This window comes from Manis pentadactyla, chromosome 8, assembly GCF_030020395.1.
Source record: "Manis pentadactyla isolate mManPen7 chromosome 8, mManPen7.hap1, whole genome shotgun sequence".
In the NCBI taxonomy this organism is placed as follows: domain Eukaryota; kingdom Metazoa; phylum Chordata; class Mammalia; order Pholidota; family Manidae; genus Manis; species Manis pentadactyla.
In genome coordinates this window covers 91,120,072-91,179,740 of record NC_080026.1, presented here as the reverse complement: position 1 = coordinate 91,179,740, position 59,669 = coordinate 91,120,072, and the positions used below count along the sequence as shown (strand labels likewise).

Here is a 59,669-nt window from a genome sequence, read left to right as displayed (position 1 = left end):
ATCATAGAGCTGAAGAATATAACAATTGAACTGAAAATTTATTAGAAGGATTCAACATTAGACCAGATGAAACAGAAGAAAGGATCACCAAACTCAGAGATAGGGGGGTGTAATTCATCCAGTCAGAGGAGCAAAAACAAAAAAGAATGAAAAAGAATTCCTTAACAGGCATATACAGAACATTTATCCAAAAGCAGTAGAATACACATTCTTCTCAAGCATACATGAAACATTCTCCAGGATAGATCATATGTTAGGCCACAAAACAAGTCTTAATAAATTTAAGAAATCATATCAAGCATCTTTTCCAACCACCATGATATGAAAGTAGAAATCAGTCACAAGGAGAAAACTGGAAAATTCACAAATATGTGGAGATCAAACAACATACCATTGAACAACCAATGAGTTAAAGCAGAAATCAGGGAAATCAAAAAATATCTGGAGACAAGTGAAGATGGAAATACCAATACTTAAGGATGCAGCAAAAGCAGTTCTAAGAGGAAAGTTCATAGCATAAGTGGTTACATTAAAAAGCAAGAAAGATTGCAAATGAACAACCTAACCGTAAACCTTAAGAAACTAAAAAAGAACAAACTAAGCCCAAAGTTAGTAGAAGGAAGGACATAAGAAAGATCGGAGCCAAAATAAATTAAATAGAGAAAAAAGATCAATGAAACTAAGCAATGTTTTTTTTAAAAGATAAACAAAATAAATAAATCTTTAGCTAGACTCACCAAGAAAAAGAGAGGACTCAAATAAGTAAATCAGAAATGAAAGAGATGTTACAATGGACACCAGAGAAATACAAAGGATGATAAGATTCTACAAATACATCAGCAAACTCGACAATCTAGAAGTAAGATAAATTCTGAGAAACATAAAACTTCCAAAACTAAATAATGAAGAAATAGAAGATCTGAACAGACAACAAACCTGTGCACATATGATTGATTAACTTATGAAAAAGCAGCTAAGACTATATACTGGGAAAAGGAGAATCTCCTCAATAAATGGGGCTGAGAAAACTGGACAGCCACATACAGATGAGTGAAACTGGACCACTATCTTATACCATACATAAAAAACAACTCAGTATGGATAAGGACTTGAACAAAAGACTCAAAACCACAACACTCCTGGAAGAAAACGGTGGATAATAAGCTCTTTGACACTGGTTTTGGCAGTGATTTATTTTTTAATTTAATACCAAAAGCAAAGGCAACAGAAGCAAAAATAAGTGGTACTACACCAAACTAAAAATCTCCCTTCAGCAAAGGAAACTATCAACAAAATGAAAAGGCAGCCTACTGAAGGGAAAAAAATTTTAACCATACATCTGATAAGTGGTTAATAACCAAAATACATAAAAAATACATACAACTTAATAGAAAAAAACTCAGTTTAAAAATGAGCAGAGGACCTGAATATTGTTGAAAATCTTTCTGACCATGAGAGTAAAGAAAGACTGGCTAAGTAAGACAAAAAATGATAACTTTTTTTAAAAGATTGAGAATTTTCACATTAAATTAAGAACTATGTTCATCAAAACCTTAAAGAAAATGAAAATACAAGCTATATATAGGAAGAAGATATTTGTATTGTTTAATATTGACAAAGGACTAGATCCATAATATACAGAACTTCTACAAATCAATGAAAAAGGAACAAATAGCTCAACTTAAAAACAGGCAAAGCCATTAATAAAGCATTTCACAGAAGGAAAACATTTGGTCAGTAAACATATGAAGAGATATTAAATCTCAGGGGAATATGAATTAAAACCACAATATATAGCACTACATATCTATTAGAATGCCTAAAATTAAAAAGACCGACCAATCCAACTGTTGACAAAGATGTGGAGAAATTTGAACTCTCATATACTCCTGATGGGAGTATAAAATGGTTCTTTGAAAACAGTTTGGGTTTTGCCTAAAATTTAACCAAATGACTGAGCTAATCCACTCCTAGATATTACCCAAGAGAAATGAAAGTATGTGTCTATACAAAGACTTGTGTATAATGTTCATAGCTACTTTATTTGTAATAGCTAAATATGCATGAATAGATGAATGGATAAACAAACTGTGGTACATTCATACAGGGTCATGCTCAGCAATAAAAAGAATGAACTCTTGATACTTGTAACAACGTGAATGAGTCTCAAAATCAGCAGACTGAATTAAAGAAGCCAGTTCAAAAAAGTGTACCAACTAAATGCTTCTGTTTATATAAAATTCTAGAAAATGCAAACTAAATTATGTAGAACAGAAAGCAAATCAATAGTTACTTGAATATGGGGGAGGAGGAGGGTATAGGAAGGAGAGATTGCAAAGGCTCACAGGAAATTTTTGGTGGTAATGGATATGTTCATTATCTTGATTGTGGTAATGATGTCATCAAAAGGTATCAATTATATACTTGAAATATGTGCAGTTTATCATATGTGAAGGAAAAAAAGCTTGCTGTAGCTTAAATCTACAAGAACAGAATAATTCCCTTTTGGAGAGAAACATCTCTCTTTTTATTCAAACACCCCAAGGAGCCTTTTTGGTTGGGGAAGGAAAGGAAAAGTCTGGCCTAAGAGTGAACTGAGACAGGAGAGTCACTTGTTTTGTAAAATAAAACAATAGGAGTTTTTCCCTTTATGGGAGGATTCCAGAATTCACAGAAGAGGAAAATATGAGAAAGATGTCCCCAGACAAAGTGGGAAGAATCCAGAAAACATGTAGCCAGCAGAGTCTATGGAGAAAGATGGCCAGTGAGAAATTCTCTAGGGTGGAGTTGGCCATAGAACTTTGATATCTAATATTCATATTTAAGTTGTTTCCTATTCTGTGAAGTAGCTCCCCTCCACATTCCTCAAACCATTAACTAGGTGCATTCCAGACATTGGCCTTGAGTTAATGGTGTTTTGAGGAATCAAAGAGGAAGGGACAGTTCCATACACCTGGCAAAACAGAGAGACAGCAGCTGCAGGGAGTGTGAGATCAATCGAGAGAACAGGAAGCAAACTCAAGGCAGGAATTAGAGGAGTAACCAGAAGACAGAAGCATCCCCTTCAGGAACTGCTGAAATACCAGGACGGGCTGCCCATCTCTGGAGCTTGCCAGCACTCCCTCTTTGAGTGTGTACTTTGCTTTAGTAAACTACTCTTTGACTGAGGGAAGGAAGGAAGGAAGGGGGGAGAGAGGGAGGGAGGGAGGGAGGGAGGGGAAAGATTAGGGTGGGAGACAGACCATTCTGCAGTGGGAGGGATGGAGAAATGAGCTATTTTATTTGAGTATTAAAGGAAAGGGTGACTCCAGAGACTGATGGATTTGGGAACATCCAGTTAAACCTAGGACACACTTTGTGAAAGGCCACTCTAGACCACAGTAGCTGCCATGGAGGTGACTCAATAGGACCTGGTCCACATATAGACTATGATATGAATGGCACCCCCTTGAATTATCCCAGGTACTGTTAATACATCTCTGTTCTTTAGACCAATCCCCCAGACCATTTTGATTTCCTAAGTTGTCAATAACCTACCTTTCTCCCTATAACCCTTTCCTTCTCATAAAAAACAAACCAAAAAAAACCCCTGGAATTTTTAAATATTTTCACTTTCTCCCTAGCATCACTCTATACCAGAAAAGAACTCAACTCTTCTACTCTAATTGCCCCTCCTAGTTTGCCCCAAATATGAACTACCAGACTTCTCCCAAGTCCTCTAATAAAATATGGTTCACCAGAGTTTCAACTGTGAAATGGCAAGAGAGCTAACACCAAGACAGTGGAGGTGGAAGGAAGGGAGTGTAAGAAAAGCATTTCCCCCAGTGGCCATTCCTTAGCCATCCACACATCTGGGCAACAGGCTTGGAAGGACCTTAACGTTGATGTTCAAGGTCATCATACCAATGATAAGACGTGCCCCCAAGGAACAGTAACAACCATAATACAACCACCTCACGTGTGTACAAGTGGCTTATAGCTTACCCATGTGTCCATATATTTAGCTTGTGTAGCTCACATAACATAATGTTATATTATTCTTCTTTCTCACATGAGAAACTTGAAGCTCAAGAAGGTTCAATAGCAAATGCCCAACTCTTCTGAGTCCAGACTACAGTGCCTCTCTGCCATCTAAGCTGTTATCCCTAAATAAGTGCCAGGTCTATTAGGATTATTTCAATTAGGGATTAATAACCTGGGCTCCAGGGCCGGGGGGAACCCCCCCACAGTGGGAAGTCCATAAACTTCTTTGGAAAAATGTTTCCACTTTAATTTCAATCACCTCTAGTAGAAATTCAGCATTTCCCTCCCTTAGGAATGTGGGCAACAGAGCACAGTGGTGTCTGCTGCACCTGTGATCTTGTCTCCTGCAGAAACCACACATCTTCTCCTGTCTGTGCTGGTGCTGCAAACGTCTCCAAGTACCATTTATGCTCATTAGGACTGCAAAGTTATGACTGCTATTAGGTTCCTGCTGGATCCTGTTTTAGTGCATTAACAAACACATACACTACTATAATACGACTTGAGTATCTAATATCTGTAATTCAATTCAATAACATCAACTTCCTTTGTAATCCTATGTATTTTATGCATTTAAAAACATTCTGAGAAAGGGTCCACAGGTTTCACATGATTGTTAAAGGGGTTTATGAGGCATGTTCATGCACATGTGTACTAGCACACGCACACACAAGTTGAGAGTTCCTGATCTAGGATGCAGGACGTGGTCAGAAATTGTGTATTCATCTTGTTCCTGTTTTCCATATCGTATTGCAGACATTTATATCTCTTTCCTTGCTTGCTAGCCCATGGGTTCTTACAAAGCAGGAATGGTGTCTTATACTTCTTTGGGTTCTCAGTGCCTAGAACAGGGCTTGGCATTCATTGAACCATCATTTATAGAGTGTGTATAAGGCTCAAGTCCCATTGAGTGAGGCAAAACAAATAGAGCAATTCAAAGGAGAGCAATAATTCATTCACGTGCTTGTTGAGCATTCTTTCATTCATTTAGAGATTTGTCCAATGGCTACTCAATGCCAGCCCTTTGGTAGGCTCTGGGGACAGTAGGAAAAATGAAACTAAGTCCTTATTCTCATGGAGTGCCCATTCCAGCTAATGGGAAGAAGAGAAAACATTTCCGAAGACAGACAAGTGGGAATGAGGTTTCTTGTTCTGGAGAGGCAGAGTCATGGGAAAATATGGTTCTTAAATCTATACTCATCAGCTCTTTCTAGCCAAAAGGTTACTGGGAAAAAATAATTAATTACAGGGGTAGAAAATACAGAAGATGCTCCCTGAGAGGAAAAGTTGGTGGGGTTCACATGAGGAGGGTTCACCTTGTTGTGTGGTTGCTGGTCTTGCCTAGTAAACTTTGAGGAGTTAGCCTTCCATTGCCCCAGGTGTTTCGGGAGCTGGCCTGTCCAGAGATGGCAAGATGGATGTCTCCTCTGTCTGAAGTGTTCAAGGATTCTATGATGCTATCAATTAGAATGTGCAGGGTTGCCTAGATACCTGGGGCTTCTTTTTCTTTTATGAGATCAGAGCTTGGAGACAAGCAGGAACTGCCAAACATGTGCTGAGAGACCAGGTTGTGGGAGGATGTGGTGGCACAGACACCTGAATCTCTGAGCCAGATCATCCATCCAGGGCAGGGTGGGAAAGGGAGAGACTCCCCTCCCCCACACCGTCTCACCCACCACCCTTTAAGCAGAACAAGGAGACAGACGGGCCGGGAGCTGGGGCATGATACCAGGAAATAGGAGAACTGGGGACAGATAACAAGGACAACAAGGTTTGAGGTTGATTAAGACAAAATCTGATGAGGTGAAACATTTCCCCAAAGAGAGATAACCTCAAAATACAAATAATAAACTTAATAAATCTATACATCTTCCCAGAGAGGTCCAACCTTAAAATACAAAAGAGTTCATTTGGCAAATCTAGGAACCCCGCACAGAAGTATCTCCATATATGTTTACTGAGTGCATGAAAAAGTAATTCCCAGGGAACCTCAGCTCCCTTCCTCTGTCCCCAGTCCCCAAGGGTGGCCTCTCTCATACCCTCCTCCAGCTCCTGCATCTGTCTGTCTGAAGGGCCTGTTTCAACAAATGGTGATAATTCGCACTAGGGATTAAGTACATAAATCAAAATAAAATCAACCTGGATAATTTGGAATATTACTCTTCTCAATTTCTTTCTCATGATAATGGCCTCCACTTCTTCCAAGGAAAATTTCTTGGAACTCTCTATTTTTCAATCATGCCCCCATCCAATAAGCATTTAAAAAGAATAGCATAAGGAACAAAACAGCAGCAGACTCACAGAACCCAAAAATGGACTAACAGTTACCAAAGGGAAAGGGACTGGGGAGGGTGGGTTGGAAGGGAGGCACAAGGGGGAAAAGGGGGCATTACAATTAGCAGACATAATGTGGGGTGGGGGGCACAGGGAAGGCTGTACAACACAGAGAAGACAAGTAGTAATTCTATAGCATCTTACTATGCTGATGGACAGTGACTGTAATGGGGTATGTGGTGGGGAATTGATAATGGGGGGAATCTAGTAACCATAATATTGCTCATGTAATTGTACATTAATGATACCAAAATAAAAAAATGAAATAAAATAAAAAAGAATAGCATAATTTGGGGTTCACTGGGGCAATACAAAAATGTACCTAACAAAGACCTTACAATCTACTATACCAGATAAGAAATACACACAGATAACTCTGCAACAAGGTAGAAAGTCACAGGTGGTTCAGATAAAGGGTGGATAAAGAGACAGAGAAAGAGAGAGGATGTCCAGCAGGGAAATGGACAGGGACAGATCAATTTCACTTAGTACTGGAGGGCAGAATGGAGATGAGTGGGGCATGTAGAGGGGCCAAATTCCAGGAAGGTAGAGGTGAGCTTGGAGGCCAAAAGGACTTCCAGTCAACTTCAGCTGCTGAAAAGCAAGAGTTGTAGGATCATGTAAATGCCCAGTCACTGGAAGTATTCATTTGAATGAAATTTGGGTAATCTGTTAGAACATATTGTAGAAGATATTCCAATTTCACCCTGTTGGTAAGAAGTTTGGACTAGAGAGAAGCTCTCAGCAACTTCTGGCTCTATGTGTCTCTTATTCCACCTGCAGAGCATGAAGTTACCAAGTGAGTCGCCGAGATGAAATATTAATACCTCGTGCAAAGATTCTTGGGAAATCAGAAGTTTTTTATTCATATACTAGATTTCACATACCTAACAGACTTTAAAACAACTGTCAACAGCAGCAACACAAATGACATGTAAAATGAAAACAAGTGTCCCAAATGGCAACCCTCCCCATTGCACCTGTGCATTGAGAAACAGAATCCTACAAGGTGCTGACAGAACTCACTTTAAGGATGAACAGCTTCCTACAGGGCTCCCTGGCAACCAACCCTTCCTCATCGTGGAGCTGAATGCTCCAAGTCTTTCTTCTTGCCTCAGGTTTGACATCACCATGACAAGCTAGAGACAAAATAGATTAGCTCTCCAGTTTTGTTTTGTTTTTTTTTTTTTTAAATAATTATTTTTTATTAAAGGGTAGTTGACACACAGTATTACATTACATGAGTTTCAAGTGTACAACACAGTGGTAGAACATTTATATACATAATTCTAGGTTCCAGCTATCACCCTACCAGGCTGTTACAATATCTTGACTATATTCCTTATGCTATACATTACATCCCGGTTACTAATTTATTTTACCATTGGAAGTCTGTCCTTTTTTTTTTTTTTTTTTTTTTTTTTTTTGTGAGGGCATCTCTCATATTTATTGATCAAATGGTTGTTAACAACAATAAAATTCTGTATAGGGGAGTCAATGCTCAATGCACAATCATTAATCCACCCCAAGCCTAATTTTTGTCAGTCTCCAATCTTCTGAGGCATAACAAACAGCTCTCCAGTTTATTACACAAGTCCCTGTGCCTCTCAAAGATGCATCCACAAGAGTGACTAATCTACTGCAAGCAATGGCTGGAGCAGCCCAGTGGGGAACTCAGTCAGCCAGGCCACACGGGCAGACTGGATATGTCTCCAAGAGCCACAGGACCCAAAGCCAAAGAGAACTAACAACTCAGACATCTACTGAATGCTGCTGAAAGGGGATCTCTTGAGCCCAACGCTTTGGTTTTACAAGTTGGCCCAGCATTGGCCCAAATATGCCAAATAGAGATGTCATTTAATGTATTTAATGCCCATGAAAACCATTAACAAAATGCTGAGTACCCGAGAACCTGGGGTTCTCTTTTGACCATCCAGAAGGTGAAGTCAGCCTGAAGCTTGCCTGGTGGTCCCTGACCAACTCATCTGCCAGAGGAAAGGCTGGTCAGTATCCGAGGCACATCAGGCCCAACCCTGAGGAGGTCCTAGTTCTCCTTCCATGTCGGCTGTAACCTCTTGGCCACAGCAGTGATCAGAGCTGCTCCCTTTCCACTCCCATCTTCTGATAGCATGAACATCACATCACATCGAGGAGCCAGTTCTTTCACAGTTTCCTGCAACACCCGAGAAAAGCTGTGAAAAGAAAAAGAGAAACATCGTCAGCACCTACCTATGGGATCAGCGCATTTACAAGTGATTTCAAGCTAGTTTGTTTCTTCCAGACTGCTTCTCAAGGCTCTGGAACAGTTCCTGACATAGCTTCTTAAATAGCTGTTTTAATTTTACCTTTTATTGAGCAACTACTAATGCCAGAAACTATTCTATGGATCTCACATATAGAATGTCAAAGTGTAATACATAATAGTTTGAAAATAATTACTACTATTTTGGTTTCATAAATAGATTTCAGAAGTTAAGAAACTTGCCTAAGTTTGTACAACTTGTAAGTTTATTAGTTGTAATAATTGAACCAGGCCCATCTTTTTCCAAACCCCATCGTTTTGTGCTCAAAATTTCCCCACGTTTTTATTTTGAAATTTTTCAAACTTACAAAAAATTTTTTTAAGTTGCTCAGTGAACATCTGTACACCCTCTGCCTATACTCAACAAAGTTAAATTTTTACCCTATTTGCTTTATCCAGCCATCCATTCATCCATCCCTCTCTCCATTAATTTTTCCCAAAAGCACATAGTCATTTTTTAAAATTAAGTTATCATTGATACACACTCTTATGAAGGTTTCACAAGAAAAACAATGCAGTTATTACATTCACCCCTATTATTGTGTCCCCCCCATACCCCACTGCAGTCACTGTCCATCAGTGCAGCAAGATGCCACAGAGTCCCTTTTTCTCTTCTCTGAGGTATACTGTCTTCCCTATGACCCCACACACACCATGAAAAGCACATAGTCTTAATCACAGTGATACTTGGCCTCTCTCAACTATCTATTGAGATAGCAAATCCATCTGAATGGACTTAATGGGAGTCAATTACCAGGCCAGACTATAGGGTCAATGTGCGTTTACCAGGCGCCCAGTTATCCAGGCCTCAGGTCTTGGGTTACCAGGAATGGTGCAGATGGTAGTCATCTCTCAGGGCCAGCAGGCCAGAGCAGGTTCTGAACCTGACTGAAACACACATCCAGTGGGTGACTCTGGCCAACCACTGAAGCTCCGTGGGGCGATAGTGGTTAAGTGGAAGGAGAAAGTACATAGTACAGTAGGGTGGTTAGCCCCAAACTTTTCAGGAGAAAGGAGAAAATGGATTAGCAGTCACTGCTCAATCGAGTCTTTTTTTCTTTAAAAATTTATCTTTTATATGTACAATTCAGAGGTTTTTAGTATATTCACAAAGTTGTGCAACCATCACCATTATCTGATCTCAGAACATTGTTATCATGGGGTGATAAAAAAACACTTCCAACATTTTTCATCAAACAATCCCATACCTGTTAATAGTCATGCCCCACTCACACTGATCCCTCATGGGTCCCCTAGCAACCACTAATCTACTCTCTATCACTATAGATTTGCCTATTCTGGGCATTTCATATAATGGAATCATATAGTCTGTGGCCTTTGGGTCTGGCTTCTTTCACTTATTGTGATAGTTTCTAAGTTTTGTCAAATTGTGGCATGTGTCAGTACTTCCTTCTTTCCTGTGAGTAATATTCCATCACAGGGAGACACAGCTTTGTGTTCATCCATCCATCAGATGATGGAGATTTGGGTTATTTTCCCTTCTGGCTACCATGAATAATGCTGCAACGTCCCCAACAGGTATTTATGGGAGCATGTTTTCATCTCTCTTGGGCACACCTGGGAATGGAATTGCTGGGTCAGATGGTAATGCCAAATTTATCTTTTTTTAGGACCTGCCAACCCATTTCCCACCAGCAATGTATGAGGATTGCAATTTAGTCACATCCTCATCAACACTTTTATTGTCAGTCACCTCATGGGTGTGAAATGGTTTATCATGATTTTGATCTGCATTTTCTTAGTTATTAATGACATTGAGCACCTCTTCATGTGCTAAAAACATGGCAAGAGTAGACATCCTTGTCTTGTTCCTGATTTTGAGGGAAAAGAATCTAATCTTTCATGATTAAGTATGATGCCAGATGTGGGCTTTGCATAGATGCTTTTATCAGATTGAGAAAGTTCCCTTATTTCTTGTGTTAAGATGTTAAATGCATTTATCATGAAAGGTGATGGATTTTATCAAATGCTTTCTATATACCTATTGAAATGATGTGATTTTTGTTCCTTGGTCAAGCCTCAGTTCAAGGGAGAGGCTTGTAGGAACCACACCAGAAATATGTGGCCTCAAGGAGGAAACCAAGAAAAGACACCAGTTAGTTACAGGCATACCTCAGAGATATTGCGGGACTGGTTCCTGACTACCATAACACAGCAACTATCACAATAAAGGGAGTCAAATGATTTTTTTTGGTTTCCTAGTGCATATAAAAGTCATGTTTACACTATACTGTAGTCTATTAAGTGCATAATAGCATTACATCTAAAAAATCCCTTAATTAAAAAATACTCTATTGCTAAAAAATGCTACCCATCATCAGAGCTTTCAGCGAGTCCTGATCCTTCTGCGGGCGGAGGGTCCTGCCTCGATGTTGGTGGCTGCTGATGGATCAGGCTGCAGGCTGCTGAAGGCTGAGGTGGCTGTGACAATTTCTTATAAGACAACAGTGAAGTTTGCCACATCAATTTACTCTTCCTTTCATGAATGATTTCTCTAGCATGAGATGCTGTTTGGTAACATTTTACATACAGTAGAACTTCTTAAAGCCACTGTTTGATCAACTAAGTTTATTTTGTTGTCGTTTTGACAGTCTTCACAGCATCTTCACCAGGAGTAGATTCCATCTCAAGAAACCACTTTCTTTGTTCATCCATAAGAAGCAGCTCCTCACACTCGGGCTTTAGCCTGAGATTACACCAGTTCAGTCGCATCTTCAGGCTCCACTTCTCATTCTAGTTCTCGTGCTATTTCTAACACATCTGCAGCTACTTCCTTCACTGAAGTCTTGAACCCCTCAAAGCCACCCATGAGGATTAGAATCACCTTCTTCAAACTCCTGTTAATGCTGGTATGTTGACTCTTCCCAGGAATCACAAATATTCTTAACAGCATGTAGAATGGTGAATCCATTCCAGAAGATTTTCAATCTACTTTGTCCAGATCCGTCAGAGGAAACCATCTATGGCATATGCAGCCTTATGAAATGTTTTTCTTCAATAATTAGACTTGAAAGTTGAAATGACTCCTTGATCCATGGGCTGCAGAATGGATGTTGTGTTAGCAGTGATGAAAATAATATTCATGTTGTACATTTCCAACAGAGTTCTTGGATGACCATGTGCATTGTCAGTGAGCAGTAATATTTTGAAATGAATCTTTTTCTGAGCAGTTGGTCTCAATACTGGGCTTAAAATAGTAAACTACATTGTAAACAGACGTGCTGTCATCCAGGCTTTGTTATTCCTTTTCTGGAGCACAGGCAGAGCAAATTTAGCATACTTCTTAAGGGCCCTAGGATTTTCAGAATGGTCAGTGAGCACTGGCTTTGACTTAAAGTCACCAGCTGTATTAGCCCCTAACAAGAGAGTCAGCCTGTCCTTTGAAGCTTTGAAACCAGGCATTGACTCCTCCTCTCTAGATGGCATCTTCTCTCAATATTAGGTTGTTTTACCTTCACTGAAATTCTTTTGTTTGGTGCAGCCACCTTCATTAATGATCTTAGCTAGATCTTCTGGATAACTTGCTGCAGCTTCTATGCAGCACTGGCTGCTTCACCTGGCACTTTGATGTTCTAGAGATGGCTTTTTTTCTTAAACTTCATGAACCAACCTCTGCTAGCCTTGTACCTTTCTTCTGCAGCTTCCTCATCTCGCTCAGCCTTTACAGAATTACAGAGTTAGGGCCTTGCTCTGGATTAGGCTTTGTCTTAATAATGCTGTGGTCAGTTTGGTCTTCTATCCAGACCACTCAAGTTCTCTCTGTATCAGCAATAAGGCTGTTTCACTCTCATATTCTTTGTGTGTTCACTGCAGTAGCATATTTCCTTTAAGAACTTTCCCTTTACATTCACAACTTGACTAACTGTTGGGCACAAGAGGCCTAGCTTTCAGCCTATCTTGGTTTTAGACATGCCTTCTTCACTAAGCTTAAACTTTTTCAAGCTTTTGATTTAAAGTGAGGAACATACGAATCTTCCTTTCACTTGAACACTTACAGGCCATTGTAGGGGTAACTGGACTGGTTTCAATATTGTGTCTCAGGGAATAGGGAGGCCAGAGGAGAGGGAAAGAGACAAGGGAACCACCAGTCATGGAGCAGTGAGAACACATAAAATTTGTCAATTAATTTTGCTGTCTTATATGGGTGTAGTTTGTGGCACCCCCAAACCATTACAATAGTAACATCAAAGATCACTGATCACAGAGCACTATAACAAATATAATAATAATGAAAAAGTTTAAAAAATGTGAGCACTACCAAAATGTGACAGACACACAAAGTGAGCAAATGCAGTCAGAAAAACGGCGCTGATTGACTTGCCATAAACCTTCAATTTGTAAAAAACACAGTATCTGCAAAGCATAGTGCCATGAGGTGTGCCAGCATTTTGGACAGTCAGCATTACAGGAAGGGCTGAGGATCAAGGATGACAATAATAATATGTTCGTGTGTACCTTTCTGCATGCCAGGAAATTCTTTTTCTTTTTTTTTTAGAAGTTTTTGTAAGTTTAATGCTTTTCCTCATCACCAAACAAAATGTAAAGCATTAAATAAAAATAATAGCTTTCATCCCTTGTGTTTTTGTGATGTACCACATACTCTACAGACACCATTTGACTTAATCTTCACAACAACCTATGTGGTAGGTATGATTTTTTGTCATAACCAGCTCATACTTGACAAGTGTTTTATGTTGTGCAAAATATTCAGTTTTTGCTACTCCCCTGTGAGGTCAGGTGGGAATACATTAATAATAATCCCTTGTATTCATTGAGCACTGTGAAAGCGCTGTATGTGCATGAACTCACTGAATCCTCACGCAACCCTGTGAGGTCAATTACTACCATCTGCTTTTTGCAGATGAGGACCCTGGGGTTCAAAGAGGACAGCGAATATTCCCACATCATACCACTGGGAAGCAGAGCCACCAGGGTTCACAGCTTGTGCCTGTCAGATGCAAGGGGGTCCACCCCGTCCCAGCACCCTCCCAGCCCTGCCTGTCTGGGCACTCACTGTGGATGCAGCTTGTACAGGGTACCGTCCACACCCACAGTGATCCTCAGGTGCCCAAACCCCTGGTCTTCTCTCCGCTTCTCCACAATGGCAGCCAGACCAGCGCCACAGAGCTGGGCTGCCCGCCGGGACACGGCTCCACACACCTCCTTCACCACGACGCTGTCCTCACATGTGCTGTCCAGGCCGAGCTCCTGCAGGATCCTCCTGACCTGGAGAAGGGCCAGCCGATCGCTGCAGGCAGGAAGAACAGGATGTCAGGACCTGCTTCCTGGGGCCCTGGAACCTGCTCCACGTGGCTCATAGTCCCCTTTCCCTAGCTGCCCCAGAAGGAGGGAGGAGAAAATGATCCAGGCAGTGGCTGAGTTGGAAAAGAAGCTGAGATTCAAGAAGGTCTGCCACCCCCAGAAAGTCCCCCTCATTTAAAAAAAAATTAAGTGTTAGCACCTCTTGTGTTAGGCATGTTCAAATCTATTATCTCACTAGGAGTTATTATTAGATTCAGCAACCAACACATTGGGTACCCATTTTTGAGAAAAAGAATCTGAGGTTCAGAATGCTAGAGACTTGCCCACAGAAAGTAGAGAGCAGGGATTCAAACACACACTTTCTCACATCAAGTCTGGCCTCTCCCACCAAGCATGCCAGCTCCCGGTACTCTGGCCCTGTTCAACTGGAGGCCAACTTTCCTTCTATTTAACTTCCTCTGATTCTCTTTCTTTTCCCAGCTAGGTTAAAGGCTGCTTGACAGTCAGATTGTATTCTCAATAGAGCCAGCATAGGGCTGCATACATTCAATGAGCATGTGAATATAAGAATGTACAATGTACACTCAGCACCCTAGTCACTGGGAACCTGGTAGGACCATAAGCACATATAGAGAAGCGCCCATCACAGGGACAACCTGGCCTCGAGTCTAGGCCCTGGTTACCCCACAGTGGAAGTACAGAGCTCTGACTCCCAGGATAAACAACATAAGTTATATTCTTGACCATCTTGGGGAACACTTAGGGAAGAAGAGTGTTACCAAGAGAGAGAACAACAGAGAAACAAGCTGTATGACTATGTTGTGGATTCTGCAAGTAATTGGTGGTATAGCCAGACAACAATCTTTCTGTAGACCTTAAAGATGAGCACACATAAGAATATTTAATACTATAGGAAATATTCATCACATATTATAGATTATAAAATACTATGCGCCATATGATCTTGGTTTGTTTTGGGTTTTGTTTTTTAATGTTTGTCCTTGCACAGAGAAAAAGATCAGAAGGAAATCTCTTCAGGTGCTGGTAGTATTACCAGTAATCCTTATTTTCTTCTTTCTACTTACTAATGAGTACTATTTGTATTTTTAAAAGTGTGGGTTTTTAAAAACATGTATAAAGATAAAACCTGAAATTTCTGCTATGGTCTAGCCCATCACAATTTACCTAGTTCTTTCATATACCTTTCTTTACTTGGTCCTCAAAGAAATCCCTGGAGTAAAACAGCAGAACAATTATTTATCACATAAAGAAGGAAACAAGGAAACTGGGGTCCAGAAAGGTGAAGTACCTGCTTTAGGTCACATAGCACAAACTAGTTAAATAGTTAGGGATGAATCTTAAACTGAGGTTCTGAGATTACAACTCTTTCCAAGAATCACTGTCTCATCCACTCAACATGTTTTGAAATGGGCCACAGTCCGCATAGCACCTACCATCTTTCATTGGCACTAGATAGATATGATATTCTTTTTATTCTATGAAGGTTAAAAAAACAACAATCTGTAGAAATCAAAGCATCCAAAGCAGACATCTTTTTTGTGGCAGAAGCAAATATTTCTGGAAGCATATAGGTCCTGCCAACTTGCTTTTATCTAGGAACAGTTTTCTTTGTATTCAAGCCAAGGACAGCAAGGCAAAGATAAGTCAGTCTGTTTGTCTCTTGAACATGAGGGAGAAACTATTTCCCCCCACAGCAAAAGAGGATGCCTCGGTTCACCAAAGGTGATGACTTTTAACTTGCACTTTCAGATCTGATGGTTTGAAGACCAGATAAGGGAAAAGGATGCCAAATATCTGCTGATCAACACTTCAAAAACATAGCATTGTTGTCATTGCTGCTAGTTCTGCCACCATCTCCTTAGACAGTGAGAAAGCCTCTGCAGTAGTCCATCTGATTTCCCTCATTAAGAACCAGCTTTCATTTATAAAGTTTTCTTTTTTCCCAATGTGATTTTTGGCTTGCTGGCATCTAACCATGAACACCAGGATAAATGAATGCGTGAATACAAATTGAGAGAAATTCCAAACATGTAATTCTGATAATATCCAGTGTTGGTACAAAAAGCAGTGAAACTGACACATTTGTACATATCTAGTGATGGAAACTAAAACTACCTTTTTTAAAAACTATGCCCATAAGAAAATGCTTCTTTTAACCAAATGCTTCTACTCTGAATTAAATAATTCATGAGATGAAAATGACTGGGTAAAAAAAGAATAATTATGGTGTTACTCAGAATTGCAGAAATCCATAAATTACAAGCTAGACATACTATATTAAAGGGAAAGTGTAGTAAATTATAGTACAGCAAAATAATGTAACATTATGCAGCCATTTAAAATGATAATTACACCAAAGAGTTGATATGGGGAAGTTTTTCTTCCTAGAAATATTCCAGCTAGTAAATGCAGAGGAGTTATAGCATTAAATTATCATCATTTTACAATTTCTAGTGAAATCAAAGATCTAGACAATGAGCATCAGTGACTGCCAAGATCACAAAAGAGAGACAGACAATATCATTGATGCCACCTACGAAATATTCTTGTCCAAAATTCAACACTGAATCTAACCCTGCATTTTAGTCTAACTATGAGTTTTTAGGAAATATAAGGACAGAGGAAAATGTTAAATACTACAATTAGCAAAATCCATAACATAGGAAATGCAGAGGATAAAATGATAGTTTCTTCATCAAATATATTATGAGGGGAAACAAGAGAGGGAGGCAAAGTCTAAAGATTAAAAGATGTTTTAAAAAACATACCAACCAAAGGCACTGTATGGACCTTGTCTGGATACTGATGCAAACTAATGAACTATCATTTTTAGGCAATTTGGGAAATAGGGAATACAAAGGCTTATTGTTAGCTATTTCGGGTATGGTGATGGTAATGTAGTTATGTTTACTTTAAAGAAATCATATTTTAGAAATATACTTTGAAATATTCATAGATGAACTGATATAACATGTGAGATTTGTTTCAAATTAATCCAGTTTGGAGGTGGGGAAAGCAGAGTACATAGATGAACCCAGTTTGGTGGTGATGGAAACACTTGGTTCCTTTTACTATTCCCTCTACGTTTGTATATGTTTAAAACTTTTCATAATAAAAATTAAAATAAAAGCCAGAATTACCGATGAAAACTACCACAAATAAACAACATACAGAATGAGATGTGTAGTACGACTAAAATTACAACAATATGTTTACACACACTCCAGAACTTGAAAAGGAATATAATATGCAAAAATCAAAATAGCTGTATTTAGCAGCAAGCATATGGGTGATTTTTTTTAAAAGACTTTTCTTTCATAGGACACATCATGTTTTCAGGAACACAGAGGACCATTTCTAAGCCTAGCCTAACTCCTCTGTAACAGTTTAGGAAGCTCGGGGCCTAGGTACACTGCTGGTGCCTCTGCTGATGCAACTGGAGACAGGGAGCAGCCCCAGGAGGCAACCCCCTGCCCAGCCAGGCCTGCTGTTCCTTTGTAAATCTCAAATCTGCAGGACCCCAGCATGACAGTAGCATATCCCAGTCAGGGCCTCTCACACTGAGCAGGTGAACCTCACATGTCACCTTTCAATCTGGGACAGGAACTTTGTTTCAAAGATGCCTCTGGTCCGAAGGCGCTCTGAAATCTGCCCACGGAAGAGGAGACCCCGCCTGGTCAGGTCAATCAGGATCTGCCGCACAATCTCCCCCAGGTACATCCCACTGGTCATTTTCTCGTATCTGTTTGGAGAAGAGGGATAAGGTTGGTGAGGAACCTCAGCACTGGTGAGCGGTTCCTGAAAGGGCCACAGGCTGGGTGTGGAAGGCTCACCACTGGCACCCTCCAGCTGCCTGGTTCCCCATGGGTCACAGTGGACAGAAGGCCCAGAGAGAGGTGATGCAGAAGACTGCCCGATGGGGAAAACCAGGCTCTGGCCAGGAGCCAGATCCCAGCTCTGCCACTGGCTGCATGACCAGAGCAAGCATTATAAACCATCATCCATAAAACAGGGAGAAAAACACTGGCCCCACAAGACTGCAGGGAGCCAAGCATCCATCAGGTGCACAGTAGGCGCTAGGGAAAAGTGAGTCCCTCTCCAGGCCTCCAGGCCAGTTCTCCTTGGCTTTGTATTATAAGTCTGTTCTACTGGAGATTCTCCTTGACTTTGTATTTGAAGAAATCTGCTCCACTAGAGATTCTGTTCCATGAGATATTACTTTAAAACCATCTGCACACACCAGGGGTGTTAAGAAAATGTTAGTGCCCTTCCCTTTTCTACCAAGTTGTGAGCTTCATGATGGAAGGAGCAGCAGGGAAAGGGGCTTTGTAACCAAAAGGCACCAAGCAGGCCCTCTGCACAAGTATGTGTAATAGTATTCATATGAGGCATGTGGAGCTGGATTGACCCCTGCAGGTCAAGTAGAAATCTGAGTGTGCCTGTGTGCTAGACTTGCGTTCTCTTAACTGCTCAGTACCTCATCAGTCTAAGGAACCAAAGCTTAGACAACCAATGGTGATAGCAAGGCGAATTCAAATGTGTTGCCCCCTTAAACTCTCACTCCAAAAATGCAAGCCTCCAGTGGATTCAGACATAAAACTAAGTCAGAAGGAACTTGCCCCTTGAGAAGAGCCAACGTGAAGGTCCCAATGTGGAATTTAGAGATAGGGTCCCTTCTCTTTGGAGCAATCCCTGCTTCAACTGGGCTTACAACTCACCTGCCTCCCAGCTAGAAAGACCAGAGCCAGAGGAAGATGAGGGACCACCAGGGCCAGTCTTGGCCTTGGCCCAGTCTCTTCCTGTACAGCGTTCTCAGTTCAGCAGTTTCCCGGGTGTCTGTGGCCCAGGAATCCCATTTCCTTTCCTATTTGCTCAACTTCTCCACTTGGGTATCATCTAATCACAATATATTTATGTTTTGATCTTATTTTACATATTAAGATACTGAGTTTAGTTGTGACAAAGACCATATGGCCTGGTCTTAAAATACTATCTGGTTCTTTACAGAAAAACTTTGCCAACTCCTGTTGTAATGGGGGCCCAGGCTAATGATCAATTTCCAGTGTACTAGCTCTATCTCTACCTACACCACTTTCTGCTACTCAAGAAGGTATATGAGAATGCAGATGAAAATACACTTTATTTTTTTAGAATTTTTTATTTTCAGTGTTTTTAGTATGGTTAATAATTGGAATACACCTCACGAGTGATTGTGACCCATGGTGGGATGTAACACCATGGTTGAGAACCAGGACTCCCATCTATCACCTGTGGCCACTTCTCCACCTGCAGAACAACAGAGGTCATCGATCAGGCAGCCAGCTCGACAAAGGCTGAGGATGTTGACCTCTAAACTGAACCTACAAGAAGCTCATCCGAAGAGAGCCCACTATGTCACCATACCCCTGCTCTGTGACACCTGGCCCACAATGAATAGACTTTTTGACAGCCTCTGTCTCACTTCTAAAGCCACTGGAAGATCTTATGGAAATTATAAAAAGGTGCCCCTTCTTTCTACTTGTTGGCAACTTGTCATTATATTTTGTCTCTGTTCAAATAAGAAACTTTACTGACATCTGATGGAAAGTGGCAATAAATATGCAAAGCTATAGTGTCTATGATATAAAAATGGTACAGCCCTTAATCTGGTGAGGTTGTATACTGCATAACCTGCATGAATGTGCACATTCACCCTCCTCACCTCTGTTTGCCAGGATTCAGGGACCCCTCATCCACCTCCTTGTCGTACTGGGTCCGGATGTCATCTATGCAGCCATTATCTCCAAATCCTCCCCACTCTGTATTAATGCACATCTTCCCTTCATCTCCTTCCACCAGTTCAATGTTCCTCATCTCCTCCATGTAGCACATGTTGCTGCCTGTACCTAAAAGGAATCATGATGGGACTTTAGTCTACCTAAAGAATACCAGCAGGTCCTAAAGAGGCAGACAAGTGCAGTGTAAACAAATTTAGGCTTGGAGTCAGATACAAGTGGGTGTGAATTCCAGCTTTACAATTATCTGACTGTAGGAAAATATCTCATCTTTCAGAGGTTTCGTTTCTTCATCTGTACAAAGGAAATAATACCTGCCTTATAGATTCGTTTGAAAAAAATGAGATGATGGGCTCAAGATGGCGGTATGAACAGGGCAGCGGAAATCTCCTCCCAAAACCATATATATTTTTGAAAATACAACAAATACAACTATTCCTAAAAGAGAGACCAGAAGATACAGTACAACAGCCAGGCTATATCTACATCTGCAAGAACTCAGCATCTCATGAAAAGGGTAAGATACAAAGCCGTGACCTGGTGGGACCCAAGCACTTCCCCAACCCCAGCTCACCGGTGGGAGGAAAAGAATCAGAGTGGGGAGGGAGTGGAAGCACAGGACTGCTAAATAACCAGCCCTAGTAATCTGCACCGGGAGCACAGACACACATTGCATGGTGTGCTGGATGTTAGAGAAACGGAAAAGTAAAATCTGAGATGGAGACTGCAGGTGGGTCCCCACAGCTGGCTCCACTGGGACAAGAGAAAAGCAGGCACTTGTAAAAGTCTTAAAGGGACAAGGGCTTAATAGCTGGACAAAATCTTCCCAGCATGCTGAGCCCAGCAGGCTGGGAATATTGAGGAACTTCAGACACTCTAACCCCCTGGGAGGCAACACAGCTCCGAAGCCCCTCACAGCAATAAACAGCCTGCCATTCATTCCCCCAGCTGGTGCTGCAAGCAAACCGGCTGACCCGCCACAGCTGTGGAGCAGCTGGGGAGCAGCCCTGCCCACAGTAACCATACAGAGTCTTCTCCCAGCACGCAGCTAAGTGGGACAGATCCAGAGGCTGCAGCTGGCACACAGCTGCCCAGCACAGACCGAGGAAGCCAAAGCAAGGTCCAGAAGGCATGAAGGGGTGCCGTTCTCACAGGAGAACACACCTGGTACATCTGCAACCCCCCTATAGGGCCCTAGGTTATCCTGAGGGCTGCCCCACCCATGGCAGCTAAGGGAATTAACCAAGAGGCTACCCCCTGCACCTGAGTGATCAGCAAGGGCAGAGGAAGCTGGAGCAAGGTCCAGAGGTGCAAATGCGTGCCGTTCTCACAGGAGAACACACCTGGCACATCTGCCACCCCCCACAGTGCCCTAGGCTATCTCAAGGGCCATTTGCCCACAGCAGCTCAGGAGATTATCCCAGAGACTGCACCCTGTGTGTGGGTAACCGACAACCAGGAAGGGACTTTGTTCTCCCAGCTGACACATGCACCACCTGCCGGCAACCACTTCTATCGCCATGAAAAGGCAGAAGAATCTGGTCCAGTCAAAAATCACTCAGACAACCCCAGAGAGACAGCCTGGTGAGATAGATATAACCAATCTTCCTGAAAAAGAATTCAAAATAAAGGTCATAACCATGCTGATAGACCTGCAGAGAAATATGCAAGAGCTAAGGGATGAAGTCCAGAGGGAGATTACAGAAATGAAACAATCTCTGGAAGGACTTAAGAGCAGACAGGATGAGGTGCAAGAGACTTTTAATGGAATAGAAATCAGAGAACAGGAATAGAGAGAAGCTGAGCCAGAAAGAGATAAAAGTATCTCTAGGAATGAGAGAATATTAAGAGAACTGTGTGACCAATCCAAATGGAACAATATTCACATTATAGGGGTACTAGAAGAAGAAGAGAGAGAAAAAGGAAAAGAAAGTGTCTTTAAAGAAATAATTGCTGAAAATTTCCCTAAGCTGGGGAAGAAAATAGTCTCTCAGACCATGGAAGCCCACAGATCTCCCAAAACAAGGGATCCAAGGAGGACAACACCAAGACATATAATAATTAAAATGGCAAAGATCTAAGACAAGGACAGAGTATTAAAGCCAGCCAGAGAGAAAAAAAGATCACCTACAAAGGAAAACCCATCAGGCTATCATCAGACTTCTCAACAGAAACCTTACAGGCCAGAAGAGAATGGCATGATATATTTAATGCAATGAAACAGAAGGGCCTTGAACCAAGGATACTGCATCCAGCACGACTATCATTTAAATATGAAGGAGGGATTATACAATTTCCAGAGAAGCAAAAGTTGAGGGAATTTGCCTTCCACAAACCACTTCTACAGGATATTTTAAAGGGACTGCTCTAGATGGAAGCACTCTTATAACTAAACAGATGTCACTAGAGAAAATAAAATCACACCAAAGAAAGCAGACCAACCAAATACTAACTAAAGGCAAAAAATAAAACCAGCTATCCACAAAAGCAGTCAAAGGAAACACAAAAGAGTCCAGAATAAAACACTTAACATATAAAGAATGGCAAAGGAAGAATAAGAAAGGAGAGAAATAAAGAATCATCAGACTGTGTTTCTAATAGCATAATAAGAGAGTTAAGTTAGACAGTTAGATAGTAAAGAAGCTACCCTTGAACCTTTGGTAACCTCGAATCCAAAGCCTGCAATGGCAATAAGTACATATCTATCGATAATCACCCCAAATATAAATGGACTGAATGCACCAATCAAAAGACACAGAGTAATAGAATGGATAAAAAAGCAAGACCCATCTATATGCTGCTTACAAGAGACTCACCTCAAACCCAAAGACAAACACAGACTAAAAGTGAAGAGATTGGAAAAGATATTTCATGCAAACAATAGGGAGAAAAAAGCAGGTGTTGCAGTACTTGTATAAGACAAAACAGACTTCACAAAAAAGAAAGTAACAAGAGATAAAGAAGGACATTATATAATGATGAAGGGGTCAGTCCAACAAGAGAATATAACCATTATAAATATATATGCACCCAACACAGGCGCACCAATATATGTGAAACAAATATTAACAGAATTAAAGGAGGAAATAGAATGCAATACATTCATTTTAGGAGACTTTAACACACCACTCACTCCAAGGGACAGATCAACCAGACAAAAATAAGTAAGGACACACAGGCACTGAACAACACACTAGAACAGATGGACCTAACAGACATCTCCAGAACTCTACACACAAAAGCAGCAGGAAACACATTCTTCTCAAGTGCACATGGAACATTTTCCAGAATAGACCACATACTAGGCCACAAAAAGAGCCTCAGTAAATTCAAAAACACTGAAATTCTACCAACCAGTTTCTCAGATCACAAAGGTATAAAACTAGAAATAAATTGTACAAAGAAAACAAAAGGCTCACAAACACATGGAGGCTTAACAACATGCTCCTAAATAATCAAGGGTTCAATGACCAAATTAAAACAGAGATGAAGCAATATATGGAAACAAATGACAACAACAGCACAATGCCCCAACTTCTGTGGGATGCAGCGAAGGCAATTCTAAGAGGAAAGTAGCAATCCAGGCATATTTAAAGAAGGAATAGCAATCCCAAATTAATAGTCTAAAGCACAATTATCAAAACTGGAAAAAGAAGAACAAATGAGGCCCAAAGTCAGCAGAAGGGGGGACATAATGAAGAGCAGAGAAGAAATAAATAAAATTGAGAAGAATAAAACAATAGAAAAAATCAATGAAACCAACAACTGGTTCTTTGAGAAAATAAACAAAATAGATAAACCCCTAGCCAGACTTATTAAGAGAAAAAGCGAATCTACACACATCAACAGAATCAGAAACGAGAAAGGAAAAATCACAACAGACCCCACAGAAATACAAAGAATTACTAGAGAATACTCTGAAAACCTATGCTAACAAGCTGGATAACCTAGAAGAAGTGGACAACTTTCTAGAAAAATAAAACCTTCCAAGACTGACCGAGGAAGAAACAGAAAATCTAAACAGACCAATTACCAGCAACGAAATTGAATTAGTAATAAAAAAACTACCCAAGAACAAAACCCCCAGGCCAGATGGATTCATCACTAAATTTTATCAGACATATAGAGAAGACATAATACCCATTCTCCATAAAGTTTTCCAAAAAATAGAAGAGGAGGGAATACTTCCAAACTCATTCTATGAAGCCAGCATCACCCTAATACCAAAACCAGGCAAAGACACCACAAAAAAAATTACAGACCAATCTCCCTGATGAACATAGATGCAAAAATACTCAACAAAATATTAGCAAACTGAATTCAAAAACACATCAAGAGGATCATACACCATGATCAAGTGGGATTCATCTCAGGGATGTAAGGATGGTACAACATTGAAAAATCCATCAACATAATCCACCACATCAACAAAAAGAAGGACAAAAACTACATGATCATCTCCATACTTGCTGAAAAAGTATTCGACAAAATTCAACATCTATTCATGATAACAACTCTCAACAAAATGGGTATAGAGGGCAAGTACCTCAACAAAATAAAGGCCATATATGACAAACCCACAGCCAACATCATACTGAACAGTGAGAATCTGAAAGCTTTTCACCTAAGATCAGGAAGAAGACAGGGATGCCCACTCTCCCCACTGTTATTCAACATAGTACTGGAGGTCCTGGCCATGGCAATCAGACAAAACAAAGAAATACAAGGCATCCATATTGGTAAAGAAGTCAAACTGCCACTGTTTGCAGATGACATGATATTGTACATAAAAAATCCTAAAGACTCCACTTCAAAACTACTAGAACTAATATTGGAATTCAGCAAAGTTGCAGGATACAAAATTAATACACAGAAATCTGTTGCTTTCCTATACACTAAAATACCTAGGAATAAACCTAACCAAGGAAGTGAAAGACCTATGCCCTGAAAACTACAAGACACTCTTAAGAGAAATTAAAGAGGACACTAACAAATGGAGACTCATCCCATGCTCTCGGGTAGGAAGAATTAATATTGTCAGAATGGCCTTCCTGCCTAAAGCAATCTACAGATACAAGGCAATCCCTATCAAAATACCAACAGCATTCTTCAATGAACTGGAACAAATAGTTCTAAAATCTATATGGAACAACAAAAGACCCTGAATAGCTGAAGCAATCCTGAGAAGAAAGAATAAAGTGGGAGGGGGTCTCGCTTCCCAACTTCAAGCTGTACTACAAAGGCACAGTAATCAAGACAATTTGGTACTGGCACAAGAACAGACCCATAGACCAGTGTAACAGAATAGAGAGTCCAGATATTAAACCAAACATATATGGTCAATTAATATACAATAAAGGAGCCATGGATATACAATGGGGAAATGACAGCCTCTTCAACAGTTGGTATTGGCAAAACTGGACAGCTACATGTAAGAGAATGAAACTGGATCACTGTCTAACCCCATACACAAAAGTAAACTCAAAATGGATCAAAGACCTGAATGTAAGTCATGAAACCATAAAACTCTTAGAAAAAAACATAGGCAAAAATCTCATGGACATAAACATGAGTGACTTCTTCATGAACATATCTCCCCAGGCAAGGGAAACAAAAGCAAAAATGAACAAGTGGGACTCTATCAAGCTGAAAAACTTCTGTACAGCAAAGGACACCATCAGTAGAACAAAAAGACATGCTACAGTGTGGGAGAATATATTCATAAATGACCTATCCAATAAAGGGTTGACATCCAAAATATATAAAGAGCTCATGCACCTCCACAAACAAAAAGCAAATAAGCCAATTAAAAAATGGGCAGAGGATCTGAACAGACACTTTTCCAAAGAGGAAATTCAGATGGCCAACAGGCCCATGAAAAGATGCTCCACATCACTAATCATCAGAGAAATGCATTAAACCACAATGAAAGATCACCTCACACCAGTTAAGATGGCCAACATCCAAAAGACAAGCAACAACAAATGTTGGCAAGGTTGTGGAAAGGGGAACCCTCCTACACTGCTGGTGAGAATGTACAACTAGTTCAACCACTGTGGAAAGCAGTATGGAAGTTCCTCAAAAAACTCAAAATAGAAATACCATTTGACCCAGGAATCCACTTCTAGGAATTTACCCTAAGAATGCAGCAGCCCAATTTGAAAAAGACAGATGACCCCTATGTTTATTGAAGCACTATTTACAATAGTCAAGAAATGGAAGCAACCTAAGTGTCCCTCAGTAGATGAATGGATAAAGAAGAGGTGGTACATATACACAATGGAATATTATTCAGCCATAAGAAGGAAACAAATCCTACCATTTGCAACAACATGGATGGAGCTAGAGGGTATTATGCTCAGTGAAATAAGCCCAGCAGAAAAAGACAAGTATCAAATGATTTCACTTATCTGTGGAGTATAAGAACAAAGCATAAACAGAAGGAACAAAACAGCAGCAGAATCACAGAACCCAAGAATGGACTAACAGTTACCAAAGGGAAAGGAACTGGAGAGGATGGATGGGAAGGGAGGGATAAGGGGGGAAAAGGGGCATTATGATTAGCACACATAATGTAGTGGTGGGGGGCATGGGAAGGGCTGTACAACACAGAGAAGACAAGTAGTGATTCTATAGCATCTTACTACGCTGATGGGGAGTGACTGCAATGGGGTATGTGGTGGGTACTTGATGGGGGAAGTCTAGTATCCATAATGTTGCTCGTGTAATTGTAGATTAATGATACCAAAATAAAAAAGAATGAGATGATGTTCATATATTTCTTTCACATAGTAAGCTTTCAATAAATGGTACCTGTGATCTCCTCCTCCTCCTTCTCCTCTTTGTTGTTAAGCTATAGGTATACAAAGTGAGCTTCCAAGTAGTCATACAGTTAGCAGTCAGAGCTGGATGGGACCATGAGGGATTATCTAGTCTTAGATAAGTCATCACTTGGCATCTGTAAACTACCTTCTTCTCCTTTGCCCATGCCTGGCTTCAGAACTGTTCTCAGCACAAACAAGAGTTCATATTCAATCAAACAAGTCTCACCTCTTTGATCCCCTAGATGTAGCCCAATCAATCCCTCCCACAGACAAGGAAACTCGAGTCCAGACAGACAGAATCAGTAACCTGTTCAACATCACAAAGTGGGTAAGAGTTGGAGTAAGATGAAACTTCTTACCTGACACTGAAGATATCTCAGTATATCCCCATTTCCTTGTTCTACCTACTGCTCACCTTCAGGAACCCAAACAGCCAACTGGAACAACTTCCCCAGATTTCATCATTACCTAACCTGTGCCTGTCACTTGGAATGGTCACTGTCCCCATCTCTACCTATTCAAACCGCACCTGTCCCCTCATCAATCAGAGAGTAATGATCCTGGAATCCACTCTAGCCCTTAATCACTGATAGACTCCCCAAGACCCCTAAAATGCCTACATCATACCTCGGGCCACTCCTTTCTCCTCTCCCAGGTTTCTTGCCAACTCTCCCCAATCCTGTGTACCCCAACAGCCAGAAGAGGTAAGAAAACAGAGGTGGTGTCTGTTGCAGCCACATAAAAATCCAGGCCCCCCAGGGCCACGTCAGTATGATCCAACTGTGGTCTCCTTCCTCCCTAGATAATCTGCCCAAAGGCCCTAATTTGAAAACCCCCTCTTTCTAATATGATTCTCCATAATCAACAGAAAGGACAACCTCAGCGTAGGACCCTTAAGGAGAAAGATATTAAGCAAAGACTTAGTTATTAGGAGACCTGGAATCTCAGTCTTAACCTCTCTGCCTTAGACAAAGCCTGCTTCAGAGCCTCTGTGTAATGCACCAATGGCCCCTCTGCCCCTCGCTATGTTAAAAGGGAATCTCCAGAAGATCAGGTTTGACCTGATGAGACACGCATGACCACTTACCTGCAATCAGGCCAATCTCGCAATTAGGATCTTCATAGCCGCAGGTCATCATGGTCCCCACTGTGTCGTTCACGACTGCAACTATGTCCAAGTCAAACTCCTGCAAAGGGAGCAGCTCTGCTGTAAGCACGATGGGTAAGCCAAGCAGGCTCAGGAGGGGCATATCAGCCTATGGAGGTGGGGGTCAGAGGCCAGAGCCACAGGACGGAGCATAGCATGGCAGAGCAGAGGGGACTGAGGGAGGGGGCAAGGTCAGGCATGACCCTCAACACCATATCATACATTTCTCCTCTTGATGGCTTCCCTGAGCATGTCTACTACATCTTCCCCTTCACAGTCAGTGGCCTTAAAACCTTTGGTCCACCCAATGAGTGTTCCCTGAAAGAAAGGAAGGAAACTTCATTGAGCAATATTTTTCTGGGACTGCTGCACAACCTCAATATGAAATAAATGCAAGGCAAGATAGTTGAGTGCTAGCCATACGTATGTTTTGACTGCTTCCCATCTCTGCAGCCCTAATACTGCGCCCAGAGGTATCACAGAGCATAAGGTCCACTGCCACATGGAATCCCTGCAGCAATTCATTTTCATTAAGGATCAGCTCGTGTTCCCTGGCCATGACTGTAAAGAACAAAGGCCCAGATCATAGTGATACCACTTCTAATTTAGTCAAGGACAGAGGAAGATGTGATTAAAGATAAAGCTACAAAATGTTCATCAAAGCAGTGAAAAACTAGAGGGATCCCAAAATTCCCAACAATATGGGTCTATCATCTTATACATCAATACAGGAAATGTTATACAGCCACAAAAAAACATGCTGTAAGAGAATGTTGGATGTTAAAGAAAGATGTTCACGTACTGTTGAATGAACACACATTAAAAGAATACAGATGGTGAACTGTTCTTTTATTCTTTTTAAAACTATACACACATACATACTCAAATCTGGAAAAAGGTCCGGAACAATGCATACACCAGGGGGCTGATAGTGGTTCTCTCTGGGTACAAGATTATGGGTGCCTTTTAGACTCCCTTCTTTGTTTGGCTATACTTTCTAGTTTTCCTAAAATTAGCATGTGTACTTTTTATAATATTGAGAAAAATATATTTTTCATTTTTAAAAGGAAGCCCAAGGTACACTGTTAGCCAGAGTCAGGATTTAGTCTAGCCTCAGATTCCATAGCCTAGAGCTGGGGGTGGGGTGAGGGTAGGTAAAACTGGGGCCTCTAGCCCAGGAGGGCTCCTGGGATAGGAGAGATGGCTAGCAACTCTGATGGCACCTCCCCCACCCCCATGACCCGCAGCCCTGGTCTCCCTCCTTCTCTCCACAATCCTTGGGAAGCTGGACCCCCCTACTCCTTTCCTGGTGGATATATATAGGACATCACAAATTTACCTCCAGTTGAAAACCTTTCTTATTAATTGTAGTTACACAAAAATATTTCTTAAAATTCTCTTTCTTCTTCCCAGTTGTCAGAAGTTTTGCTCCCAGCTGTCCACTAGTCTTCCCCTCCCTCTCAGCTGTGCTTTCATGAACCTGTCAGAACTTCTGGTAGAGAGAGGCCTGGACACCCAGTGTCCTCAGTCAGGAGTAGAAGCTGTGTTCTCCTGCTCATCAATCATTCAGGACCATGGACAGCTGCACATGGCTCCCTTTCCCACTATGTATTAATTTTTAATGGCAGCAGGAATACAGTAATGCATTACCCTTGTAAAAAATTAAACTGTTTACTGATAAGGACAAATTCTCCTTTAGCTCCCCTTCCCCAAGTCTGAGAGGTAACCTCTATTATCAGTCTGATACGAAACCTTCCAGACCTTTCCCCTCTGTTTATAGTTATTTTTAAATAAATAACTTCATATTATGTGTAGGCTACTGCAATTTGTCTTCCTCACTCAATGTATCTTCTAGACCTTTCCAGGTCAGCTAATATGAATCTGCCATGTTCTTTCACTAAGCAAAATAAAATATTCCTCAGATATAACTGCATGAAAAAAAATCCATGAAACAAACCTATGAAATAAGTACTATTTTCTTGTTTTTTTTTTATTAAGGTAGCATTTGATATACACTCTTATGAAAGTTTCACATGAAAAACCATGTGGTTACTACATTCACCCATATTATTGAGTTCCCCCCATACCCCATTGAAGTCACTATCCATCAGTATAGTAAGATGCCACAAAGTCACTACTTGCCTTCTCTGTGCTACACTGTGAAATAAGTACTATTTTCATCCTCATTTTTCAGATGAGGAAACCAAGGTACAGGGAGGTTAAATAACTTGCCCAAGGTCACACAGCCAGTAAGTGGAGAAACCAAGATTCAAACTGAGGCAGTGTGGTTCCAAACCCATGCTCTTAACTACTGCACTCTGCTGCATCCTGATTAGGCAGGGACTATCTGTGAAGCACTTAGAGCAATGTCTGGCATAGAGCAAGCACTGTGTATGTGCTTGTTAAACAAAATTAAGTAATTAATTCCATATGATTGATACACTATAGTTCAGTGATTCTCTGTTGCCATTTGGGTTATTTCTAATTTTTCATTATTAAAAAGTGGTGCTGTAAAGAGCTTCCTTATTTATTCCTCCTTGGGCACATGTTTGAGAAATGGAAGCTTGAGAAATGAATCTTGGCTCTTAGAATTCTGGCATTTTTAATTTTGAGAGGTCTAGCCATATTACCAAATAATTCATCCTTTCAAACCCCTCTCTTCTTGTGAATGATTTGGGTGCTGTGGGTGGGAAGGTGGGTCTGCTGAAACTTGTGTCTTCACGACATTCACAGAGCTCTGGAGAGCTCTGTTTCACTTCTGATTTTGCACCTACCCATCAGATGAGACTTGCATGCTTATTTTCTCATAGGAAAAATGAAATAGGATAAAAAATAGAGTGTAATGTACATAATAAGGGTAAGAATTATTTCTTGATTTTTTTGTTTTGATTATATACACATAGGTATACTGTACATTATAGCTAAAATGGTTCAAAAATACTGGGCTCCAGGTCCTGGCCAAGAGCCTGCTCTTGCAGGCCAGGTGAGTTGGACCCTCTCCAACTGTTACAGATGCGGCAACTTGGACAACTTACTTAACCTCTCTGTGCCTCCATTTTACTTTACTACAAAACGGTGATTAAAAATAGTGTGCATACATATAATAGAATATTACTCAGCTTTAAAAAGGAAGGAAAATCTGTCACATGCTACAACATGGATGAACCTTGAAGACATTATGCTAAGTGAAATAAGCCAGTCTTATTTCTGTCATAGAGACAGAAAGTAGAATAGAGGTCACCAAGGGCTGGGAAAAGGGCAAGTAAGGCAAATTGTTTAATGGATATAGAGCTTCAGTTTGGGAAGACGGAAAAATTCAGAAGATGGGTGATGGTGATGGCTTCGCAATAATGTGAATGTACTTAATGCCACAGAACCATACACTTAAAAATGGTTGAAGTGGAAGTTTTATGTTATGCCTATTTTACCGCAATAAAAAATGGTAAAAAAATAATAACACACAAAAAACCAGTATGTACATGATGGGGACATTGAGTGAATTAGACAAAATCTTAACTAATCTTTGGTTCCTTTTATTGTTTTTATGAGCTCTCTGGTTGATTTGCTGTGCTGACCAGAATTCTCCTTAAAAATTCATGAGTGGTGTTCTGCTTTTATGACAGTCCTGTAGGCCTACCAGAGAGAGAGAGCATACACTGCTCTCCAAGAGCTGGGGAATGGTGTTTTTATCCAAGAATCCCAAGAAAGACCTTGTGATACATATTTCTAAACTACTATGAATAGTTTATTAAAATTATTATCCATGATGTTCTTCAGTGCCAACTAAGTAAGTGTCCACATGCTAAATTCCTTCTGAGATTCTAATATCAGGAAAGAAATGCATTTCTTCTGATGCACTGGTAAGCTTTTCATTCATCAGACAATAAAATATCCATAATCTATTGGTTTTTCCTGTTCACACTGGCTGCCCAGGAAGACAGAAACAGTATTACTGCCTTAGAGTTACAACTGACCCTAACTGGTCAGTACTCTTACTTGCTCTCCATAATATTATTTGATTGTTCTTTTAATAGTACTTTTATGCATGTGTACCTTTATTGTATACTACCTTAAATTTTTTGTGAACCTCAATCCAAAAAATAATAACGAAAATGCAACATAATAAATAGAAAAAATTAAGTGGTTCAAATTCCTGATCATGTTCCCCCAGCTGCCCTGAACCTGAGACCCCTAAACAAAATGCACAGTGACTCAGAGGTACTTAAGATACCCCTGGTAGAGGAAGGAAGCCCACTGGGCTGGCTGTGAGCCTAGCTAGGCTGTCTTACCTTATCAATGCTCATCTGCCTGCAGGGAAATGAGAATGTGAAGCCCAGAGGCAGCTGGGCTCCCTTGAGGCCCATGTAGTCCAGGAAGTCAGCAATGCACTGCACGATGTGGTCAAACAGCTGCAGGGAAAGATCAGCAGTCACCCTGGGCCTGCAGTCATATGGGTGGCAGGCTGGCACCTGGAAGCACAGAACCCCTCACCCAGCGTTTACCTCCTCGCCAGTGCCCTGCATGATCTCCAGGGGGATGGCAAAGATCTTGTTGTACATTCGCACTGACCGCCGTCCACTTCTGATCTTCACAAGGAGGACCCGGAAGTTTGTTCCTCCCAGATCCAGGGCAAGGAACTTGCCTTTCTCTGTGGTGGAGAAAGTGGGGACTGCATTCCACTAATATGTAAAGAACAGGGACTTGCGTGGAGACTTTGGGAGGAAGAGGAGCTGCAGAAATGGAGCAGACCCAGAGCCTTCTCCTCTGGGGCTCAGGGGTATGGTGGTCACAGTGTGGCGTCAGAGCATGGGGCAGGCACTGTGCACCTGTCTGAGGCCAGCCTGTTTTACTTGGTATCTGGGAAAAGCTACACATGATACTTATGCTCAAGGAGCCTCTGGGGGTTGAATCTAGGCCAGGCTACTCTGACTACAATGGACTCTGGAAGGTGTTTCCATGCTGTGCATATAGCCTAAAATGCATATGGCATGAAATGATTCTTCCTGTTTCACTTTCCCCCAGATTCCCACACCCCACCTGACTAATAAGAAACCATATCAAATCCGACCTCCGTTGCTGTCCAAGTTCCTGCAGTGCAGGGTCCCTCACTTCCCTGGTGTCACAGAGCATTACAGTCTGTTCTGTGTAACATTTCGGCTTGCTCTCTGCCTCTCTCACTCTGTTCTAGCCACACTGCTCATTTTGCTGTTTCCTAAAATTGCCAAAGACATCCCTCCCTTATCCCTGATCCTTCCCTATTTTCCTTCGTAGTACCTGTCATCACATGGCATCATTTGGTGTTTGTTTATTGTCTGTCAGGCCAACAAAATATAAGCTCCACAAGGGTAGGGACTGTGTTTTCCTCACTGCTCTATCACTGTGCCTAAAATAGAGCCTGATATATAGTAAATGCTTAATGAAGGCAGAAGGATAAAAGGGATGAAAGAATGACTAACTAAGCAGTGTCCTTTAGTGCTCTCAGTTTTTTCCCCATGTAGACTCAAGGGATATTGGCTCTGGAAAAGATCTTCATTTTTGAGAGATCCAAAGTATAGCTGTATGATCTTGAGTATGTCATTTAAACTGAGTCTCAGTTGTGACATCTATACAATGGGAATCATTCTCTCTCTATTTAACATACAAAGTGGTTGTGAAGATGAAAGAAATGAAAGGTTCAAAAGCAAATTACATGATACAAAGCATTTCACAAAGGCATTATTGCCAGGTGAAGCTCACAAGGTTCAAAGGGGTGAAATAACTTGTCTAAAGAACTGACTCCCCTGTTCGGTGGCTCCTCTTGGCTGAGGACAGAGGACCAGGAGAGGGATCAAGGGTTGGAAAAATCAGGGACGAAAAGTGGTGAGAGGGGAGAGGAAGAGAGCCAACCCCAGGAGAGAAGAGAGGCAGAGAAGCAGGCAGAGGACAAGCCAGACAACTCCAAGTGTCCAGGCGGTAGCTCCAAGGGACAGGACCAGGGTCTTCTGTTTGCTACCAGCATGGGGCACATCCTGTATTCTCAACCACACAGACAACACAGTAACCTAACTTAGGCATTCTTTCACTGCAAAAGCCTTGGATCAACCAAGACAAATGGATTCAGAAGGATATTGATCTTCTACTCTATCCCTCATCCCTCTGTTACAGACATGACAAGGCTCTTTAAAAAACCTAACCAGATTTGAGGAGCTTTGATGGGAGCTCTGGATGACCCTTCAGAGAAGGGCGCTGTGCACAGCCCACCTGTGCCATCTGGCATCCCGCAGACATAGGTAGGCAGCATCTTGACTGTGGCCAGCGGGTTGGTGTCCCTCTTCAGCCCGAACTCAAGCTCGGCCCGCATCTTGCCCTGCACGCCCACAAGTTGCTCCTGGGTCAGCCGGAACAGAGCCAGCACCTTGTCGATCTGCTTCCGCTGGGCCTGCAGGCGGGAGGCCACCGCAGTCACCATGGCGGCCCCCTTGGTGCTCCCGCTGGCCGACAGGAGGAAGCGGACATCGCAGTTCGGGACCAGTCTCCTCACCACCTTGTGCAGGCGTTTTGGGTATCTGAAGGCAAAGGGTGACAGCAAGATATGGGACAGTCATAAAGGGCCCAGGCCTGGCCAAAGGGAACAGACAGAGTGTAGCAGGGAAGCAGGGTCCTGGGAAGCCCTGCTAGGCCAGGCCTAGCCCCTTTAGCTGCTGGATGATGGGAGGGCAGAGTGGTGACAGTGGCGAGGGACTAGGGCAGATGGGACAGTGGAAAGGACACTAGAGAGGCTCAAAGAGTGTCTATTATCACTAAATATTGCAATCAGTACAGCATGTCCATGCATAATACTTTGGCTGAACGTCATCTTTGCCCAAAGGGGAAGGGTTCTATCCCCAGCTGTTTCCAAGATGTACTTGCCTGACTTCCAATTATCACCTCTGTTAGCCAGAGGGACTTCTGCATTCTCTCTTTCTGGGAAATTCTCATTTCCCTATGTTTTCTTATCAGTATCCTTCATGTGAACTTGGCAACCTCTGCCATTCCAGTTTTTCCTCATCTATAACTGGGTGCATCTTACTTTCCAATCTTACCACATAGTAGGTACTCAGTAATAATGGATGGATAGAAGAGCAGGTGGACAGATGAATAGGCAGATAGATAAACACACAGATAAATAGACTTGCTAGGCAGGCAACTGGCTTTAGTAGAATCTTTCTTTAAGAATCATCCCCAAATCAGCCTCCCAGATGAAGGTAGTCTCTGAATTACCCTTTCCCCCATAACCTCTGATCCAATAGGAGATGGTTGGTTCCAGCACCTAGAGACCCAGCACAGGTTAGCGGGAACCCCGGGACTCTGCTCCAGGGGCGCCTCACTAGGGGAGGGGGCAGGGGGCAGGAGCACTCACTGAGGGTGGGTCTTGTAGAGTGTGCCATCCATGCCCACTGTGGTCCGGAGGCGCACCAGCTTCTTGTTCTCCCGGAGGCGTGTCAGGATGGCAGCCAGGGCTGCTGCACAGAGATTGGCTGAGCGGAAGGAGACGATGGTGCAGACGTGCTGGACGGCGATGCAGTCAGCCTCTGAAGGCTCCAGGCCCAGATCCGTGAGGATCTCTCTTGTATTGGCAAGGCCTTCTTTATACCTGGTCAGGGGACAGGAATGAGAGGACTGCACTTCTCCATCCCAGAGGAGTCCCCTCAGAGAACCAGCTTTCCCACCTCTGAGGACTGTGAAGATCAATAGGCTGGCATGTAGCAATATAACAGTAACAATATCAACACTGATCATAGCAGCCACCATTTACTGAGTACTCACTATGTTCCAGGGCCTTGTCTAAGGATTCAACATGTACTAATTCAGTCCTCACAACAACCCTGCGGGAAGTACCATCATCCTATTGTACAGAAGAGAGACCTCGGGCACAGAGAGGTTAACTTGCCCACAGTCAGACAGTTAGTAAGCGCAAGGGCCAGGATTTGAACTCAGGCAGTTAGTTACAGAGCCCACTCTTTTAACCACCCTGTACTATACTTCCTTTCACAGAAACGCAGGGCCTGTGTCAAGCACACAGACTCTGGGAGTCCAGATGCCCCTCTGCTGAGCTCAGTATCTAAACTGATTACAAATCTTAGGGCAATGCCAGGTTTCCGAGCCTGAGGAACAGGACCTTGAGTTGACTGGACCCAGCTGCCTTTACTAGCCAGCTCCCTATTGCAGGGACCTGGATGTAAGGCCTCAAACCACCAAAGCCAAAGCCAGGCCCATCCCCCACAGTACTAGGTAGAGAAGTTCTTGCAGTAGGAGTTCTTAACTTGGATTCCAGGTGTGGGCTTTTCATGGGTCCAAGGATGCCCTGATATTGTAAGCAAAATTGTGTGTAAGTGTGCATTTTGGGGGTAAAGGGTCTGGAACTTGCATCAGATTCTCAAAGGGGTCTGCAATTCTAAAAAAGTTATAAATCACTGGATTAGGGAGGAAGAAGGCAGCAAACAATGAGGAGGGGGTAGACTGTTGACAGCTGAATCCTTCGCTGCTGAAACCAACAAGAAGCCACACCTGAGCCACGGCAGACTTTGCCATCCCTCCAGAAGCTGTGCCCAGATCTGCAATGGCCCTGGTGAAGAAGGGAGATCTGATCCCTTCTGCTGTACCACTACCATGAGTGTGTCACTCTAACCCCCTGCACAGTCCTGTGGAGGGGCCCAGCCAGAAGCTTACTTCTCCATGGCAGCCACATGCCGTGTTTCAATCTTGCCCTTAGTGTGGAGAGCAGAGGATTTCTTGCCACCAAACAGGAGGCCTGTCTTGGCCATCTTCAGCAAGATGAGCCTGACGAGTTCACCCAGGTATAGGCCACTGATCATCTTCTCAAACCTACAATTTGATGAACACATCAGTGGCAGCAATGCCTTTAGTTATGAAACATTGTTTCCCAAAGCTCATGAGCAATGGTCTGTGGTCAGGAGCATGAGTAATGGAAGGGCAGCTCCATGGGCCAGCAGGCCTCAGTCCCTGTCCCAGTTTGGGGTGCCCTCGGGAGCTCACTTCTCTCTGAGCTGCATTCTCCTCACCTATAAAAGGCGAGGACTGAACTAGGCGAGAGCTAAGATTCCTTCCTGCTCACAAAGCACTTGATTCTGATCACCTTTATTGCAAATCACCCCTGGCCATGAGGTTGCCATTCTCATGTTACACATAAGGAATCTCAACTTCAGAGACTTCAGAGACTTCCCCAAGATCATCATCCATGGCATGACAAATCCAAATGTCAGATTCCAACTCCTATAGCATTCTTCTGTCCAAGAGAGGAGGATACTGTGTCTGTGAGATGGGCTTCAACAGCCCCCGAAAGGTTCCGTGGTAATGTAGGCGAAATATCCCACCAGGCTACCTATGCCCCGATGCTGAGTCTGCATCCAACATGCAATTATTAATTGTTTTCCAGGTAAATTATTAAGTATGGTTTTTATTCTCCAAGCACAATAAGATGATCAAAGATAAACTGCTTCCTAATCCACTTTATCTATATCATTATAAATGGTCTTAAAACATTACAGAGGAAGTACATTTTTCTGATAATATTCCTTTCTCTTAAAAAAAAAAAAAAAGCAGTTCCTGTGTGGTGACCTCCAATAAGTTCTTCACAATGGTATAAGGGGCAGATCAAAGTGTGGGCAAAAGGGTCTGTTTGTGTTTATACAGAGGATCAAAGCCCAATTTGGCTACCCAGAAAAGAAATAAGATACAATATGAAGAAGTTCCAACATCAACATACTCTGGAAGAGTCATTCCAGAAGATGATCATCAAAAAATGTTAACAAAGATCCTGGCCCTGTTGCAGTTGTAGCTGCATTCATCCCACTGGTTCCTGGAATTGCCATTGGAATGAAGGGGAAGATATCTAAGCTGGCCTGTGCATACAGTAAAATAACAAATTTGACTGGATCTATACTGTTGGAACTCAACCAAGAATTAGGAGAAGTGCAAGTTGCAGCGCTCCAAAATCTTGAGACTACAGACTATCTACTGTTAAAAGAACATATGGGATGTGAACAGTTCCCAGGAATGTGTTGTTTTAAATTGTCTGATTTTTCTCAAACTATTCAAATTCAGTTAGACAATATCCATCATATCATAGATAAGTTTTCACAAATGCTTAGGGTGCCTAACTGGTTTTCTTGGTTTCAATGGAGATGGCTGGTAATTGTAGGTCTGCTTTGGTTATGTAAATGTATTCCTATTATGTTAATGTGTGTGCGCAATTTAATTAGTAGTTTAAAACCTATACATGCTTAAGTTACTCTACAAGAAGATATGTTAAAGAAATAACCAATCTTCCCATGTTTTCTTCCATCTGTTACTTCTATAGCTTTTCTTCTTCCTTCCTAATTACAACCCTTAAATAGAATTCATGCCTCATATCGAATTTACCGAGTATCATAATTCTTCCAAGTGGTAAAGATACCTCAAGACAAATGCTGGGCATAAAACCCAAAGGGCATAAATCTGCAAAGAAGTAAAAAGCTAACCTTTTCAAACAATAAGGCTTCTCTCTCACTTACCAACTTTACATTTCCCTGTATGGCCCCGGAAGATGACTGGTTAGCCAGAGACGGGTAAGATTCCTCAAGGGAGGAACAACCTAAGACAGGCACAGTTGCAGGGGGGCCATTAGGTGAGAAATTGGGGATCAACAGAGGTGAGGCTTAGAAGCTCACCCCCCCCCCCTGTTTTGAGAGAAATCCTCTGCATCCGTGGATGTTTTGTTGCCCTTGTCTAGCTTGGATTAATACTTAGCCTATAGGCACACACCTGATCATCTACATTTGCTTTCTTACAGCACTAAACTATGTTTTCTACCTTTATCTTGCATCTACCTACCACTTCAGCATTTTATTAAAAATAATAATAATAAGGGATAAATGTGGGATTCACATATAAATCAAGTATAAAAATCAAACGAATATTCATATCTGACCTGATTGTTTGTAGTTCATAATGCGTGATCAAAACCGAAAGTTTCTGTGATGACTGCCCTTGTACTGTTCACCATGTAAGAACTTACTATGTAAGAATTTGTTCACCATGTAAGAACTTGTTCGTTGTGCTTCAGAAGATCGGAGACTGATGAGAATTAGGCTTGGGGTGGATTAATGATTGTGCATTGAGTCCCCTGTACAGAATTTTATTGTTGTTAACTATTAACCATTTGATCAATAAATATGAGAGATGCCCTCTCAAAAAAAAAAAAAAAAGTTACAGAAAAGAAGCCATTCAAAAGAAATCCAGGTTGGGTTTGAGAGGATGGAATTTATTTTAAGTGATATGGAAAGGGTAATAAAGTCTGAAAATGTATACCCCTTCTGCGGGCCATGACTGCTGTGTCACCAGTGAAACAGGTGTGTGCTGGGGAGCAGGTATATAAAAAGCAGAAACTTGCTTTCCAGGTATGCAGTACAAGTGTTGGAATGGTTTCAAGAAGGTACTTAAAATGGTTTTATTCACCAGAGCTTCTTGGAGAAATGGTTGATTCCGGGGCTGGGGCTAGAAAAATGTACAGTGAGCCTTGAGCATCTTAACTGTACCAGAAAATAAGGCAGTTACATAAAGATTGATGGGAACATATTAAGGGTACATAGGGGATAGCTTGAAAGGGGTTCTGTTGGCCAAATCTGAAAAAAAAACTTGATTCTTAAATAAAAAAGATTCCATGAGTCCATATTAGTATAAATAGATATATGCAGGAGATAGGAAAGCTCTTCTTTACAGTAGAATGATAATAAACAGAGAGAGAAGGATGGTTTTAGAAACTCATCAATGGATGCTAAAATTAGAGAGCGAAAGTTTAATGAGAAACAGGATGCTTACATAGTTTTGAAGTATCTCTTCGCCAGATATTCATTCATTACAGATAGAATAACAACAACCCTATGGTGGAAAAGCCTGTTGTGCAGGCCCTTAGCCAATGACCTGAGTCAGCATCGCCAGTAATGGAACATGTGTCACGTGCCCTCCAGATGTGATGCACATCACCTGCGTGATATTCCTGCCAAAAACACATCACTTGAACCTAATCATGAGGAAGCACCAGACAAATCCAAACTGAGGGATATTCTGTAAGATAAAGAGCCTATATTCTTCAAGATTGTGAAAAACAGAGATACTACAGAAGTTTTCCAGATTAAAGGACATTAAAGAGACATCACAGCAAAACACAATGTGCGATCCTGTGCTGCAGTCTGAACCAGGACAATCCTTCTTCCTTTTTTATAAAGGACATGTGGGACAGCTGAATTTTGAATAAGGTCTGTTGATTAAATATTAGAGCTGGTTAAGTGTCAATTTCCTAATTTTGATAATTATACTTCGGTTATGTGAGGCAATATACTTCTTTCCATATAATACATTCTGAAGTGTTTAGGAATGAAGGGATATTATGTTTGCAACTTGGTCTCAAATGGTTTCAAAAAATAATTTTATACAGAAATAATGTGTATTTTATGTGTATGTGTGTGTATACATATATACACAGAGAGAGAGAACGTTACTATTTAGGGGATCTGAGTGAAGAGGAATTTTTTACTAGTTCCCCAACTTCTCTGTAAGTCTGAAATTATGTTTAAAATTTTAAGAATGCTTTTCATTCAACAAACAATTCACTACAATAATCTATAAGACTCTGTATGGAAAGGAAAGAAAAGTCACACATGTAGCCTGCCCTCAGGGAGCTCAGCATAAAGACAGAGCTGAAGCAGACTCTAAAGAGTTATACTGCAGGTGAGTGTATGATGGGAGCTGAGAAAGGCTCCATGTGACCTGAGGCTGGGAAGGAATCATACCAGGTGCTGTGTGATTAGGCCTCTGAGAAAGGCGGATGCAGGGGAGCATCAGAAACACAAAGGAGGAATTTGTCTGAGGAATTTGTCTGAGTCCTGCTTCCTCAGGTTGTACTGATTTGTTCTGTAGCCACTTGTCGTAATGCATCAAGAGGGCTGGACCCAGGTCATCTGGTTCATAGCTGTATCTCCCCTGCCTCATATGCACGTGCTGCAGAACTTCGACAGGAATCAGAATTAAGGTTATGACTTAGGGGAAATCACTTGATTTCCTCGGCTTCACTTTTCTCATTCGTCCAATGGAACTGAAATACAAGCCTTGTGTCATAAACTCATCATTATGGATAACTAGTCACAACTAAGGAGTCTGACAGGTATAAAGTAACCTGAGTGATTGGGTAGTTACTGGTGCCGAGGTCCAGATCACAGCACCAGGGTACTTACAGTTGCCTGCCTGGGTTGAGAGAGCCAAGGTCCAGTTCCCGGTCAAACTCGGTGCGGATGTCTTCCAGGGCCCCGTCGTCCCCAAAGGCCCCCCACTCCGTGTTGATGCTCATCCTCCCCTCGTCGCCCTCCACCAGGTCAATGTTGCTCATGTCCTCCATGTAACACGCATTGGTGCCAGTGCCTGAACAAGGGATCAGAGAGAATATACAAAGACAGGGGGGCTCCCAGCTGGACAAAGACAGAGAGAACCCTCAGCTGCCTGAGAGTCCTCTGAATGTGCCACAAAGTGCTTTTGATCCACTTCCTGGGGCTGGTTGTCCCTGAGGGAAGCAGCTTTGGCAAGCCCAGAGCTCATGAGGAATAAAGCTGACATGTCAAGCCTATACTTCTTAGGGTGTTAATGATTTGCTGTTATGAATGGAGTCAATTGTGAAGTGCCTAATGAATATGTATGAAAGCTGACAAAGTACATTTACAAAAAGGAGAATGAGTTAGGCTAACCTTATATATATATATATATACATATATATATATATAAAAAATCACCAACCCACAGTAGCTCTTTAATCCTTTCCCTAAGCTACTTAGCCTCTTTATTTGATACTAAAAATATTCCTTACTCTTAGCCTGCCACTGATTGTTCATAGCATAAGCTACATCCTTATCTTTGACAAAGATTAGCTACCATGTAAGAAACATTGCACTGTTCAAACACAAAACCACTCCAAGGATAGGGAGCGGCTGCAAATGGACGCAAACTGCTTGGGATCTACTGAGATGATGGAAATGTTCTAAAATTGGAATGTGGCAATGATTACAACACTAAATTTACTACAAGTCATTGAATTGTACACTCAAAATGAGAGAGTTTTTATGCCTCAAAAGCTGCCTAAAGAAAAAATTTTGAAGTATCTTCTCCTCTCTGATACTCTGGTCGAAATATTTTAAAGCAAACAAGAGAAATAAGGAATGTAGAAAAGCAGAATGTAGTACAATTTCAAAAAGCTTTTCTCAGAAAAGCATGGACACTGAATAGGCAATGGCCCGGATCTGCAGGTTCCCAGACATAGTCACTGAGTCAGACGCAGTGGACAGTAGCTGGATGTCATGACTGGCAAGCGCCCATCCCATTCTGAGGTGTGGGGCTCCAGAATGGGAAGGGAGATCAAGTCCCTCAGGTATAAAGATCCTGCCTTTGAAAGTCAAGCCTAGGAAAGTAGGGTGGAGAACCCAGAAAACTTTCCCCAGAGGTGGTAAAGGATTGGGAGGTGGCAGGGCATACTGAAGAAGAGTCTATAACTCTGATCCATTTGGCTTTATTGTGCCCCAGACTGCCTTCTCACAGATACGCCCCTGCAACCCTAACCCCTGCCCTGGACAGAGCCCCTCCCAGCTCAGGGGTTGAGAACCACCTGCCAAACACCTGGGCTGTGCTGTGGCCGCCCTAGCCCAGATCTCCATCATGTCTCTCTTGCATGGTGCAATGCCTCCTGGCTCGCTCCTTGTTTCCACTCTTCCCCCCAACCCCTCCCCAGTAGTTGATTCTTTACACAGCAGCCAAAATAAGCTTTTTAATAATGCACACCCATTTATCCATCCTCTACCCACAGTCCTCTAGTGCCTTCTGCCACCCTTGGGGTAAAAGCCAAAGACATTACAACTGTATCCCATGTCTTATACGACCTGCCCAGTTTCCACCACTCTCTCTGATCTGAACAGCAGAGTTCTCAGCCTTCACTCATTTTGACTCAGCCTTTCAGGGTTCCCTAAGCTCCCCAGACTTATTCCCATCACAGAAACCATAGGTTTCCTCTTTCCTTTGCCAGAGATTCTCTTTATCTTGCTCTCTTCTTTCCCCCCTCCTCCCTGTCACTGAGGTCCCTGCTCCATTGTCACCCCTCAGAGAGGCCTGCCGGACCACCCTGCCACTCTCACTCTCAGTCACATTATCCTGCTTAATTTTATCACACTAACCACCACCTGAATCACATTATTTGTTTGGGCCTTTTTTGACCTTTCACCTACCTCCCCACTGAAAGCTCCATGAGTACAGAACTTTTGAGTGTTAACTTTCTTCTGAGAACCTAATGCAGAGCACAGGGCCTGACACCCAACAGGCCCTCAGTAAACATTTACGGAATGAATGAATGCATGCACGTGTAACTATTCCATCTCCCTATGTTGCTTCTCCTAAGTAGAAAGTGCCAATACCCTGTCCACAGAATTTATTCACTTTGCTGAAACTAAGCTCCAAATCAGCCCCTTCTTCCCAACCCCCAAAAGCAAGTCAAGCTCAATTACCAATGATGACACCAACTTCGCAGCAGGGGTCGTCATAGGCGCACGTCATCATGGTGCCCACCGTGTCATTGACCAGGGCCAGGATGTCCACGTCTATGTCCTGCTGCAATATAAGTCCCAGAGGGCATCAGTGGGTGGTTAGGAGGCATTATTCCTTCATCTTTCCCCATGGAGGAAGCAAAAAAAAAAAGAAAGTGAAGGTGACTGACTGAGACAATCACTAGATCCTGCCTACTGGGCCTGCCCAGAAGAATCAGGAAGTTTGTTAAGGTTCGGGAATCTAGGAGAGAGAAAGAGCAGCTGGGAGCTGAAGAGTGGGACCTGTGCCTTATGGGTAAAAAGGCATCCGTGCAGGGAAATATGAGACAGACCACCAGGACTCCAACCCTTGTTTGAGGGACCCGGAAGAAAGTGTGTTTATCCACGGAGGAATGGCATTTCCAGGAGAAAACACCAAAGTCCTCACCCACAGGGGCGTCGTAACCACCCTCCGTCAAGTTCTCTCCAGGGGTGTCACCATGGATTTCCCGTCTGGCTTCTCCGCTCTCACAAGGGAGTCTGGGTTATTGCACCATGCTTCCCCAGGGCTTGGGAGAACATTTAAAGTACAATTAAAACAATAAGGGAAAAATACAGGCTATGAATCACAGGATACAATTGCAGCTTTAAAGAGAAAAAGGGTTGGAAAGGTATACATCAAAACATTACTCTTTCAGGGTAAAAAGTAATGTGGGTTTATTTGTATACTTTTCAGCTCAACAAGGAGCGTGCCTTGTTTGTGCAGTGATTTAAATTATTGTAAACTTTATTCAACAAATGCAGATAGTCAATGAATAAAGAGTGGAAAGTGGAATAAAGAGTCAGACTGGAAAGTGAACTTCTAAACTCAGGGAGGAGAGGTGGGCTGGAGCATACACACAGCATCTGGCCTAAGCAAGCCTCACCCTAAGGGGGCTGGCAGCTGGGGAGGTCCCAGGGAGGTGCAGGGCCACCTTTGAACGGGGACTGGGACAAGATCCACATGCCAATGCTCACCAGCAAGTTTATCCAGATTGGATGTGTTGGTACCACAGTGAGATCTTTCCTAAGATCACCTCCTTCTCTCATTTTCCTTCTGGGGCAGATGCGGTACAAGGTCCCCCCACACACACCCCAAGAGAAAGGGGCTGGGACCAGGAGACTCCCCATGCTAAGGTGACAGCCTCACCTGGTGCTTTTTCATAGCTTTGGTCAGACATTTCACTACATCTGTGTCCTGAACTCCCCGTGCTTTAAATTTCTTCGTCCATGAAAGCAGTACCCCCTGGGGGAAGATTTCAGATCCAGTTAAAATGAAGAAGGCATCAGTTCTGAAAAATGAGCTACAGAAGTTTCATGCTTGAAGTGTACCCACATAGCCTTTCTATACCCCAATTCTTTCAACATTTCTTTGGGCCCTTTTCCAAAACCTTCAATTACCTTTCTGACTCTCAGCTGAGCAGTCTGAAGCATTGTGGTAGAAAGAACAATTGTTGAAGAGTCAGAGCACTTGAAGTCACAAGACATTGGACAAGTCATTTAACTGCTCTGAGCCTCTGTTTATTCATCTGTAAAATGGAAAAGTCACTTCCCCGCCTCAATCACAGGAATGCTACGATGGAAAACACCTGGCAGGTGGTAGATACATATTATGTTTGCAGAACTCATGGTTTGCAGGTCCACAAAACAGAACTAACATGGTGCTACCTTGTAGGACTCCCTCGGGAACTTAATTTCAATTAAGAAAAATGGCTCTCATTTGCATTATTATCATTATTTGCTCAAAATCGGTGTTTCCCAAGAGTTTCATATCTAAAATAGCAAATAATCATAGAATGTTTCAAACTGGAAGAAAATTTAGAGATTAAGAGATTTGCCTAAGGCTACAAAGTCTAGAGCAGTTGAGCCCCCAGATCCCAAACTCCTTGACCACACTTCCCTTAATCCCCTCAATTTATGGGTAAACAAGCTGAGATTTAGAGAAAAAAGAAATTGCTCTCGGTCTCACAGTAAGGGAAGGACAGAGCCCAACTGGATGCAGGTGTCTGACTCCCCAGGAGCGACCTGGTGTTTTCCCTGCACTACAGCGCCGCCTAGCGGCACCTTCCCCTGACTTCTGCCAATCTCTGCTTCAAGGAATAGAGAGGATTGGGAGACTGTAGGGTGGTGCCCCCCAAAAAGGGCTAGGAACAATGTGGGACCTGTTGGAGTGAGGGGTCTCTGAAGGCTGAGATTAAAGGTGATTTCTATTTTCTTCTCTAAACTTTTCAATTCCTACCCTCTTCTATTCGTTTTTTTTTCCCCTCCTACTTTGAAGAAGTATTATAATTACGTTATCAGAAACGCACAAAGAAACTTCTCTTCGGCTAAGACTGTGTGTTCCTCCATTTAAAGGTACAACAAAACCACCACCATAATGCGCCATTATTCCCCCTCTAATTCCTGTGCCCTTATCTTCTTTATTTACTTCTTAGTTTCCCAAAGAAGCCCCTTGGCCTCAGCTCCTCATGACAGCTTCGCCTCCCCACCTCCTGCCTGCACGTATATGGCTATCAGATGCCTTCATCTCCAAGGGCCCTTCTGTCAGTGTCACCAAAGCGACATTCGCAGCAGAACCATGGTTAAACAGCTGTGCCTACACTCAGTAATTACTAATGCACTTCCTTGTGGTTGAAACTTTTCTACCAAAGTTTAGACTTCACTAAAAGGGGCAGTTTGAGAGGAATTTTGTGGAATAAAAGTAATTCAACTAACCTTTGATGAGAGAAAGCATTTCTCCCTACCTCAGTAGAAGCAAGTACCCTTCCCTAGTTTAAAGGTTACCTGAAAATGCTTTGGGGATATGACGCAAAGTAGGTCAAGGTGCTTTCAGGCACCGGCTGGCATTTCAAACACAGTTCTAGAGCTGTGTCTTCCCAAAAAGGCAATGAGGTATGTGAGCTTTGCACTCTTGGCTGTGTGGCCTTGGACAAGTCTCAACCTCTCTGAGCTTGCAGTTTTCATCAAACATAAAATGGAAAGAATCATATCTACATCATATGATTGCTGTTGGGATTTTAATAATATCCATAAAGAGTTCAGCAGAGTCTAAGATGGTGCAGTGCAATTACTATTATTGTTGTTGCTGCTGTTGTTTTTATAGAAGGATGCTGATGGTATTTGCTTAGATAAATGCCAAAATCTTGGATGGGCGAACCATACATTCACCATAAAGAAAATATACAAGTTTGGTTCTCAAAGTCAAAGTAACTCCCACAGAGCTTGAGAATTTCCATCCTTCTTCCTAGGGTTTCTGTTCCTGAGTTTGAATAAAAGGTGTTTAACCGTCTGGTGAGGTCTGATTCCCGACTCCTCCTCCCACTTCCTCTGCTGAATCCAAGGGCCTTGGCTCTTCCAGCCAGGAAGGATGATAACATATCAGAGCAGAGCTCCATCTGGCCTCTGCTAACATTCTCTGAAACCTTTATACTATTTTTTCCCAATCCTTTCTTTATAAAATAATGACGAAGTAAACCTCAGCCCATCCCCTGTATGGATAGATGATGGAAAATTTCCATTCAATGGAATCAAGTAAATGATTGATTGCATCTTTCAGTTGTCAGATAGTTATCAAGCACCGATTAATACAGGATATTGTGCTCAGACCCTAGGGGTGGAGAGGAAGAACACTGTAAAACAGTGTCCACCTTCCAGAAACATCTGTTGAATTGGGAGACAAGGAACAAAAGCCAAAGAAGAGACAAGTCATATAGGGGACTATCATTGATGAGTGGGCACAATGCTGGGCATGTTACAGATGTTTTTTCTAAGCTGTCAGCCCAGCAAGTAGCTCTGATTATTCCTGTTTTACAAATGAGAAAATAAGGAGCTCAACAAGTTAAGCAACTTGCCCCAAATCACTTGTTCAGATCCATGATTCAAAGCCAGGACTTAGGAGATGCAAAAAACCCCATTCCCTTTCCACTACCCCACACCAAGGTGGCTCAAGCCAACAGTAGTAAACATCCCAAAGAGGTCCCTGAATTGACTGTCAGCTGGGCGTCATGATCAGTGTGTGCAGTAGGAGGTCATGGGCCACCACCCCAGACAGGTGTAGTCTCGGGAGACCTGACTCTTGACCATAACACCCTAGCCCCAGAAAGCCCATTGTCCTTTCATGTGGCCCTTATTTATTTTCACAGATTTACATAAGATAGGCTTTGACTTCTCCCTGTTTACAAATTGAGCATCTGAAGCACAGAGATGAGTTACCAGAGACCCAGCTGCCTAGTGGCACATCTGAGACTGTGCATGCCAGGTGTGGTGTCCACTCAACAACACTGTCACTCCAGTGACCCCAACTCCATCCTCCTCCAAAGGTGAGATTCCCTGAGCGTCCCACTCTTACTCTAGTCAGCAATGTCAGCAGAGCTAAGTGTGGTCCTGGGACCAGCAGCATCCTCATTCCCCTCATCTATTAGAAATGTAAATCTAAGCATCCACTGGTTAAGAAACCTCAGGGTGGGGCCCAGGTATTCAACAAGCCCTCCAGGGGATTCTGATGCAGCCAAGATCTGAGAACCACTAAGTCAAAGGGTGAAAACCATTCTGTGTCCCCTAGGCTGTTCCCATGTTCGTATAAAATCAAGGCAGCTGCACTAACAAATTCTGTGTCACATTTCCTCCTCGTCGTTTAGAAAAAGGTCAAAGAAAAAACAAAACTCCTGCTGATTGCTCCTGTTCCCTGGCTGCCTCTTGCACACGCCGGTATTCTCCAGCCCCAAACCCCAAATCCTATATGGCTTCTTCCCTCTCTGGCACCGGCCTTACCTCTTCCAATTTAGTCTGCCTGCAGGGAAAAGAAAAGGTGAAGCCAAGGGGCAATTTCTTATGCATCAACTCTTTGGTCTTCATGAAATCTGCCAGACAGTCAGCTACGTATTCAAACAGCTGCAGAGAAGAGAAAGCACAGGACACTGGGCTAAGGCCTGGCCACTCATAAACTTGATGTCAAGGCCTTCCGGCCACTTCACAGAGCCCCTGCCCGGGTACCTCTGAGCCGTTCCCTCGGATAATTTCATTGGGTGTTGGGTAGAAATGACTCTCCATCTGGACGTTTCGTTTCCCCTCTTCAGAGACTTGTACCTTCAAGACTCGAAACTTGGATCCTCCAAGATCCAAGGACAGAAACTCCCCATTTTCTATTTAAAAACAAACAAATGTTACCTTTTATTGAGTGTCTGCTTTGTGGCAAGCTCTATATTAAATTTGGACATGTAATAAATGTCACTAAGTCTCACAACCACCCCATGAGCTAGGTATTATTATGCCCACTTGCTGAGACTGCAGAAGTAGACCCTCCCAGAAAGGGGCACATCTAGGGTGTGACCGACATCTGCCTGATTCTGCAGCCAGAACCCTGCCCATGGGGCCGTGCTGTAGGGAATAAAGGTGTTCATTTGGAGAAGGCAAATGTGAACCCACTTCAGGTGGGTGGTATTGGAAATGGGCCCTTAGGGTGGAGCCTATTCTAGTATGCCACAACCAGGAAAAGAAATTTGATACTCCAAGCATGGGGAAGATGAAGTAAGACACTAAAGAAAAGGCAGTAGGGAGTGCAGGGAAGAGAAATCAACCCCACAGAGGCCTCAGTCTCAGCAGGCAAATGCTCCAGGAGGGAAGGGAGTGAGGGATCAAATGATGGCCCTTCAGGAGTCAAGGATGCTCAATATTTTGGGCCAAAGCCTCTCAAAAGGAGAATGTAATACAACCCAGCCCAGTGCAAGACAGTTGCAATTAACAAAAAGGTGAAGATGACACACACATTGGAGCAAGGCAGTCCACTCTAATAACCCCAATTCAGGATCCAGCCAGAATTCCTGCCAGGACCCCTGCTAGGGTCTTCAGCATCAGCCTGAGATGTGTGATGGAAACTCAAGTATGCAAACCTTTGAACCAACAAGCCTTTGTACCTGAAAGTGGCTGCATGTACCAGGCAGGCTTCATGATATATTCCCAAGGCACATGTAACTGAAGGTCCATGCCCACAATTCTGGTCACCCAAGTATGCTTGTTTTGTACCATGTGACTCTAGGCACAGCTGCATGGATCTAAGGGACTAGGTGGCCATTTCGATTCACTTCTTGTGGAATGTGAAATAAAACACAGAGGGAAATTGCTAGTAGGTGGTAAAAACTGAAATGGGAGCATCTCAAAAAATCAGTGGTCAACTGGTAGTCAAGGTGTCCACACGTATGCAGGCTAAAACCATGGAGTAAAACTCTTGAATCCCAGGTCCCCGAGGAACTGAGTGTACCACAATTCCTGCCCAGGAGATCCCATGTGTCTCCTTTTTGGTTTATGTGTCCATGAACAACAAACCTCTGCTCTCCACCTGGCTCAGCTGGGTTTCTCATTCCTGGCAACCAAAGAGCTAGAGTCAGGCCCTCCCAATGGCTCCTCAAACTTCAGTGTGCATGTCAGTCTTCCAAGAGTTTTGTTAACATGCAGACTGTAATTCAGTGGAAGTGGGGCCTGAGAGTTTGCATTTCTAACCAAGCCCCCAGGTGCTGCTGTGCAGGTCTGAGGGCCACAGTTAGAGCAAGAATAGGTTAGAGTCCTCATTTACAGACAGCTGATCTTTTGATTTTGTGGAGATATTTGGAAAGTGAGATTCTTATCTCCCTAGATCAGATTGATGGAGCCATTTCTTACTCAGGAGGGAAGCCAGGGACCGAATCCTGTGCGACTTTCATTAGCATCATGCTGTACCAAACAAGCAATGCTTTCAACAGGTGCTATCCTGTTGAGTAGCAGGTAGGGTAGATCACACAATCTGTGTACAAACATTTACTGGGAACTGGCTCTGCCAAGTAATGTGCCAGGCACTAGGGATGCAAAAATGAAAGAAATACAGGCAAGTTAAGTAAGCCATTTCTATACAGTAGGGCAAGTGTTCTGATGGGGGGGAAGCAGAGGGAGCAGTATCTAAATCAGAGCAGGAGTTAGTATCCCTGGGGGGGGCAGTACAAAGCTGAGAGCAGAAGAATGAGAGGGAGTATAGCAGCTGGGCAGGGGAGAGCCGGGTCTTGGAAAGGAATGAGCTTGGGTGGGAGGGGAGGGTCTCTGGGAGATTTGACAGAATGAGGCTGGCAGGTAGTCTCAGGCTGAATTTGGAAGGCTTGGGAAAGCAGCCCCACCCCAAAGAGCCAGAAAGGGAGAGTAGGCCATAGATTTTAAGCAAGGGAGTGCCAAGATTTGAGTGAGATTTTGGGGAAATGCCTCTAGTACCAACTAGGGGATTTCAATAAAAGAGGAGGTTCTGTGCTGCAGTCCAGATCGGAGGTGATACGCGGGACCCAGTGTAGGGTAGGCATGGACTCACTCCTTCCTCCAGCTGCCAGTGCTGTTATCGCTGCAATCACCTCACTCCAGTGGTGACTCATGACACTATTTCACGGAAACCAGGTGGTGTGATCCCTTCTGTGACTTTGACCCCAGAGAAAAGACTCACTTGACTCTGGAGTAAGGAGGACCCGACCAGAAGAAGGCAACAGTGGCCATGGGGCCATCAGGGTCTTTACATCAATTAAGATTATTATGACTTCCTATCACAGGGATGTAACGTACAGCATGGTGGCTATAGTTAATACTACTGTAATTGAAATGTGTATAGCGCAGCATGTCCCAAAGGCATACAAAAATTAAATGTGTAAAATTCCTGGAGATTCAAATCTCCAGTGAGAGGAGACTGGGAAGCCATAAGTTTAGGAACTGCCCCCAGTGAGTCTTATGTACAGGCAAGAATGGGACCCTTGTCCTAGTGCAGACCCCTGCGTCCATCAGCCAACCGCCTCGGGGCTCCCCTCGAGCAGCCCCACGACTCACCCTCCAAGAGGCCTACGAGGCTGCTAGGTGACAGAGGCCAGGAAGAGAGGCAGCTGGGGTTGTGCTCACAGAACAGCAGTCACCTTCACAAGCGCGTGGTGGGCACTTCCAGCCCCTTCCTTTGAGACCGGCAGAGGAGAAGGCACAGATAACACTTCTAAGGCGTTTGGTGAGAACAGGCCATTGCAGCTCCCTGACTGAAAGGCTAGGAGGTAACGAAGGCTCAAACAGGCTACCCCATCTCAGATCGGTTCAGAGCAAAGGAGGGGAAACTACCGAGAGCAGGTGAACACAGAAGGATTTCTCTGGAAACGGCATACATTTCTGACATGGAGCCCCAGAGGGATTAGTGGAGTTTGGTTTTGTTTGTTAGTAATCAGGAAATTACACCACCAGCTCACAGGAGCTCTAGAGGACTTGAGACATTTTGGAGATATTAAAGCATTCCTTCCACATGACCTTATCTGATCCTAATAACGGGGCAGGACAAACTGGCCACAGCCCTTTTCCTGATGAAGACAGGGGTGCAGTGGTCCTGCGACTTACCAAGGCCACCTGGTTCTATAGGGACTCTGGGCCCAGGAACCTCCCTGTAACAGGATAACTGGGAGGTTCACTGTGTGATGAGAGGCTCCAGGGAGACTGAGGAAAAGTGGTGGTATCTCCTTGCCTGAAGAGGAGGGAGTTTCTAACACTTGGTCAGTTTCTTTCCCAAACCTTCCTGAAGCAGCTGGGCCAGGAAGACACATTTGTCCCACAGCTTCTAGACCATCAGAGGCCACTTCCCTTGCTTCTGGGACACACCTCTGCAGGAGGAGCAGCAGCACAGGAAGCCAGCAGGACTTTGCCCTGGTGCCACTCCCGCCTCCCCACCCCCTCCACCCCACAAGCCCCGGGACTCAGGCACTTCCTCTGAATGACCCTGATGAGCCAGCAAGGAGCACAGTCCCCTGGGCGCTCCCACAGGGCAGTGTCAGGAACCAAGTAGAGACCTCAGAGCAGGACATCTCTCTCCAAAGCTTTCGTTCCCCCAGGATGGTAGGTACCCTGCCCACCCTACACACTCACCAGTCAGAAAACAAGCCTTTCCCATCACAGGGCTCAGGGGCCTCTCAAACCGCAGAGCCAAGCTATTGATCCAGGTATTGTCCCAGAAGGGCCTAAAACCCAGCTGATAGAATCAAGTACCCGTGAGAGCTCCCCGAACTTTATTCCCTGCTCCAAGAGCCCCAGAGCAAAACCCCCACTGGAGCTCGGTTGGAGCACTGGGATCCTGACACTGGGGGAGACCCTCAGCCTTTGGTGTTCTCTTCTGACCTGGGAATAACAGTTATACGTCGGATTCTTAGGGGGATTGTGTGGGACAGTGAGTCCCTGGCACCCCATGACCACAGGAGGTACCTGGTAGATACCAGTTCCTTTCCCTCCTATGGCATTGCCCAGAGGCTGAGAAAGGAGTTGCATAGAAACTCAGAGATTCTCTCTAGAGCTCCCTAAGCTGTCGTAAGCAAAATAATGGCCCCCCAAAGATGTCCATATCCTAATCCCTGAGTCTGTGGATACATTAAGCTACATGTCAAGGGGAAATTGAGGTTGAAGATGAAATCAAAATTGCTCTTCAATTGACCATGAGGTTGGTGTATTATCCTGGATTATCTGAGTGGAGCTAATGTAATCACAGGGTCTTTAAATGTAGAAGAAGAAGGCAGAAGGGACAGAGTCAGAGAGAGATCTGAAGATGTTACACTGCTGCTTGGAGATGGAAAGGGGCATGAATCAAAGAATGTAGGAGGCCTCTAAAAGCTGGAAAAGGCAAGGAAACATATCTTCCCCTAGAGCCTCCAGAAGGAACCCAGGCCTGCTGACACCTTGATTATATCCCAGTGAGACCCATGTCAGACTTCTGACCTCCATAGTTGTAAGAGAATAAATTTGTGTTGTTTTAATGCTACATTTGTGGTAATTTATTACAGCAGCAATAGGAAACTGATGCATAAGCCAACTCTCATTTTACAGATAGAGAAACAAAGACTAAACATTTCGCCAAAAGTCACTGAGGAAGACAGAGCTTTACCTAAAACCTAGATTTCTTGAATTATCATTTAATACTCTTTCAATTATATCATGCTGTCTTCCATTATATACTATGTATAGCCTAGAATCTAGATACCTGAAAGTGAAATGCCATTTATTACCCATTCAACAAACATTTTAGGGCCTAGTGTGTATCAGGCACTATCTCGGTGCTCAGAACTCTGCAGTGAAGAAGACACAGACCCTGCCCTCATGGAGGGTTGGTCCAATGGGGAGACACAGTAGAGGGACAGGTGCTCTGACAAACACTAACCCCACATGGGAAAGTTTCCCGAATGGAGGCAATGATCTCTGCACTGAGACTGAAAGCTAAATTGGTGTTCACGAGGGGAAGAGTGCTGGGAAGTTCCAGCAGGAGAGGGAACAGAATGTGTGGGGCCAAGCCAGGAAAGCAAGGTGCATTTGAACAATTCACAACTGGTGGTATCAAGTATGACTGAAGCATAGAAAGTCAGGGAGGATTGCTGAGGGGGTGGGGAGGAGGGGAGGTGCAGAGAGGGCTGGAGAGATAAGCCAGGGCACAGAAGCAAACTCCAGGTACCCATGAGCTAAGAGGGAACCAGGGAATCAAGTTTCTTTGCAGCCCCCAGCCCACTCACCTGAGCCATCTGGGATAGCTCTGACAAAGGTGGGCAGCATCTTCACTGAGGCTGTGGGGTTGGTGTCCTTCCCCAGGCCCTTCTGCATTTCAGCCTGGAACCGAGCCATGATGTCCAAAAGGGTCTCATCGGAGAGCCGCATGTGATACAGGAACCTGTCCACCTGGAACAGATGCCGGGGTGACCGGGGCTGGCTGCTGGGGTGCTTGCCCTCCAGGAGAGACTGTCCGTTCCCCCTCCCACTGGGAAGCTGCATTCCTGACTGGGGAGAGCTTCACGATGTGAATTCCCAAAGATTCCTTGCCTGACTCCTCATCAAGCTGGGGACAAGGTGGGGAGTGGAGAGAACAGAAAGCAATGGAAGGCTGGAGAGATGGGGATTTATTCCTCTGCAGGGTAAGCTCCAAAGAAGAAATGATCCCCCATTTTTCTAATGGACAATGGAGGAGCAATGACTAAGAAGGATTCAGGGTTTGTAACTCCCAGTTTAGGGCCCTCACCATTGTCCCCCTGCCTCTCTGCTGGAAGACTGGCTATAGCTTGAACTTTAAATTTCTAAACAGGGGAGCTCTCTTTTGTTTAATGATGACTACATTTATCCAAACATGTCTCCATTTGTTTACAGGCTTCTAGGAAGCTCGGAGTAAGTTCAGTTACCAATTGCAATCTCTAAAATATAGACCTTTACATTTCCATTTTGTTCTTCACTGAGGTTGTTCTAATTAAGATGAAGTCTAATTTTTTAAGCCATCTCAAATTGCTTTTAGAAATGAGCAGATGTCACGATAGTAACCAGGAAATTTAGACAAAGGACTGCTGCCCCAGAGGAGAGACGTTATAAAAATCACTATGGCTGTGCTCAGTCCACTTGAAGGTAATGCCACACCACAAATGGCAGCTTCCTTCCCCAGGCTAATGCTAATCATTTGGTGGTGGCAGCCTGGATTTCCAGGGCTCACTGGAATGGATTATCAATGGGGACTAGAGGGAGAGTGGCATTGGTACCCTGTACTTGGCACCCCTGCATGAAACTGCTACTTTCTACCCATCCAGCTCACAAGGAAACTTGAACCTGGCACATTTCAAAAGGAATTGCTCTCCCACACTTAAATCTAAAGTGCTTTCATGTATGTCATCTCATCTAATCGCCACGACATCCCTTTGAGGCAGCAGGCAAGGCCAAAATAATTGCCCCTGATTGAGTGATGCAGACCCCAGGCTCAGCACCATCAAGCAGCATTAGGAGAGCTGTAGGTAAGTGGCTGCCCTGGGACTAAAATGCAGATTCCCCACTCCTTACCCCACAGCCTGGTTTTGCTTCACGGCTTCATGCAGGACCCACAAGCCCAACAGACAAATTCTACCAAAAGTGCAGGGGCCACATGGCATTTACCATAGGATAGGTGCACAGCCATTAGCTAGGCTAAGAGGGTGGGTATCCCAGCTCAGTCTGGGGCCAGTACAGAGCCCCAAGCCAGTGAATTGGCCCATGGCTCCAGGAACTTGGGGGCCAGATAAAAGCCAGAAAACCATCAGAGAGCCATTAATAAAAAATGGATAATTGGGCTGTCAGCGTATTTGAGAAGATAGGACGGAACCAGGTCATGCTTGATTAAGGGCTTCCTGTTCACCCTGAGCCTATTTATGAGTAATTGGTTGGCACAGCCAAACACGCAGAGAAAACCGACACAAGGGATGTGACCAAGTCATCGGGGCTCTTGGAGAAGGCTGTGTACTACAGGAAGGAACTAAATTTGCTTTTTCACCCCAAGGCCCCTCACACAGCACCTCTGAACCTACTGCTCAGTTTCACTGAGCCCCAGAGCATAAAGAAGTTCTCCAGGCAGATCTATAGTGTCCTCCCTTCTATGTAAGTAATGGCTGTGAGTTGGGCTCTGTTGAGTTCACTTGCTGGCTGCAGATGAACAAGTCATTGAGGACTCTGGGTTACTGCCCCTGCTGTTTCAACAATTGTGACAAAAAGAATGTCAACTTAGCAACAGTTTCTTGTTTATTCTTTGTATCTTCTAACAGCACCTGGTACAGTAGCTAGAAGGGAAGAATGAAACATATGTTGGGACAAAAAAGCTAAATTTTAAATGCAAATGGGTTATTTGGGGCCTGCATTAAGGAAGGGTACTTAAGTTGCAGAAAATCAAGCCCACTTATTGGAGCAACTCACAGACCATAACATGGGGTGTTTTCTCAACAAAAGAGCCAACAAGCAGCATGTTTAACATAGGAAGAACAAATTAAAACATGTAAGCTCAGAGCCGCTGAATGACAGAATGGGGCAGCTGGAAGGGACTTCAGAGATCCCTCAGTCCAAAGGTCTGGGGTAATAAATTGAGAGTTATAAAAAGGTTCAACTCTTGGACCCAGTGATTTCCCTTCTGGGGAATCTATCCTTAGGAAATAATCTCAGAGATGGAGAACATTAAATACATACCAATGTTTATCACATAAATATCCTAATTGCTAAAATATATTTTTGAAAATAGCTGAATGTCCAAGAGGGAAAAGGTTAAATTGTGGCATATCCAAGATGAGTGAACATTGGGAAGATATAAAAATGATCATTATGAAGAAATGGAGAAACATACATAAGTGGTTATATTCTAATAATAGGTTAAGGCCAAGGCCACAAGATTGATAACTGTATGTACAAAATAACTATAAAAACATACACCATGAAAAAAGACTACAAGGGCTTCCACATGGCCAATGTTGACAGTGTTTGTGAGAAGGGTGGGATTTTGTAATGTTGACACACTAAACTGTAAAAAGTACATACTGAAAACCTAACCAGTCCTTTTATGAGTGAAGAATCTGCAGGTCAGTGACCAGACCCAGTCCAGTGTTATCAATAGGTCAAATAATGTCAATATATTGAATTGGAAAAGAAGCTATGAAGTAGTTTTCCTTTTTCTTCTTTCCTTTCTCCTTCTCTCCCATCTTTCTTCCTGTGTTATTTTGTTTTGTTTTTGTTTTAAAGTTGGTACTGGGAGATTTTTAAAAATTATTCCAGGGTCTGAATAGCAACCCTCACAGGCAAGTATGACCCAGGATCTTGGCAACTCTGGAGGCAGGAAGCAGAGAAAGTAACGAGGGGACTGGCTGCCTGAGCCTAGAGAGCGAGCCGGTACCTTTTGACCAGGTGTGTTTTCATCATGTGGGGAAGCCAATGAGCCATTGTTCTCAGACCCTGTGACGCACCCCAGCAACCCATTAACAGAGTCCCACACTCCCCCAGATACTTGTTGTGTCACCTGCTTGCGGTGGCCAAAGTGCTCCTGACTACCCCTGCTCAGCTCACTCTCCAGAGCTTTCTTGCCTCCCCAGGAGAGGGAAGGTCAACTCCAGGCCTTGACAAAGGCTGGCCCTCCTCCCAGAAGGGCCTGGAACAGATCAGTAGAAGCGGCATATCCTGCCTCCTGAGCATACACTGGGGCCAATGGACAAACATGTCCCACCTGATTCGGGGGGTTCACAGAAGGTTTGCCACCACAAAGGGGCCCAGGGAAATAAAACTGATTTGCAGAACTGCAGGTGTGAGTTTCCAAAGACTCCCCTCTGGGGGCTGGAGAGACTTGAGGCAGCTTGCCTCTCTACTAAACAGGTAATAACAAAAAGTGAATACTTAAGCAGTGCTACAAAGGGCTTTAAGAAACCAGGAGAGGGCTCTGCGAACACAACAAATAAAACTAAGACAGCTTAAATCTGATGAAATATAATATTTTAAGATTTGCTATAACCTCTAACCCAACCCTCTAATGAACAGAATTTAGTGGGAGTTTACCCCACTAAGCACATGAGGGCTGTAAGGGACCATGCTTCCTTTCTCTCAGTCCGAAAAGCCAGAAGGTATCACGCACAATGGAAAGAGCGCTAGTGGAGGAGTCAGAGATTTGGGTTTAATCCTCACTCCACCTTATTTACCTGGGTGATCTGGGCTAAGGCTGCCTGTTGGGGGGACTTTTGTTATCTGTAAATTGAGGGATGCTGGTGCCCACGGCCTGGCTACTGGCAGCTGGTGTGGCTAGAGCGGCAGGCTGGGCTCCTTCCAGGATGCCCAGGAGAATGCCAGTGGCAACTTTTAAGCAGCCCACTTTGGCATGAATTTCACTGACAGATTTCTTGGGCAAAGTAGCAAAATAATGCACACAATAGCATATCATTGGCAAACAGCACATGCAAAAAATAAATATTTCTATCATTGTACGTTAAAACTCACATCCCTCTTGGTACCCATGTTTATATTACATCAATCACATGAAGAGTCATGTAAATTATTGTAGAAGTTCTCAAAATTTCTCTGAAAGTGACTCTCCTCTCCTTTGCAGCTTCTCCCCCATGAAACATCCCTTACATCAAATACAATTATCTTCCAGCTTTCTAAAGACTGTCTCCTCATCCTCTTTCCATCCAATATCTGCTGAGTGAAATGCAAGGCTCAGGACAACGTGTAATGCTCGGCCTGTGGGAGATGCCTCTTCTATGAGTTTTTTATTGGTCCTGTGCTCCCTGTATCTCTTCTAATAAGCTCTTTTAAATCCTTTCAGATGTCAGCACAGTATCAGTTAGTTCTGTCATTGAAAAATGAACCATGTATCCCTCAGCTTCGTGAGAATCCTTACCTTCTTGATCTGATCCTCCTTCAGCTTGGTGAAATAAAATGCCATCAAGTGTACTGCAAACATTTTTTCCTGTTTGGTTTCTCCTGAGATGGGCAGAGATTGCTGTGCAGTGGTTACTCCCACGTCTCCGAGTGCTGCCCACTTCCAGCTCAGGCTGGAGGCCTCTGGGAAAACTGGTGCTGCAGATTAAATACTTCCAGGCTGCTCAGTTCAATGATTAAACTTCGCCCCTCCCTCCAGCTCACACTTGATAGTCTAATGGAGGTCAGGGATGGTAGCTGAGGATCGGTGGAGGGGAGGCTGGGACAGGCTGACTCTTTGAAAACCCAGCGCCACAAGATCTCGTTGCTAAGCAACACTCTCAAGCCAGCACTCTACCAAGCCCACTCAGCCGAGGAAAATTTTCTGAGAAGTTGGGCATTAAACAAAGCCAACTTCCAACTGACTGGGCTGCTCTGCAAATGTCCAGTCTCAGGCCTTTCTCTGTAGTCCTTTTCTTCTCAACCCAGGGCTATACCTCTTGACTTCCTGCTCCACTAGCACTGTCTTAATTAAGACCAAACATTGCCCAGGTTAGGAAGATTTCAAGAACTTCGAGCTAAATTCCTACATTTATGACAGATCATGAAATCTGTTAGCTAAGATCTCTTAACCTTGATTTCACAGGAGTGACCCAGGAAAAAACAACCATAGGAAAGAATGAACTGAAGTCATCCGTACCCATTGGGAAGTTGCTGCTGCACAAAAAATTGAAGTTCCAGATGGGAAATGTGTCATACCACTAAGATATTTGGTTTACTCACTTATCCCAGTCATCACATTTGATGTGAGAAGGACCCAGAGAGGTGCCAACACATGTCTACAATACGCCTTGCACTCCTCCAGCGAAGAAATCAGGAACAGCAGCAGACTTGGTGTCAACAACAGCAGCTAACATGGATGGAGCACTTACTATTCCCATTTTATAGATGAGAAAACTGAGGCCCAGATAAGTTAAGTGATTTAGTCAAAATCACAAAGTTTGTAAATGGTACAGTTGAGGAATCAAACCCAGGAGTTTGACTCCAGGGCCCAGCTTTTTTTAAAATGTTAATAACAAACATAATATTGCTTTCCATCTTTCTCCACACATGACCCTCAATTGATAACGATTAATAGCAGCAGCACTGTGCTGGTTACTGTGAAGAATTCCA

General features: G+C 43.1%; 1 protein-coding gene across 3 annotated transcripts; it reads right to left on the bottom strand.

Moving 5' to 3' along the window:
• Positions 1–7,935: 7,935 nt before the first annotated feature.
• Positions 7,936–58,702, bottom strand: HKDC1 (hexokinase domain containing 1). 3 transcript variants are annotated; one of them, XM_036924004.2, is made up of 18 exons: positions 58,477–58,702; positions 53,840–54,002; positions 48,312–48,460; positions 48,090–48,209; positions 44,470–44,565; positions 43,263–43,365; positions 40,959–41,142; positions 36,397–36,552; positions 35,087–35,320; positions 33,949–34,253; positions 32,211–32,356; positions 31,998–32,117; positions 27,931–28,026; positions 27,649–27,748; positions 19,665–19,848; positions 17,550–17,705; positions 13,695–13,928; positions 7,936–8,549 (listed from the first exon to the last, which is right to left on the bottom strand). In XM_036924004.2, the coding sequence occupies exons 1-18, from the start codon at positions 58,537–58,539 to the stop codon at positions 8,402–8,404; spliced, it is 2,757 nt and encodes a 918-aa protein (XP_036779899.1). In that variant the 5' UTR covers positions 58,540–58,702; the 3' UTR covers positions 7,936–8,401. The 3 variants fall into 3 exon arrangements, with proteins under 3 accessions (XP_036779899.1, XP_036779900.1, XP_036779902.1); XM_036924005.2 differs by having other exon boundaries at positions 43,263–43,362; XM_036924007.2 differs by lacking the exons at positions 7,936–8,549; positions 13,695–13,928; positions 17,550–17,705 and adding an exon at positions 19,134–19,249.
• Positions 58,703–59,669: the final 967 nt, after the last annotated feature.

Coding starts and splice junctions, on each gene's coding strand:
- HKDC1 (XM_036924004.2), bottom strand. CDS start 58,539: ATGTTTGCAGTACACTTGATGGCATTTTATTTCACCAAGCTGAAGGAG. Junction 48,461..53,839: donor AGCTATCCCAGATGGCTCAG/GTGAGTGGGCTG, acceptor GTTTTTAAATAG/AAAATGGGGAGTTTCTGTCC. Junction 44,566..48,089: donor GGCAGACTAAATTGGAAGAG/GTAAGGCCGGTG, acceptor ATCTTCCCCCAG/GGGGTACTGCTTTCATGGAC.